This window comes from Mesoplodon mirus (genome assembly GCF_964341445.2).
Source record: "Mesoplodon mirus genome assembly, chromosome: 12".
Lineage (NCBI taxonomy): Eukaryota > Metazoa > Chordata > Mammalia > Artiodactyla > Ziphiidae > Mesoplodon > Mesoplodon mirus.
This window is the reverse complement of record NC_138988.1, coordinates 18921687-18993775: the sequence shown is the minus strand read 5'-3', so window position 1 is coordinate 18993775 and position 72089 is coordinate 18921687. Positions and strand designations below refer to the sequence as shown.

Here is a 72089-nt window from a genome sequence, read left to right as displayed (position 1 = left end):
TCTTTCTGCCTGGAATGCTGAGGGAATGGCTGGGGTGTCAGCAGCCTACTGATCACGAAGAAAGGGCTAAAAGAATTTCAGAGACTCAGACTTAGAGCCAATAATTCAATGCCATTAACCTCCAGACTCCTTGTTGTATGAAGAAAATAAACTCATGTACATTTTTAAGCTAGTATTATCAAAATGCAATTCCTGACCAAAATACTCTCCAAAATCTACTTCTCTTTTCTGTCAACAAATATCTGTAGACTTGCCTGGTCAGCCACTTGTCCCTGGCCACTTAGGGGCCCTAAGTCAGGCCCTCATTGGCCATCACTTAGATTTTTACAAAATGTCCAAATGCCCTCAAGGCCCTTGCTATTCCAAGTGTGGTCTGTAGACCAGAGGCATTAGTGTCGCCTAGGAAATTATTAGAAAGGCAGCATCTCCAGCCCCATCCAGACCTACTGAATCAGGATCCCCAGTGATTTCTGTGCACATTAAAGGCTAAGGCTCTGGACTAGACTTCCAGACTCTGCTCTGTCATTCCTCTTAAACACTACTGTCAAAATAATCTTCCTGACGCACATCAGTAGTTTTCTAATCACAGCACTTTCCTCAAAAACCTCCAAGGGCTCCTGACTGCCTATAGACTAAAGTTTAGACTCCTCAGTCTGACAAGGCTTATCTATGATCTCGTGTCATCCTAAAAATGCCCATCAAAGTGCCTGCCATGCCAATAAATAATATTCTGCATAAAACAAAGCAAAAAATGAGTGTACCTGAGAAAGAACATATTTCTTAATTCTGGCTTCTCCATCCTAGGCATTGGGGATACAGTGTTAGGAAAAATCAGACACAGTCCCTTGCCTTCCTGGAGCTTAGGGATCAGTTGAAAGGACAGGATCTTCAAAAGCAATAAAAATACGTAATACCAAATATTAAGTGCTAAGAAGGAAATGAATGGGCAATGGTACAGAGTAAGCTAGACTGGTCAGAAGAGTGGCCCAGAGGATGGGGAGCCCGTTGAGGGGCTCGTCCAGGCAGAGGGAACAGCCTACACAAAGCCTAGAGAGAATTTGGTGCAGCTGAGGATCAGAACAGGGGCTGCCCTTTCGGGCTTCCCAGAAGACTGACATCCTGGGAGGAAGGTGGCATGGGATTCACCTTCCAAATCAAGGGAAAATGCTGAATTTCTTTTCCCTGACAGATGCCTTCACTGGGACCACGAATGGGGCAGGGAGCAGCGTACGCTTCAGGGTCGCTGTGAGTCCAGCCGTGGAAATCAGACCGAGTGAAATTTGAATCTCAGCTCTACCACTTACCGGCTCTCAACTCCCCTGACCTCCACGCCTCTGCTTCCTCAGATATAAAGCGGATTTAAGCATAGAACCAACTTTGTCATTTCTGTGAACGCTGAGGGCGTAAAGCTCCCCAGAACACTGCCACCCACATCAGTGCTGACCTGAATACTAGAGGTTACAAGGCTGTGATCACGACGATGACTGTGAATTACTATGAGCTTGCGTGCGGAGGGCTCATCCCAGATCCTCCGGTCCCACACCCCGCCCCCACGCCCCGAGGCCTCCCGACCCTGCCATCCCAGGCAACCTCCCCCCGCGCACGGCCACCTCAGTGACCCCAGGGCGGGCGCCGGGCACCGCCGCCGGACCCCCGTTACCTGGGGCCAAACGCGACCTGCCGCCACCTCGCGTCCTGGGCCCTGCCTCCCTCCCGGCCCCGCAGCTGCTGCGGCGGCGCCCCCAGCCCAGCCCAGCCCGGCCCGGGCGGCGCGGGATGCCTCGGCGGGGCTGGCGGCGGCGGCCACGCGGCGCGCTCCAGCAGAGGGGAGGGGGCTCCGCGGCGGCGGCGGCAGCAGCGGCGGCGGCGGCGGCTGTCCCGGCGAGGGGCAGAGCCCAGAGGCGCGGCGGCGGCGGCGGAGGAAGAGGAGGAGGAGGAGGAGGATGCAGGAGCTGCGGGCGGTGGCGCGGCCCGGTCCGCAGTGAAGCCCGCGGCGCCCGAGGCGCAGGGAGTGGCCGTCGCCTCCTGCGCGCACCATTCCTGAGATGGCGGCGACGCGGCGGCAGCACGGGGAGCCGAGGAGGGGTCAGGCGGGCGCGGGCTGAGCCCCGCCGGCCCGGGAGCTCGCCAGAGACCCGCGCGCTTGGTTGAGTTCCGGCCAGCCGGCAGGCCTGCGGAGCGGCGAGGCCGGGGGCGGCCCCGGAGCGGAGCGCGGCGCCCGGCCCGGGGAGGCCGCGATGGCGAACGCGAGCGAGCCGGGCGGCGGCGGCGGCGAGGCGGCCGCCCTGGGCCTCAAGCTGGCCACGCTCAGCCTGCTGCTGTGCGTGAGCCTCGCGGGCAACGTGCTGTTCGCGCTGCTGATCGTGCGGGAGCGCAGCCTGCACCGCGCCCCGTACTACCTGCTGCTCGACCTGTGCCTGGCCGACGGGCTGCGCGCGCTCGCCTGCCTCCCGGCCGTCATGCTGGCGGCGCGGCGGGCAGCGGCCGCCGCGGGGGCGCCGCCGGGCGCGCTGGGCTGCAAGCTGCTCGCCTTCCTGGCCGCACTCTTCTGTTTCCACGCCGCCTTCCTGCTGCTCGGCGTGGGCGTCACCCGCTACCTGGCCATAGCGCACCACCGCTTTTACGCCGAGCGCCTGGCCGGCTGGCCGTGCGCCGCCATGCTGGTGTGCGCCGCCTGGGCGCTGGCGCTGGCCGCGGCCTTCCCGCCCGTGCTGGACGGCGGCGGCGGCGGCGACGACGAGGACGCGCCGTGCGCCCTGGAGCAGCGGCCCGACGGCGCCCCCGGCGCGCTGGGCTTCCTGCTGCTGCTGGCCGTGGTGGTGGGCGCCACGCATCTCGTCTACCTCCGCCTGCTCTTCTTCATCCACGATCGCCGCAAGATGCGGCCCGCGCGCCTCGTGCCCGCCGTCAGCCACGACTGGACCTTCCACGGCCCCGGTGCCACCGGCCAGGCGGCCGCCAACTGGACGGCGGGCTTCGGCCGCGGGCCCACGCCGCCCGCGCTCGTGGGCATCCGGCCGGCCGGGCCCGGCCGCGGCGCGCGCCGCCTCCTCGTGCTCGAGGAGTTCAAGACAGAGAAGAGGCTGTGCAAGATGTTCTATGCCATCACGCTGCTCTTCCTGTTCCTCTGGGGGCCCTACGTCGTGGCCAGTTACCTGCGGGTCCTGGTGCGGCCCGGCGCTGTCCCCCAGGCCTACCTGACGGCCTCCGTGTGGCTGACCTTCGCGCAGGCCGGCATCAACCCCGTCGTGTGCTTCCTCTTCAACAGAGAGCTCAGGGACTGCTTCCGAGCCCAGTTCCCCTGCTGCCAGAGCCCCCAGGCCACCCAGGCCACCCTCCCCTGCGACTTGAAAGGCATCGGTTTATAAGTGGCTCTCCCGCCACCTGCACCCCAACCCGGCCTCTCCCTTTGGCTTGGACAGTGACGTCTTTTCTCCCCCTTCTGCCCCCTTTTTAATCTTCTGAGCTGCCTTCAAAACGGCTCTCGAAGTGCATCATCACTAGGATTGTACAGACTCCTTTTGGGGGAGGGTTTCGAAGTCCCAGCCCCACCCCAGCTTCTTGCGATTGTCCTCCTAAATATATTTTCATCCTGACAGTAGGCCCTGGAGTCTTTGTACTGGCACTAATGTCTTTTATTCCATGAGTTACTTTTTTTTTTTTCCCTATAAAGGCTAAACTAATTTTCTTCATGCAACCTTTCCTAAAGACCATGGCCAGTTTTCTACAGAAGCTATTTTTGACAACCTCAAGTGGCATTACATTTTGCAGTGAGGTAGAGGAACCCAGGGGGACATCACAAGTTCGATTTCTTGAGGGTCTTCTGTTGGCAGCAGGAGAAAGAGGGAAAGTTGTCTCAAGTTCCCTCTGAATTGCCATCGGTGGGGTCAGTTGGACGGCTGTGGTTCTTTGAAGGCGTTGAGAATTTTGTTCAGTATAGATATTGAATTTAAAGGGCAGAAATGGGAACGAGCAGCAAGGCAGTCATTTTTAATCAGTAACAAGTAACACAAGATTTGTTTCCTACCTTGCTTTATACTACTAGGAAATGCCCGTCAGCGACAACTGCTCTTTGTATCATACCAACCTTGAGTGGAAACATTTCTGTAAAACTGTACCTTTCAAAAGAGTAAAAAGTGTTTTGGTTAGTAATGGTGTGGAGAAAATACAGTATTGCATGTTTTTGTATGTACTGATTGTGGTTCACGGATTGGGAGGGCTCAGAGACAAGCAGAGTACTAAATCAAAACTGGTTAGGTATTTTTTGCCAATAAAAATTAAAATAATTTTAGGGGAACAGTTTGTGCTTTGAAGAGCCCAGTTTTATTCTGTCTTAGGGAACTAATTGCCACTTTGAAAATTGTTATTCTTTTGTTCATGGTATAAATGGATGGAATATAATGATACTCTATGAGACAAAGCATTTCCTTAAAATGTTCGCTAGGTTAAGCTGTGCTATTCTCCTGATGGTTATTTTAAATTAATAATGAGAACTATAATTTTAAATACTGTTTCTTTGTTAGACACATTGTAACCTTAAGTTGAAAGACTAAATTCTGCAAGTACTGTATTTTTTCGCTTATAATGCTACATTTTTATTAACGTATCTTCCGTTTTGAGGATTTATATCTGTATTTCTCTTTGCATTATATAAATATACCAGTATTTTCATTCTGGAATGGGTTTTTGTTCCTGTTGTTGTTTGAGGCTGTGACAGGTGGTAATATGCGTCTAAGTAAGGTACTCATGTTTTTAGTATCCTTTTAGTGCATGCTGTTTAGCTGGCCATAATTTCTAAGACATTTGGAGGCTTGTTAACTTAAAATGCAAGATAAAAAATCTGCAGATCTTCTCTTCAAGGGAAGAAGCAGTATATATATATATATATATATACTGCTTCAAAACTTTTTTATGAACATATAAAACATGAATGTAAGCAAAGTAACCATTTTGATTAAATAATAATTAAAGTGGGTACAGTAAAGATATTGAAATTTGAGTTGCGCATAATATAAACTATTAAATATTCAGTTCAAGATGCATAAGTCATAATAAGAGGGTGTGGCCAATTTATCGCAGGCGAATGGTCAGCATTATTTTATTTTGTCCATAAATGTCAATCAGTCTATGCAGACAGTCTCCTATTTGGAAAATATGAGTAACTATCAGCCTGTTTCTCCCCAGATCATACGACCGCGTAGACATTAATTATCCAAGGGCCACTCATCAGAAATCTTAGCCTATCTAAAGACAGGCCCAGGAAGTAAATCTCTCCTCATCCAACATCCCCTCACCGGCCACAAGTGATCCAAGTTCAAAAAATAGAAGTCACTAAGCCTATGTGATGGTCAGAATCTTTAGCACCTGCCATGGCATAGGAACTAGGCTGTCAGGGCTAACTCCTGTTTTTTGTTTTGCTTTGTTCTGACTGGATGGGAGATTTCTAATGAGAATTCAAGTGACAAGTAATGAGAAATGACGGCCAACTGTAAAGGAAAAAGAAGAACCAAGAGATGCAGAGGAACTAGCTGTCCAGAGGAATACCTGTGCAGAAGCAAAACTCCCCTCGCACCTCAACAGCTACTGTCATCACTGAGTTTATTAGCCTGTACTTTGATTGTTAATTATATTAATAAAGAGTCATCAAGAGAAGGTTACTTGTATTTCAGAACACTCTACTCCTTGTACCAGGACAGGAACAATGTATTTGGGGACGACTTCCATTAAAATAGCTCCTTTTTCTGTCATTGAAAAGTTAATTTAGCACAACTCCTCTGCCGCTCCTCCGCAGGTGAACTAAACGGGTTATGTCTATACTTGAAGCAAAAGAAAATAGATTGCTTGTCTATAAATCTCTGCATGTCCTGGCATGGAATGATTGGGTCCAAAATATGCATTTTTAAGTCTTTTGACACCATATGTCAAATCGCTTTGAAGAAAGACTTCTATCTACTTTTAGATTTCCACCTGACCCGTGTTCATTTTTTACAAATTGAAATATCTCAAAGTGGGGAAGCGAATAACAAATCAGTAACCATAATGACGAAGAAGAACCTCCATATGCACCGTTCAGCCTTGCCAGGTCTTGTCAGTCTTGCCACATTGGTTTCTACCTTTCCTTTTCTCTTTTCTTTCCTTTTCCTTTCTTCCCTTTTTCCTCTTCTTTCTTCCCTTCCTCCCTCTCTTATTGCTTCTCTCCCTCCTTCCCTCCTCTTTATTTTCTTCCTTCCCTTTCTCTTTCTTCCTTTCTTTCTCCCTCTTTTTGAAAGAAAGAAAATACAACACAATCATTTCTGCCAAGGCTTTGGGCTCACCATCAACCATCTACATTTTCAAATGCCCTGCCCCTAAGGGTCCCAGGTCCTGGGGCTGAGTCAGGATGGATCATTGGGTTGGCAGGATTGGTCCTACCCTTCACTGACTTTCCATGACCCATACAAGTGCAAAATTCTGGTTTGCCACAGAAGGCCTTTTATGGTCCGGCCCCTCCACCCCCCTGGCCTCATCTTCCCCTTGTATTTCCATCTCTCCCTTCTCTCGTTACCTCTGTATAAGGTCTCCCTGGAAAGCCCGTCCCCCTAGTCGGCCTGGGGAATCCCTCACCAACTCCTCTAGAGCAGAGGCAATATTCACAATATGTAATAACTGGGATGGCACGGGCATAACTAACCTGTACAGCCGTACCCCTGGGTCTTGGCTGAACATCAGGTTTGTGCTGGACTCAGATCCAAGACTTCTGGAAGGCCTTCCTGGCCCAGTCACCCCTCTGCTGGGCTCTCACGGTGCACACCTGGGCTCCTGGCTCCCCCGCTGGTCTCACATCCTCCCACTGCCTACTCAGGCTCTGTGCTCCAGCCACTGCAAGTCACTGGCAGTGCCCTGAACAGACCATACTGGGTCACACCAACATGCCTTTGCTGCGTTGTTTCTTGCGTCCAAAGACCTTACTTCCTCTTTTCCCAACTCAACCGCTGTTAAGCTTTCAAACATAAAGGCTGAACTCTTAGACATAAAGGGTGAACTAACCTCTACAGAGAAGGGGAGATTGTCCCCGTGCAGGTCCTGAAAAATTTCCAAGTCTCCAAACACAGTCATTAGATCTGAGTGCCACGGTGGGCTGAGTAGCAGGCTTACTGGCATTTCAAGTTGTCCGTGAACTGAGATGGCTGAGGTTGTAGAATGCAGTGGACTCAAAACACTGTTCTCCATTCACCTGGTAGATGTGCCACTCTGTGTGACCCTCCAAGACCACTGGACTTCAAGATCCCCTCTGTGAGGGGCAAAGGAGGTAATGGAAAACTGTCTCCACCCATCCATATTCTAGACCCATATCATTATCCTTTTTTTAAAAAAAATAATTAATTTATTTTTTTGCAGTACGCGGGCCTCTCACTGCTGTGGCCTCTCCTGCTGCAGAGCACAGGCTCTGGACGCGCAGGCTCAGCGGCCATGGCTCACGGGCCCAGCCACTCCGCGACATGTGGGATCTTCCCAGACCAGGGCACGAACCCGTGTCCCCTGCATCGGCAGGCGGACTCCCAACCACCGCCACCAGGGAAGCCCCATTATCCTTTGCATTGTTTATTAGCTATTTCTGGAGTAAACAAAATTAAAAGCAAACTTGAACTGAGTCCACGGGGTTCTTTATGCTTTTTCTCCAACTTGGACAAGACTTTTGGAATCGACTTCAGCCTAAGAACAGAGCCCTCTTGCCCTCCCTTTTCCTTCCTTTTGGGATGTTTTTGATGAGGTTGTAATGCCTGGAGCCACAGCAGCCATCTTGCAACCATGAGAAGAGATACTGTCAATATGGTGAAAATAGCAGACCAGAAAGATAAAAAGAGCAGACATCTGTTTTAAGATTGTTGATCTACTTACCCAAACATGCAACCTCATATCTCTAGATTTTAGATTTCTGGTCTTGAAATAAAAACTGCTATTTCTTCAGGCACTAATATTCAGAAAGCCTGTTATTTGAAGCCACAATTAACTGCAACAATACTTAAAACAATTCCATCCTCTCCACTCCCTTGACAGATATGCCTGATATCCTGGAACTGTAGCCACAAATTTTTTAAAATTAGGCTTATTTAATTCAATTCACATTTCCAGTTATCAGATCATTCAGCCTGCTGTTAACTGTTAGATTAACCTGGCTCTGGAAAAAAATAATATAATAGATTTGACTTGATTTCTTAGATTGAAATAAATCTAGAAGATTTTTAAAAATAACTATTACAAGGCTGGTTCTATTTAATTGCACTTTATAAAAACTGTTACCATGATCAGTGTATTTTTAAGCTTTTAGTATGATAAATTTAGTTATAGAAATCTGGAAAACCACCTGAATGAATCCATCTAATCCACAGATATTTAAGTGAATAAGAAGCCAGTTTCTATGTTGGGAAGTGCAGGGGAACACAGAGGATACGAAAGGTCCAGTTCTCTTGCTGATGAGTTAGCAAGGTAACTGGAGAAACCTGGCAAATGTGCCCCAAACCATAAATCAAGGCAGAACATGAGATACACCAGAAGAGAGATCGAGAAAAAGAGCTCGGGATAATGAGGAGAACAGACCTCACAGCCGATTGCCTGGAAAGGGCCCTTAGGCAGACTATCTCTGGTTGCCCTACTGAGGGAAGCAGGAAAAACCAGAAGAGGGAACAAAAAATCATCCAGTTTCCATCTTCCCCATTTTTCTGATTCCCACATTCTCCTCACTCTGGGGTCCATTTTCAAAATAAGCGTTTCTAAGGGAAATAAAACCACATAATTCTCTCTTCAAAGTTTTCTGTTCCAACTCTATGCGAATGCTCAAGTGCCAGTAAGGGATGTGGTCGTCTTAATGGAGAAAGTTTGTTACCTAAAATCTTTTTGCAGGGAGAGCCAGCAAATCAGATTAGAAATGTCAGAACCGAACAGAAATCAAACAGGTAGCTCTCCAGGAGACCACCCTCCTCTCTTTCCAAAGGAAGGAGGAGTAGCAGGCTTACCCTACAGAAAAAGGTATTTCATGCTTTTGCTCAAGGGAAAAGGAGAAGAAAAGTCTTAGTAAGTATTCGATTCACCCTACATACTGGTTGCAGGCATTTAAGATAAATAAACAGCTTGAAATTTACATCTGAAAGCCTGTAGACTCAAAGTCACTTCAAATTACACAGAGAAAACATGCACAAATGTTTTAAGCTGCACTGTCAAGGCATAAATGCAACTCTCTTATTTCTCAGTAACATTAAGGAGACAGGTCAATTAAAGCTATTTTACCACTTGGCTTCTAGGAGGAACAATTTAGTCATTTACAAATTAAGTTTTAAGTGGCCAGCCCATTCTAGGGTAGAGAAGATGTAAACTGGTAGGAAAGTGTATATTTAAAAACATCACTCGAGATATTTTTATTACCTGAGTTATACCAGTCTGCGTAGCTTTCTGGGATGGAAATCTTGCTTTCTGCCAGGATGTGATATCTGAGAAGCACACACTGTTTTTCGGTTAGAACCTGTGTTGGAACCTGGAGGGTGCAATAAATGGTTTCACTTTCTTGAAGATACGTAGATGTGCTGTAATTTTGAAAGGCTTTGAAAAATTATTAAAGTCGCAATGCTGACTTAATACATGCCTTATTAAAATATTCTCTAGAAATCATAAAATTTAAAATGCATGAGGGGATGAAACTTGTCCTCGCCTTTTTCATTTAACGTATTTATCCCCCCCCGCCCCATTATATTTTCCCCCCGTTATATTTTCCCCCTATAGTCCCTGAGTCCTGACCAATTTGCATTGCAATGTGCTTAGCAGAAGAAAAAAAGGAAGAACAGATAGGAAAGAACCCCTGTCACAGGTATTCATTCTGGAGAGTGACATACTAAAGAGTTTAACTGTATAGTATGTAATTCTTTTAACCCACAGTCACGATCCAGTTCATTTGCATATCTATCTTGAGGAATTATGGGATACCAAAGCTATTTCTAGAATTTGATTTGCATAATTGTTCTAATCCTTTATGAGTAGGGTGACATGTGGTCTGACAAACGATTTTTTTAAATTTGTAAGTTGCTTTATAAGTTTTATAAAGATATTAGAATTCAACACCTTTAGATATGTATTTATTTAATACCTGCTTCTATTAAAAGGAACACAATTATACAAAGGCGTGATTAGTCTTCTGCTAACGGCATGTTACTTTACTTTTTGCTAGTTGGGAAAACAGCTTCGTTCACTGAAAGTCTGTCTTTTGAAGTGTATTCTTGTTTTTCTAGCACCTCTTGGTGAGATTAAAATTCATTTAAACGTCGTAAGAAAATGTGCGGTTGTAATGAGCCTCAGTGACTCTGTCTCCCGAATTTCTTAATCCGTGGGTAGATGACATATTTGAGTTTGAAACAGTGGCAGCAAGAAATATATTTAGGGGCTTCCCTGGTGGTGCAATGGTTGGGAATCCGCCTGCCAAGGCAGGGGACACGGGTTTGATCCCTGGTCTGGGAAGATCCTGCATGCCGCGGAGCAATTAAGCCCGTGTGCCACAGCTACTGAGCCTGCGCTCTAGAGCCCATGAGCCACAGTTACTGAGCCCACATGCCACACCTACTGAGCCCGTGCGCCACAACTACCGAAGCCCACGTGCCTGGAGCCCGTGCTCTGCAACAAGAGAATCCACTGCACCGCACACCGCAACGAAGAGTAGCCGCCGATCGCCACAACTAGAGAAAGCCCACGCGCAGCAACAAAGACCCAACGCGGCCAAAATAAATAAATTAAAAAAAAATACATTTACACATTTTCCTAGTGTATGGAACAGGAATGCTCTTGTGACCAAAGAATGTGAATTTAACCATTTCTGATTTGAAGATTCTTCTTCCATTTGGTTATCAGTTTCTCATCATGGTATTTTTTCAGGACTGCGATAAAGATGAAAACTCCATTCTGGATGTTTGAGCGCTGACCACGCGCCAGCCTCACACTCTCCTCTCTGTTCTCCCCCGCCCCAGCAGGTAGGAGTTCTCACCCAGCCCTGCCTCCTGACCATAATAAAAACGAAAACCAACCAAACTGCCTCGCTGTTGCCGCTTTGGGCTGACGTGCACCTGCTGTGTCCTCACCAGAAAATCCCACGACGTGAGTCATCAATGTTGTCACGTCTTCCCAGTGTGTGGGGCAGCATCTGTCCCAACATCCAAACCAATGTGGGGGGTTGAGTCCACCTTCTGCAGGGTAACCACTGTGCAGGAACACCAAAACAAAGTTTTTCAGATCACAGAAAGAGGTATTAACCAAATGATGCACTTTTGAAAGGAATGATTCCATACATATTGATTAGGGGAGAAGCGGAAGTGTTTAACAGAGCCCTTGAATCGGAGTGGCTGAACTGCTTCTCTGGGCTGCTGGGTGACTGCTTCAGGAAGTCGTTCAGTGACCCACTGGTGGGTTAGCCCTACCTTCACTCTCTGGGTCCAAAGGAGCCAGATTCATTGCTGCATCTCCCTGCTGGAGAGGAAGGGGAGTGCAATTTACTTTTAAGGCAGTGAGGCATATCACTTCTGCCCACGCTCCACTGCTAAGTCATATCTGGCTAAGGGTTGCTGGTAAATGCAGTCTCTAGATGTCCAGATGAGTGACCGGGTACCCAGGTAAAACCTCTTGGGGGAGGAGCAAGGGGAAGGAGAGAAAGAAGGGAGAAAGGAGGGAGGAGGGGGGAGGGAGGAAAGAGAGAAAAGAGAGAGGGACGGGGGAGGGGCAGGGAGAGAGAGAGAATTTGAGAATGAATGAATGAATTGTGGAAGACAATTGGAGTCTACCAGCCATACCGTCCATTCAGGGATTTTCCCCCTCCCTAACCGAATCCAGGAGAATTAACAGGGAATATTTAACATCAGTTGTCCAACGGACTAACGATAGCAGACAACATTTAACTCCCAGAACCCAATCACAATACATAGTTAGCAATATTATTGTGAAAATTTCTTACTTTGAGCAGCAAATATTTTCTTTTAAAATTTTATACAACAGTAAATATTCATTCATATATGCACATCCTGGGTCTGAAAATATTTTGCTCCTCCATTTTGTTTTGTTTTTGTTTTTTGCGGTACGCGGGCCTCTCACTGCCGTGGCCTCTCCCCTTACGGAGCACAGGCTCCGGACGCGCAGGCTCAGCGGCCATGGCTCACGGGCCCAGCCGCTCCACGCCATGTGGGATCTTCCCGGACCGGGGCACGAACCCGAGTCCCCTGCATAGGCAGGCGGACTCCCAACCACTGCGCCACCAGGGAAGCCCTGCTCCTCCATTTTGAACTCCAACTTGGGATTTCAAAAATATATCTTAAGAGGAAATGTTTAGGAGGACAGGCTGATCAGTGAAAGGGCAACATCTAAGCAGAGAGCCGTCATAAAAGAAGAAGGATTGATGTTACTACCAACACACAAGGCTGTGCCTGTCCATCTCACAGTGGACCCCATGGAGAAGGGACGAAACTGATTTGATTCGAGACAAGACAGGAGAGGTGAAGGTTTGAGGGTGGGGCAGGAGGTGGGTAGAGGTGGAACAAGACTGGCATTGAGACGCTAATTATTGATAAGATGCTGCATGATGGAGATAGAAGCTTCCTCATACAATTTTGTTTAGTTTTGTTGATGTTTAAAACTTTCCGTAAGAAGAAGTTATTGTTTTGCTTGTTTGCTTTGAAGAATGAACCACACACACTCACGCCAGCCTCAGTACTGTCTCTAGGGAACAGGCTTGTTCCCAGTCACGTGAGAAAACGCCACTTGTGAAAACCATTAAAATGGTCCCTGACTTTATAATCTTCTGAAAAATGAAGTGAGAAAAGAGTGGGGTAAGATTTCTGAGGATAGAACCAATGATGAGTAAAGTCTGTTTATGTGTTTCATCTATCACTGGTCTGGTTTGGTAAAGCTCCAACAAAAGACACAGGGATATGCCGGGAAGGATGAAGGTCTTCAGTTAGATAACCGGGTTTGTAAGGGCACAGTTTTGGCACATACTTTTCTACAGTTAAAAAAAATGCTGCTCTTAAAAAAAGGCTCAAGTCAGACATGACAGTTTTCATGAAAATCAATGTTTGCCAAGAAATCCAAAGGTCCATTTGAGTTTGGTCAGTAGCTTCTGGCATAAGGTCTATTTCTACCTTAGAAAGGATGGAATCCATTCACAATATTTGTATCAGACTAGATAGTTGACTTAAGTTTTCTTGCATAAATTCTCACTTTACCTTACTTTTAGAAATTCTGGCCTACGAAGTTCCAGCTTCAGTGAATGATTGTCCCAGGGACTGGAAGAAACAGCACCACCTTCTTTATAGCCCAAGACTTTGTGTGCTTTGCACAGAATTATTTTAAAGGCTCTCCATGAAACATGATCATAAGGTTTTTGAAACGATGGTTTGATAGGTGCTAACTTTGGTAACAAGTTAAAAAATAATAACCAAATAGAAGGGTACCCTCCTCAATAAAAATAATAACGAAGGAGAGAGGTAACAAATGACAAAGATCTGTTTTTCTTTGGATCGTAGTGAGTCAGTAGGTACAGTTCTAAGTTTTCTACACAAGCTTCACATTTGTTCTCTTGGCTGTGTACATGTAGTCTAAGATTTTAGGTAGCGATTTAAAATATTAAGTTGGTATATGTAAAAGCAAAATTTTATATAAGTTATATGTCTTTTAACCTGGGGGGAAACGGATGATGGACCCAATCAAGTTTTCACCACTTATGAAAAAGGACATGTTGAACATTATATAAAAAGAGCATTGAGCAAAATTACCCATAATTCCACTTGAAGTCTATTTTTCTTTTCCAACAAACTGACCAAGGAATGTTTCTTGAACCCAAACTAAACTGAACCAAAAATAATCCTTCTATGACCAAGTATGGTACTTAGTACAGCAAAATCCCATACACTCATGGGACACGTTACTCCAGAGGTAACATTACACATAATGTGTATTTGTAAGCCCTGGCTGAATAAATAACTACAAAATGGACAATTTTTTTTTGCAACTGTTAATGGGTTAGCACGGCCACGTTAGTCAGTTAAACACATTCCAGAAGTTGTTTATTTGCAACGTTGAATCCATTTACAACACTTGGTGGGTTTTTCAAGGCCAGGCTACATTGGCATTGCTGTACGGCCAGCACCTAGCACCCTGCCTAACCACCCGTGATCAACACCCTGTTACTATTTGCTGAATCGAGACAGTGAAATCCTGTGAGTCCATTCCTGATTACAGTCAGTTTTGCATGTCATAATTTTCCTTCATGCTCCAAAACCTCACTGATTTAACACATTATTTTTATACTACCTTAAAACTCATGCAAACAGAACTTTCCTGTACGTAAAATGAAAACGTACACGCCGTTAGTGCTATATTACCAACTTTGGAGTCTTTACCCATTTTAGAACGTGGGCTATATAGAAATCTGCTTGTAATAAAAACTGACAGCTGTGACAAAAATAAGCATATGATATTAAAAATAAATCAAATGATATATAGTACCATCATTATTCTGATACAGAATTTTTTCACAGCAATATTGATACAGGTACAAATGACGGGATGTCAGGCAATCCATTACAACAGACCTTTGGGTTACAAATCAAGTTTAAATGACAACTTAATACCGATTTAAAAATGATAACTAGTGTTATGCCAGATTAAAATCAATACTTCCTCTTCAAGTGACATTTTCTAGAACATCTCTAACTAGGAGATTTTCATTAAAAAAACCAAAAAACTTTATAAAAAGGAAAAAAGGGGGCTTCCCTGGTGGCGCAGTGGTTGAGAGTCCGCCTGCCGATGCAGGGGATGCGGGTTCGTGCCCCGGTCTGGGAGGATCCCACATGCCGCGGAGCGGCTGGGCCCGTGAGCCATGGCCGCTGAGCCTGCGCGTCCGGAGCCTGTGCTCCACAACGGGAGAGGCCACAACAGTGAGAGGCCCGCGTACCGAAAAAAAAAAAAAAAAGGAAAAGAAATAAATGTAATATTGTACTGGAAAAGTCTTTAAAAAAAATCCCAAATCTAGAAATCTGGACTAAATTAATTTGACTTCCCATTCTTTCTGTCCTCATACTAGTCAAACCGCAGACCTGAAACCCACTTGCATAAGCAGGTTCAGTTAAAGTTCAGAAGCACCCCTGCCTCCACTCCACATAAGAGAAGTTTGGGGGGTCTAGTTCAACTACACATTCTTTTTCACTATTTAAGTATCAGGCAAAAAGCTTGATTCTCATCAGTGATTCTTCCAGCAAGCTCAAGGATGTGGATCCCCACTTTAAACTGCTAGAGGGCCAGAGGGAAATGCCAAACAATAAAATGAGAGTCTTAAAACTCACTGAGGAGTGAGGGAAAGAGACCAAGATGTGTGTGTGTGTGTGCGCGCGCGCGTGCGTGTGTGCGCGTGCGTGTGTGCGCACGCAGTGGGGCAGGGGTGTTTTAAGAAAAAGAAAGTTTCTGTACCAAAATATCAAATTCCTATTCTCCGCACTTCTGTGAAAATGGACAAGTTATTGGCATTAAAAAAAAAGCCAAACCAAAACACAAACAGGAAAATGAGAACTGGTTCCATAATGCCTTGCACTTTACATTTCTATTCAAAACATAAATCCGCTTTCGATTAAAAAAAAAAAGAAAAGTAACACATCACTTAAAAATCAAAGAGGAAAACGTTACTTGGAAAGTTGAGGAAGCAGTAGCATTTCTTTCTGGCATATTATTTGTTTGGCACAATCACAGGTAAACAGACTTTACGGACATCGTGTGGCTGTTCACATTTAAAGTTTCTCCTCTAAAGTGGTTACTTTCGGGCTAAACAAGTATATCGGTTAAACGAAGTCCGTGAACAGGCTAAGCCAGGCAGGCATGGACACGTGTGATGCATTCTCCGTCCAAAAAATGGAACCTAAAATAAAAAAGAAAACTGAGTCAGAGCAGGAAATGTTAAAAAAAAAAAAAAAAAAAAACTTTGTTGAGAAATCTTTGAATAATAATAGCTAGTGTTTATTGAGTATTAACTATTCATCAAACTAGCTCAGCACTTTTTTAATGTATTATCCCTTTTCCATCCTTACGACCACTCTGTGAAGATGGCAAATACTTTAATTTACCCATTTTACAGACAAGAGACTGAGGCACAGAGAGATTAGGAGCTTGCCCAAGATCACATATCCAGAACTTGAAGCTTGGCTGGCAGGGGGACCTGAGGGATCAAGCTTTCAACCAGTAAGCTATACTGCCTTCTACTTGTTCTCATTTTAATTCTTTTTAGAGCGTCCTGTGACTGAAGCTCCTTGACAAGAACATAACGTTATGGGCACAACCACATGTATACAGTGAGCAAATAAAAATTCACTGATAATGAGAAATATATAAATTCATACATTTGTGCAAATATGTGAGGGAGTTCCCTGGTGGTCTAGTGGTTAGGATTTGGTGCTTTCACTGCTGTGGCCTGGGTTCAATCCCTGCTCAGGGAACTGAGATCCCGCAAGCCGCACAGCGCGGCCAAAAAAAAAAAAAATCTATAAAAAACCCCCCAGAAACCATACCTCCTCCCGCCAAAAAAAAGATGTGAGACGAAGTCAAAATTCTGGGTGGGGCAAGGGGATAATAAGAGGACAATTAGGGAAGGAGGCAAGCTCGATTTGCAGAAATGCAATAAAGCAAACCTGGGCTTAGGGAGAACCAGCAGTGAAAGGTCAGCTTCATTCCAAGAGCCGTTCAATTGCTATTTCTAAGAGCCCTGCTCATGTCTTGGGTGAAGCTGGGTTGAGGAGGGTCAACCAGCAACTGGTGTGGTGGTTCTCTGTGCCTCGGCAAGTGGAGGACCCTCAAAACACGTATGCTTTCTAGAGGCAAAGAGCAAAAACCCCATTCTTCCCCCTGTAGGGGTGGTGCCCTCTTGAGAACCTGTGTGCTTTGCAAGTGATAGGGAGAAAGTTTAACCCCAGGCCTGGAGGCAATGGATATTCAAAGAAATGGGATGGCAAATTACCCAATCCAGGGTAACATGAGAGAGTCTTACAGACTCATACCTCTGGGATCCTTCTACCTTCGGTATCATTCTAGCGTATTTCCTATTCTTTCCACCAAAAGAGGCCGCCCCACACCAGTGATCTGTCCTTAGGAGAAAATCTGAGATGCAACTTCCAGATGCCCTCTAAATCATTTCTTTACACATCAAACAAAAGGCTGTCTGCAGACAGTGGCAGAACCATTCTAACCTTATTTTTAGGTTGAACTGATTGGAGGGACCCAGTTCTATGGGTGTCCAACAACGGTCAAGGCTAATTACTCTGGGCATTATCTTTGGGTGCTCCCATGCTCATGTTCTCCTTACCTCCTTTTTCCTTTTTCTTCTCTTCCTCTTTCTTCTTTCCTGCCTTCCATTTCCAAAATGGTTCTGGAAGGGCCAGGGAGATGGTTGAGATCATAAATACACAGGGAAGAAAGGGAAGCAGTAGGATGGCAGGGGAGGTATGAGGTGAACAGGCAGAGCCATTCCGCTTCCGTTGTCCTTTTGCAAGGGCGTTATTTTCAAGGCTCTAATAACAGCGTCTACTCGGGGGCACCTTGGCCATCGGCTCCATGCAGACGCGTGCTAGAATGGTTCTGTCACTGTGTGTGCCGGAAGGCCCACGGATAGCTGGCTCATTTGTTGCCACCGAGACTATGTCAGAGGAGGTGGAGGCAGCAGGAGTGGCCTGGACAATTACAAGTGGACGGTATGAGACGCTATACCTATGACCTCCAGGATGCTTTCCTGACCCTGAGGTCTGAGAGATTCCTTGCACCGAGCCCCAAACTACTACACGAACCAGTGGTTCTCAATTTGGGGCGACTCTGCCCCCAGCCCCCCAGGGGACATCTGGTAACGTCCAGAGACATTTTTGTGTGTCACAAATGAGGGGAGGGGGCAGACCGGCACCCAGTGGGTACAGGCCAAGGATGTTGCTAAACATCCCACAACTCAGGGGACAGTATCCACAGCAAAGAATTATCTGGTCTAAAAAAAGGTCCAAAAAATGTCAGCGGTGCTGAGGTTGAGAAAAATGAACACAGACAGCGATATCCAAGGAGCCTGGAACAAGTGAGCTCTAACTGTAATAAGGGTGTCCAACTGTATACATGGAGAACACCGAGCATGTGTCTTTTATTCATTCATTCAACAGGCATTTACTGAGTGTCACCAACACATCAGACCCTATTTGAGGTGCTGCAGATACAGTGACGAACCAAACAGGAAAGGCCTCTGCCCTCCATGGAACTTAAATTTTAATGACAGATACCCAGTAAGGTAGTTTCAGGTACTAAGAAGTGCCCTCTTGGTTTCAGTGTGGTGCTCTGTGCATCTTGACACCATGGTCACTCTTTGGCCTGTCACGTGGGTCGTCCTCAGCAAAAGCAGCAGAAAAAAGAAATAACGCTGGCGGCCTGCCACGGGCCGGGCCACATCAAGGCATCATGTATGAATGTCACACCAAAGTGGGAGCCAGATTTCTGCCTTGTTTTGACACAAGCCAAGTGGCCTCCTCTTTTTTTTTTTTTTTTTTTTTTTTCAGTATGCGGGCCTCTCACTGTTGTGGCCTCTCCCGTTGCGGAGCACAGGCTCCGGACACGCAGGCTCAGCAGCCATGGCTCACGGGCCCAGCCGCTCCACGGCATGTGGGATCTTCCCGGACCGGGGCACGAACCCATGTCCCCTGCATCGGCAGGCGGACTCTCAACCACTGCTCCACCAGGGAAGCCCCCAAGTGGACTCTTGAGGTGAACTAACGCACCTGATTGAGGTCACCCAGATAGAAAAGGAAAGTGTCACGGTCAAACCCAGTTCCATCTTCTTCCAAATCCCACCAGGCCCAGACTCCAGGCTCTGGGAAGAAAGGGACTCTTGTCTCTGAGGACACAGCACTCTGCTTGGCATATAGGCATTTAACAAATATTTTCTCGAATGGGTCCTATCTCCTGCGCCCACCACAGGCTGTGACCTCCCTGAAGGTAAAGGGGTGACCTTCTCAGGTCCTGGAGCTCCCCCTTCGCCCCGAGCCCCCCTGCCTGGCATTGATCAATGCCACCAAACTCGGAAGCCAAAGGCTCTCGCTTACATAGGGTCCCTCCTCCAGGGTCTAGGAGGGGCCCTGGCAATGTGCTCACTAGGTCGTGTGCTTTTGTGAAACCTTCAAAAATATCTTTGTGTTATTCTTTTTCTTACTGAGAGCACCAAGATTGTGGAAGCGTCAACCTAGATCTGCTCCAACTGAACTTAACATAATGATTAGATTCTCCTGCAGGTCCCTTTATACCTGAATGCCCTTTTCTTATTTTTATGCTTTTTCAAGATCCAGTCTGTGTTTCTCCCTCCTTCCTCTGAGCCTTTCTTCACTAGACCAGCCTGTAGCAGTTTTCTCCTCCATCTATGAGCTCTTAACCACACAGACCACGACTTCTGACATGATACACCCCATAGATAACTTGCCCGTTTCTTGACTGGTCCGTTCACTGCTAGCTCTACGTTCACTGTATGACAAACCTAATAGGTGTCTGACAGTCACACATGCATGAGAAAGTGTTCATGGAAGATGCATCTTCAGATGTACAAACAGAGCCAAGGAGCTCATCACTCAGTACCAACGTGATGGTTTACTTTAGAATCAAGTATACACTCAAGCCAATGTCTCTAACAGTCTAGGTTTCCAACCAGCAAATTCTAGAAGTTACCGACGCAGAACCTTCAGCACTCTTGAGAAGGCATGATTCCCAATACATTCGCAGCACTTTTAAAGAGAAAACAGTCCTGATATGAAACAGAAATACTATTCGTGCTGTCTCTCAAAACAGAGCCAATTGTGTTAAAGAAGGAAACATAATGGGATACGTGCAGAAAAGCCTAGTCACGTGACATAAAAAGCACTGGCCCTATTATAATTTTAATCTTAATAAAACCAGGCTTGTTACAACTTTTTCAATAGAAGTACATAGCTCAAAAAAATTCAAATGGTGTAACAGTGCATAAAATAAAAATGACAAGTCCCACAGCTTCTGGTTTTAATAGCTATGAAGAGTGCCACCGTATCTTAATTTGGTAAAGTTCTAAATTGTTTCTTCTAATTTTTTTGGAGTATATTCACATAACCCTAAACCATGCAGTACTTTATCTGCTCCCATCCTGTGAGTAGAGGGTTAACCTGGGGCCCGGGTTGATGGAGGCCGACCTGACACGGACCTGGGCCTCCCACTGCAGTGTGTCCCCAGAGAAAGTAAAGAAAAGCAGGCGATGGTGGGTCAGCCTCACTGGTTGGGTGAAACTGCACTTGAGTTGGGGGAGCCTTGAGCCTCTGGAACTAGGGGGATCATAAAAGATTTGCAAGAAATGAGTGGTAGTTTCTATGAGTCAAGGGGACCCCCCCAACACACACACACATACGCGCGCACACACGCGCGCACACCCTGGCAATCATGCACGGCAGCCACAGCACTTGTGTGGACGAGAGGGCAAAAGAAGCTGTGTGCTCGGGGAGCTGATGAGTTCCCAAGGAGGCGAAGATGCTGTACCTCCTACGCTGTGTCCTGTAAGGCTACGTAAATGAAGTATTAGACAGGCATGCTCAACCGGGGCGATTCCAGCCGCCTCCAACACCCCCGTCCTCCCCGCCCAGGGAACGTGTGGCAAGGTCTGGCGGCACTTTTGGTGGGCACAGCTGGGACGGGGTGCGACTGTCATCTAGGGGGTGGAGGCCAGAGGTGCTGCTAAGAAACATCCTACAATGCACAGGGCGGCTCCTACAACAAAGCGTCATCCAGTGTAAAATGTCAAAAGAGCCCAGGTTGAGAAACCCCGTATTAACCTAAAGCATATTCATGTCTTGTGAGTCTCTCTGCCAATGTGAACCTGTGATCATGGCCATGAAGCTGTCCTGAGAGAGCAAATGCAGACAGTGGCTCTTGGCATCTGTGACAGCAAATGAGCATACTTTGTATTCTTCCACCCATCTTTCGCTAAATTTTGCACTTATATTAGTTATATTTTAGTCAGTATTTAACAAAATTTTATTCTCTATTCAGAAATGTCTGTAATGTTTCACCATAAGTTGGTTCTGAAATAGAAACAGCGAATAACTTTTTAATTCTTCCTTTTTTTTTTTTTTTTTTTTTACATGAACAAGACCCAGGTTTTAATCAGAAATATTTTGCTTCAGGAAAGGAAAATGTATTACTCAAGTTTTAAAGTGCAGCTCAAAAATAAAAACAGAAAACCAAAATGAGGGCTAAAAATGTTAACATAAAAAATGGAATGAAATTTAAAAACCAGATTAATTTTTTGAAGGAAACATAGTTGTTTAAATTTAAAATTTTTTGATAAAATAATAAGCAATAAGAATAAAAGTACTAGTCACATAATTCTAAACTTCCAAAGCCAATGAGTAATCAGAATGGGATGGACATGGCTAATCTTTATAAACTCTAGAAGTGTGGGTATTAATAGAAAAGAATGTTTCTTAAACAACAAAGTATTCCCAGTAGACATATGATTTAGTAATGCATTCTTAATCGTTAAAAAACTAATTGTTAAAAATCAATACACGTTAAAACTATTATTTGCCTAAAAATGTGTTTAGAAAACATGCATCCTATTCTTTTTAAGTAGACATATTTTATTCTATTTTTTAATTATCAAATGTGAAGTTAAAAACTTTACAATTACAAAATCATAGCCTAGCAGTGACTGTAAACTCTAAAAGTTAATTGATACATCTGAAACAAAACAGTAAAATAAACTCAGGGGCTACCAGTTTCTACTTACAGGTCTCAGTTTCATTCAACAAATACTGTTCACTTTATCAAAATAAACAAACATCTGTGGCTAATGTCAAGACCAAACCAGAATGGAAAGTTTAAAATTTGAGCAGGTGTAGCCCTCACCTATTCACAGCCCGCGTTTTTAAAGTACCAATACCCGGGACCACAGTCAGAGTTAATCTACTTTCTTTTTTAACCAAACAAAAAGAAAACAGGGAGGTAAAAATAATAAACACATCGCATTAAAAAGAATTTTCTATCTACGTTTTTACCATCTACTAATGAGCTCTAAAACTTCAGAGTGGAGTTTCACCAGGATACGTTTATTAAAAAATGTTTGTTCTTGAGTTGTTTTGAACAGAATATAATTGAAAGATACTCTGGAAGAACTACATTTTCACCGGGATAAATTTCGCCCAAGACAAGTAACAACTCTGGGACTAGAATTCGGTCATTGAAATGACCTATGAAAATGTGTTTTCAAGACAGAAAAATAACCAATATGAAAAGCTGTAACATTGAGGTCTAGAAACACATTTCAAGTGGGCATCTGAAAAGGGGGTAAGTTCAGATCTGACATTAAAATCTTATTTTTTCAGGGCTTCCCTGGTGGCGCAGTGGTTGAGAGTCCGCCTGCCAATGCAGGGAACATGGGTTCGTGCCCCGGTCCGGGAAGATCCCACATGCCGCGGAGCGGCTGGGCCCGTGAGCCATGGCCGCTGAGCCTGCGCGTCCAGAGCCTGTGCTCCGCAACGGGAGAGGCCACAGCAGTGAGAGGCCCGCGTAACGCCAAAAAAAAAAAAAAAAAAATCTTATTTTTTCAGTACTTCAGTTTTTTTATCACTTAATTCTATTAGGAAAACACTACTCTGTTATTATAGACTTCGTTATTAAGTGTGATAAAAACACAGCACAGAGATGTACCTGGGTTTACGGCAGGAGAATGACTTTGTTTCCTTTCAGAACTGACCTTGCACTAAACCTCAACTAGAAACTAGAGGAACCCGGGGAGGCAGAATCTGGTTCTCTTGTCAAAATATCTCAGATTTGGAAAACTCATCGGAACTACAGGATGAGACAGGTGCCAACTCTGGACCATTGTCCCTCATCTCAGTGAGCATCTTCCCCACACAAACCAGTTTGGGTTAACTGCACTGAAAAACATGTTCAAATTAAACACGACGACAGCTTTCACGGATGTAGAAGAATATAGTGGTTAAGACCACACAGACAATGGAGCATCAGACAGAAGTGAAATCCACAGCCTGCCCTCTGACCTATCACCTTGGGACCTCAGCCACTTACTGAGCTCCTCTGAGGCCGAATGTTGTTGCACGGAAAATAGGACAAAAGTAAATCTTTCTTCACAGGCTTCCTGTGAGTATTACGTGAGAAACACATCCACAACACTTAGTATCCAGTGTCTGGTACACCACTGCATCCAACGAGCGGCACCCCAGAATGTGTCACTCTTCACTCGCTTTAGTAAACTGGCCCCGAGATTCTACTACCTGGGGCACGTGAGGTTATACTAACACTGTACGAAGACAACGTAAGTCTTTTTGTTTGTTTTTTAATTTTTTGCGGTACGCAGGCCTCTCACTGTTGTGGCCTCTCCCGTTGTGGAGCACAGGCTCCGGACGTGCAGGCTCAGCGGCCATGGCTCACGGGCCCAGCCGCTCCGTGGCATGTGGGATCTTCCCGGACCGGGGCACGAACCCGCGTCCCCTGCATCGGCAGGTGGACTCTCAACCACTGCGCCACCAGGGAAGCCCGACAACGTAAGTCTTAAAGGAGGGTGAGTTAAGAGTCAACTTTTCAGCGACAGCGACTCCAATGGACAAAAGATGACTCTCGTTGGATAAGGCTGATGATAAAAACTGAGATCAAGGTCAAAGGCGGCTGGGGCTTCACCACCCCTCCCCACCCGGGGTGGGGAGGCGGGGTGGAGTCTGGCACGGAGCCAGACAACTAACGGTTTAAAACATTTCCTGTCTCAAAATGGCCAAGAATAAAAGGTGCATATCATGCTTACAAACGACAAGACCGGCTCACGGGGAGGAAAGGTCTAAACACAACAGGAAGTGTTTCTCAAGGAAACCACAGGAGAGCCCAATGCCGTCTTCAGATGGGTCCAATCAACCAGGGTCCCCACTACAGCGCACAGAGCGAAACCCAAGCCAATATACGTCCTTCCTTATTTCATTCCAAGAGAGTCAAAATATTAGCTGTTATCTGTAACTCTGGAGGCTGGGAAAGATGTTTGGCGCTACTACAGTTTTAAACCCTAAGCCACGTGTGGGAAAAAAGAAAAAAAAAGCAGAAGGTGGAATCCAGCTTGCTTTGAAAACGGTCAACCTATTTTAAGACGAGAGGATACCACGTGTAGAGAGAACACTGCAGGGGACTGAACTCGCTGCCAACGAGCCACCAGGCCTGGGACTTGTCCTTCAGCACACATCCCTGCCCCTGCACCCCACATAACTGTTGGGTAAATGAAGATGTACCACTAGAAGAGCAAGGCACCTGCAACCTGGCATCCCTGGGGGATCTGGCTGTACACATATTGTATTTCAAACGTTTTGAATCTGAAGGGCAAGGATTCTCCAGGCTCCACAAACTTCTCTGCTCTCTCCTGCCTGCCACCCACCCCCTTCCAGAAGTCACGTACAGCTGCCCGACCCCTGCAGTCAGGAGAGTCTGCAACCCCTGGGGACACAACCTCTAAAGCCCTGTCCAGTCCTGCCACTGGTCCTGCCACTTTTTGGCAATAACTTTTCAAAAGTGGTGTTCAGGGCATCGTGATATTGAGCTGTTAGATCATAAATTGGCAAGTTAAATATCATGAACCTCCATGGTTGTGAACAAGGCATCCTGTGGAGAGAGTCAAAATATAGGACTTTCAAGTTAAGATACAAGAGTGACGGCATCATGGATGATTTTCTGCAAAAACCAAAACACAAGCTTATTTACTTCTGCCTTTTTGGTAAGTCTGACGTTAAAAGTCTTTTCAAGAGCTTGCATACTCTGATTTCTGCAAAGAAGCATAAACAGTATATACATATATATATCTCCTAAAATTTTTTAAGCAAATTTAAGTGTTTGAAATTATTTTCATGAAATGTTTCTAATGCCACGAGAAGCATGATATGTAAATGATTAATAGAATAAGCATGGTAAAGGATACAATTCTCTCAAATGGAAAGGGAAAGGAGTGAGGAAGTGGTTTTCCACTTCAACTTCTCTGATTCCCAACTTCTAGCACGTTACCCTGGGTTTCACGTCACACAGGCCTTGCTCAGAGTTGAGTTACTGCAATGTAAGAGAACCACCAAGAACACAAATATATATACTAACTTTACGAGTCAGCGGATGGCAGCTGTCTCCCACTTTGCCCATCGGTGTGCAAATCCGTATGCTCTTAACCCAGATACTAACAGCACAGCACATGCCTCCACCACACTGGGGGTCCTTGTCGCAGGCCTGAAATGTAATAAGCAAACAGATAAATACAGATAACAGGAATGACTCAGGCTAAGGGGATCTAAAATTAGCAGTAAAAAAATGCCCTTCTAATATCCAACCGCTATGATTTTAATAATCTTACATATAAAAAAAGAACTGTTATCTTCATTTGCTTGAACATATTTACAACAAAATCTGACCAGAAGTGATTTTCCCACTCGGGTAAAAAAAAAAAAAAAAATCGCCTAAATAATGGCCCACACATTATGAAAATCTTAAACCACAAAATTTTTAAAAAACAAAATGAGCTCTCTTTTTCTTGTGCTTTATGGATGAATCGGCTTTGAATTTGAAGAACATGTCTATATTATTCTTTTACCATACATGGCCATTAGGAACTACATAAATCGAATCACAAGATCTTATGACTATTAACTGCAGAATACATTGGGCCCAATTTTAAAAAGAGATTTAAATCGTCTCTAAATCTGGCATGAAATGCTCCAGACCCATAAAGGCACTGATGTAGATTTTTGAAATACTACTCATTTTCTCTTTCAAATATTTGCATTTTGGTTCACGAGATTTGATGTTTCTTACACCACTGACTTGATTTTCACCATTTCCTTTTGAAAGAAAGAAATCTCACAGGTTGAGAATGGACAGACCAAGACTTTTTGCCTTATATTACTCTTTTCCGGGTGAGTAACCTGCAAAAAGGAAATTATTGGCTTAGGATATACATATGTGTACATTACAAAATTACCTGAACTATCCTATAAGATCCATGCAAGCGACAGATGCAATTATCAACAGTGATTACTCAAGACCATTGTTCCTGATATAAAAAATTGTAAATACATATAATCAAAGAATTAACTATGGAAGAATTTCCATACTTGACTAAATAGAAGTAAATAATGAAGTCTAAACTTATTTGCATGAAAATAGATCTGAAGAACTATTCTTCTCTCCTAGAACCAACCATAAATAGGATGCTTTGTTTGAATGGTGTGCAGTAATGTTTTGCTAGTGATAAGGTAAAAGCATCCTGTATTATATACGTAAGAAGCTAAAAAGTGTATAATTTAGACACAAATTTTAAATGTAGATTTAATGGAAACAACTAAAACACTTCTTCAGAGTTCTTGGTTGTGGGGACAGCTATAACTTCTCAAAATGGAAATATATGGGCACACTCTTATTCACTATTTTTTCGTCAAAAGTGATCAACTATCTTGCTTTAGAGTTGGTTTTCTTTCCTCCATAAGAATTTTTTCTCGAGCTATTTAAAACAAGTATCTGGATTTAAACTACAATTTTCATCTTGGGGTGTTTGAACATTTATAGGAAAATATATAAACATTCCTACTTTTCCAATTTTTATTTGAATGCCAGAAATCTCACATATGTAGCCATTACATTCCATAAATGAGACGTTCAATACACAATCTTTTCCAACACTGCTTTAACAAATTTATGTGGCCATACAAATCAATTTAAAAATAATTACATATACTACCCCCAAAAAAGTAAATATTTAAGGTGGAGGTTTCAGGCAATATTTTATTTCAACAGATGCTCAAGAGCAGGAATTCTGAAGCCCCACTAGCTCTTTTAATAAGACAATCAAAATTCAGCCAAAATCTCTTAAAATTCAATCACTTGGACGTTTAACAGCCTAGAGATGACATATCTAGATAAGTTATTGAGTTTTTTATTTGACTCCAGATGGTTCCTGTCATGGAAACATAACTACATTTCTTTATTGCCATGTTGTTTTAGAGAAATTTTTTAAATTCTTTTTTTTGTAGCACTGATTTAAAACAAGAAAAACAGCACACATAATTATATAATAAGCTCAGTCTAAACCTTAATAGATAAACATTCAATGTGATAAAATTTCATTTTGTAACACAAAAAGCTTCAGTTCTCAGAAATACAAAGAATTGCATAGGTTTATATATTTTTAATTAGACAGCTGTTTCCTAATGCCCTTCATATTTAACCCACTGCTGATCTATTCAAATAGTGTTGTTGTCTTGTGAATGGAACAAAAAGATACTTATATCACAAAGGAATCTGGGACTCAGAGGATTAGGAGAAATTTAAAATGAGCCAGCAGGGGAAGAGGGGGAAAAAAACCCATCAGGTTTCAATTCTCATGTATTCGAAAGACCTGTAAAAACTTTTTTTCAACCACAGGGACTGACAAAGCTATTCAAATACATTTGTAAAAATCTCTACAAACTATTCTAATAAATATCACAATGCTTATAATTAAGCATCTCTTGGCTGTAACCCAAATATCTATTAGCTGCAACCAAATACTGTTCTAGTATGAGGACTTTCAATGGGCTATAAGCCTATTAACTAACATGGAGACAACAGAGCTTAATTTTCTCAAGACAATGACATTTCCCTTAAAGTTAAATGTTATCTCATTATCTGTGTATCATCATTTCAAACACAGAAGTTTTATTTAAACCCTATTGTGTGCACTTAGATATTTGAAATAATTTAATGGAGGTGTAAAATAATTTCAGACTTAAAAAAGAAGAGTTAAGCATTTAACGATCAGGAAATGGTAGCGATTTTGCATTGTTGACGTAGACTAGACATTTTTATCTTGTGTTGTAAACTCACCCTTCGGATCCACACAAAGAAAATTGTTGGTGGACGCAGAAGAGAACTGAACTAGTTCCTACTTCTACAAATGATGAAGACACCTCTCTAAACTCAACATCTACATGGCAACCTACTCCATAATTAAGCCAGAGTACTGGAGGTGCTTTATCAATAACTGGAAGTGGAACACTTTTACAGGGAGAACCTCGGGACGCTGGAAAAACAAAAAACAAACCAAAAAACCTGGAACCCAGAAGGCAGCGGCCACATTGCTTTTCAAAGTGCACATATGTGCTCGGACCAAGTTATTTCCAAGGGTTTTTGCGGAGGATGCTTCGGGGAGCAAACTCCTTGACTACAGAATTAAGGCTCCCGGGACTGGGGGGTACTGGTCTTGCCCCTCTGCATTTCAGGACACTAAAATTTTAAGGATAGAGGCTGGAACGTCTGGGGAAAGTCCTTGAGAAAACCGCGAAAGGAAACTTCTTTCAGCTTAAGAGAAAAACAGACCAAACACGAGGAGAGAGGGGGAAGCAAGCGGGAGAAGGTGGTGAGGTGAGACTGTGGTCACTTTTTCCTCCAGGAAGCGCCCGATGTCCCGGCCGTCCGCGGCTTTGGGAGCAGGGCACTTTTCCAACTGCGCCAAAGGGCGACTGGAGCAGGAGTCCCCACCCGGGATGACCCTCCCGGTGGCCCCCGCCTCCCCGTTGCGGTCGCCACCCCGCCCCCCACCCGGTGCCTCTCGGGCGCGCGCGGCCCGGGCGGACAGGTGCACCGGGGGCCGCTTACCCCGGTGATGACGGCGGCGTCCGCCGCGGGGGGCTTGAGCAGCAGCGGCGGCAGCAGTAGCAGGAGCAGCAGCGGGGCGCAGCGCGGGCTACTCATGGCGCCCTCGGGCCTGGGCGGCGGTTGGGGGGCCGTTGGGGGCGTGCGGGTTGGAGCGCGGAGCGGGCGGGCGTCTCGCGCGAGCCTGCCGGCGGCTATAAAGCCGAGCCCCGCCGTGACTCACGCCGCCGCCCGGGCAGCCGCACGCGCGGGGGCCACGGCGCGGGCACACCTCCCGCGCCCACCCGGCCCGGCCCGCGTCCTCACCGCGCACGTGCTGCCGCGGGCCCCCGCGCCCCCGCCCCGGGCGCCACGCAGGCAGCGCCCGCCGCTGCCTTCCGCACGCGCCGGCATGGCTTTTGTGGTCGGGGACACCCTCCTCTGCTATCCTGGGTCCCCCAGTTCCACGTGCTCAGTGCCGCAAACTTGCAGCTCATTTGCTCTCCAGATGTTTAGGGAGCGCCTACTACGTGCTAGGCGCTGTGGACACACGGGGGGAGCAAGGGAGGTGATAAGAGCCGCTCATTTCGTTCATTTTTGTATGTCACCTACTGCCCCTGGGTCCGTCCTTAGGGTCCAGTAACCGAACAGAAAAAGACATCAAACAAACGCCCTGGGAACGTGGAAGACGGGGTGGGGGTGGGGGAGAACAAAGGGAGGGCAAAATTATCCCACATCCCTGACGACACTGAGGCGGTCTGTCCTCCCAGCTGTGGGAGTCCAATTTCTTTCTTTCATTTCAAATGCTGTTCCTTTCTGCTCACATCTGTTCCCGACCCTCTGCTCTCTGATTTTCCTCGCATGCATTTCCTCTCTTTAACATCGCGCCAGCTTCAGGCAGAGCAGTTCAGAATGATGCCAAAGCGGAATGAGATCGCCAGGCTTCGGATGCCAGCCTGAGGCCCCTTAAGCTCTAGGTAGGCAGCTCTCTCTTTTACTTTCTAGCCCAAGATAATCACCCTTCAGTCTTTATAAGATGCGATACGGCGGTACTGGGATTCGTTCATTCCTGTCAACATGACTTGAGTGCCTACTGGGTTCTAGGCCACCTACGAGAGGACCAGTGACAGATTTGCCTTCCACCTGTGACCTCGAGCCTAGCTCCAAGAATCTCAGACTGTTCTTCCTCAACGAAATTGATTTCCAGAATACCTAGGTGTGACCATACCAAACTTGCGGCCACCGAAGTTTTGGGAAGCCCAACTTTCTTCCTGAAACCTCAGCTTTCCCTGGTCTCAAAAGGACCACCAACTGTTGAAAAGCAGATGCGTCTTCCAGCCTCTGTAATAAATGCAGTGAGGAGAGTGGAGACAAAGTCACTTTCAGACTGTGGGGCTCCCCCATGGCAAAGCATTCAGACTAAACGTGGAAAAACAAAACAAAACAAAACAAAACCAGGCAATTATCCGAATGAACACAGCTGAGTATTTGGAAAACTAGATCTTTGACTGATTTTAAAAAGCTTTTTCATGCGTGTTTTTATGTTTGAGAAATGTCTTGAAAGAGAAAGCAAAAAAGCATCAAACTTTTTTTTTATGTTTTAAAAAATTCTTAAAATTGGATCCACGGTAAAATAAGTGGAACAGTAGCAAGTGACAGATTGGTGGAAAGTTTCCTTTTCCAGTCTCCATGCCAACGTTAGCATTGGAATGCTGCCGAGTAAACGTAAAAACCAGTCAACATGGATTTTAACATTCCTACAACTTTTTTTTTAATGGTCTATTTCATATTTGTTACTACTGAACGCCAGCTTGGGTATTCCCTGCTTCTCCGAGTGTAGAAAACCAGATACGTATTCATAGGAAAATAAGTTTTCAAAAGTAGATGGCTTCATACACTGCTGTTTAGAAAACAATCCTCATAAGGCTGTTTTTTTTGTTTTTGGTTTTGGTTTTTTTTTCGGTATGCGGGCCTCTCACTGTTGTGGCCTCTCCCGTTGGCGGAGCACAGGCTCCGGACGCGCAGGCTCAGCGGCCATAGCTCACGGGCCCAGCCACTCCGCGGCATGTGGGATCTTCCCGGACTGGGGCACGAACCCGCGTCCCCTGCATCGGCAGGCGGACTCTTAACCACTGCGCCACCAGGGAAGCCCCATAAGGCTGTTTTGAAACAAGGTTGGAAACACTTAACAAATAGGGTTGGTTTGGTTTCATATTGATTCTTTTGATCCTGCTGTTTCTTTGAATTGTTTTAATGCTTTAGAGGAGAAATGAAGGCCTCTGATATGACAGATCTTTGCATCCATGGCCAAGTTAGAAAACTGAAGTCTGAAAGTTAGTTCCATCTTAGAAAGATGAAAGGTTGAGTTTAATTAGTTCATAAATATCAGCTAGGAAGGCCATTACCGAAATAGAAATGGATGAGTCGTTTAACTATTCTGTTCTCTTCCTTACTGTAAACTGTGCCACATGATCAATGCAGCCATGGGATAACTACAGAAGGAGAAGCAAACTTTGTGTAGTTCGGAGTGTAGCCTCCCGTGTTCTAGCAGACCATCAAGGCTCAGCTGAATCGAAGGGGCACTACAGGAAAGTCCACAGACCCCAGGTTTGTGAATCAGACTGACCTGGATTGGAATTCTCAGGGACCAGTGGACAAGTTGCTTAAATCTTTTTAAGCCTGTTTTCTTAGTTGTAAAATGGATAAAAAAATACCAACCTCAAGGTATACAACCTCCATGGGGTTTAAAGATTATAATACCTTAAAGTGCTTAGCACAGTCCTTAAAACATACTGGGAGCCCTGTTAAGCACTGCCTCTTATTAAGTCTCTGCCTTTGGTGTCCTCTGATAATGTCAGCCAACACTGATAGTTTCTTCTATCTTGCTCACCAGACGAGATTATGCACTCATTGGGATAAGGATCCTTGTGTCTAATTTAGCACACACTCCTCTTGGCACATAGGCATATGGCAGGCCCTCAGGAACTGATGATCACTGAGAATATATCCTATGGAGGATAGTCTGGAGACGGGTTACAAGAAAGAGATATACAGTGTGGACACATTTAATTTACATGAATCAAATATAGTCATCAAAAAGCTAGAGGGATACATGCTTTACCTGGGGCAGTTGATTCAGCCTGCCACTCTACTCAGGGGACATGTGACTGAAATGAGGTGAACTAGGAGATACTAACCTCTCATTACAGTCACTCTGGGACTCAGGCTGACCAAGCCTCCATCTCAACATGTGCTTCATGATTGCCAGTGTAGGGTGGTGTAATGGGTTAAATTATGTCCCCACCGAAGGCTGTTTTCAAGTTCTTACCCCACAGTACCTGTAAATATGACCCTATTTGGAAGTAGGGTCTTTGCAGATGTAATCAATTTAAGACAAGGTCCTATCGAATTAAGGTGGGCCTAAATCCAATGACTGGTGTCCTTATAAGAGAAAGAAGAGGGATACTTGGACACAAAGACACACAAAGAGAAGGCTAAGTGAAGATGGAGGCAGAGATTGGAGTGATGCATCTACAAGCCAAGGAGCCCCAAGGATTGCCAACAACCACCAGAACGTGGAAGAGTCAAGGAAAGTTTCTTCCCTAGAGCCTTCCGAAGAAGCAGAAGAAGCATGGCCTTGCTGACGCCTTGATTTTGGACTTTTAGCCTCCAAAACTGTGAGAGATTACGTTTTTGTTGTTTTAAGCCCCCCAGTGGTGGTAATTTCTCATGGCAGCCACAGGAAACTAATCCAGGTGAATGGAGCTGGAGGGTTGCACACCAGCTCTCAAATGCCTCTGCCTGGAATTGACACCTATCACTTCTGCTCACGCTTAAAATTTTTTTTGCGGTACGCGGGCCTCTCACTGTTGTGGTATCTCCCATTGCGGAGCACAGGCTCTGGATGCGCAGGCTCAGCGGCCGTGGCTCACGGGCCCAGCCACTCTGCGGCACGTGGGATCCTCCCGGACCGGGGCACGAACCTGCATCCCCTGAATCGGCAGGCGGACTCTCAACCTCTGTGCCACCGGGGAAGCCCAGGGCCACCCTTCTTGTTTGGAGCCATCATCATCTCCAGCCTGGATGACTAGCATCGCCTCCTTACTGGCCCCCTGGCCTCACCCTTGCCCTCCACATCCTATCATCCCTCCAGCTGCCTCAGCTCTTCCACTCCAGCCATACCAGCCTCCTGGAGGCTCCAAAACACAAAGGCAGGCCCCCACGATGGGAACTTTGTTTTGAAACTTCTCTTGGTCAGGACTGCTCTTCCCCACAATAGATGACTGAATCCCTCCCTCCTTCCACCCTGACCTCAGAGGCTTCTCCCAACCACCCTGATAAACGTGCAACTGCCCCAGCTCTCCAGATGCCCCTCTCTCACTCCTTTTCACATTTTGCTTTCTCTTCTAGCACTTAACACCTTCTGGCACTGTTATTTACTTATATATTATATTTACTGTCTTGCTACACCCCCCTCACACATTACCGGAATAGAAGCTCCACAAAATTGGGGATTTTAAAAAAATATCTTTTGTTCACCAATTTAAGTCCAATGCCTGGAAGAGTGTCTGGCACATGGCAGGCGCTCGATAAACATTTGGTGAACAAATTACTGAAAATGTGGAGAAGAGATTGGATGGATGGGTGGGTGGGCGGGTAGGTGGATGGACGGATGGATGGATGGGTGAATGAAGATGCATCTGATGGGAGGCTACTGTAGTGGTCCAAGGGGCTTCTGCTACTGTTATTGGCAGTAAAGAGGGAGAGAAGTGAACTGATTCACTCAAGCAGTGAACAGGCAGAGCCTACTATTGATCGAGATAAACAGTGGAAAAGGAAAGGTCAAGATTCATCACCAGGATTCATCTTGTATAACTGATCAACAACAGGTATGCTGGGGTGCAGGAAATTACCTGGATGTGGGGAAGGACAGCCAGACAGGCCTGGGGTGCACAGAAGAGGCTGGGCTGGAGATAAAATTCTGGCCAGATATATTCCCTTTAAATTATTTTTTATTTGTCCATTTCATACAATATAGCCAGGGGTTGGCAAACTGTGACTACCTGTAAATAATGTTTTATTGGAACACAGCTACACCACGATTTTGTGTTGCCTGTGACTGCTTTTAGACTACAAGGGAAGAGTGGAGTGCTTTTGAGAGGAAGATTGTATGTCCCACAAAGCTAAAAACATTTATTATCTGGTCCTTTATAGATTCTGCTGACTCCTGCTTTAGGTGATAAAGAAGAGGAGTCTGGAGTTTCTCTACTGATCCTCAGAGCAAGTTTATTTCTTTTTCTTCTTCTTTTATTTTAGGGCAAATTCATTACCACCATATTTTCCTGGGCTTGTTATGGGCTGTACTTTTGATGATCTCTCTGGTTTTTCAGTTTAATTCACTTGCTTCCTGAGTCTGGGAATTTTCCCCAAGTGCTACCTTCCTGATGGACACCTACCATGTTCACCTTGTTAGATGTAATTTCATCTCAGTTGCCTGTTACATAGTAGGTGCTCAATATATATTTGTCGGTAGAATTTGAGATAGAAGGGCAATAAATGTGTGTTTCGTCTGCCATCTTGAACTGGGAGCCTGAAACCTTTTCTCACGTATATAAACGAAGAGCACTTTCATTACTCTTGTACATGAAGTTCTACTTTTAAAAGTGATTCCAACTTGCTTGACGACTTACTTTTTTTGTGTATCATCTTCGTATGACTTCTAATTATCACAGCATAATAGGTGGGCCTGATCATTTAATAGCTCGGTCCCATTTTTCTTTGTGTAAATGATTTTCACTGAGATGCATTCAGAAAAAGTAAAATAGGTATTCTGCTTGTTTTTTCACGCTTCATCCTTTATCATTGTACTATTACACGGTGGCTTTTCTTGTTAATAAACCCATAATATCAGTCTGAAATACCTTTAAAAATAATAACCATGCTTTAAATGTGACATAAGAAAAATGGAATTGCTTTTACAATTCTAAGTAAGACATCTATTTTAATCTATTTCAATGCTGATGATTTCTCTTTATTTTTAAAGATAAATCACTATGCTTCCATTTGAAAGCCAATTGTCTACGGAGGCACTAAAATTATTTGGTCTATTCAAGTGATAATGTACAATAAAGCTTACCTATTTTTAAATAGTTGAAATATTAATCCAGGAGAAAGAGTTTTCTTAAAACAATTAGTATAAAATACATTTGAAATAATATGAGGGGTCAGGATGATCATTTGCTTCTAAAAGATTTACGTTTTATTCATTATAATGCTGAATGTCTTTAAAATTCATTTTTAGCTTGAAGAGTGGCCTAAGGCTAAAGCTGATATATCATGTATTTCATCAAAAGAGAGGGATCGTTATGCACATCTGTAGCATATTTGGCAACTTTCCAGAGTGAAAGAGAAAGTCTCATATAGTAAAGAGTTTTTTTTTAAAGATAAAAGACAGGGCTAGGTCATTACTTCTTTATTATTCTAGATCAACATTTATTCATTATCCCACACTAAATTTCATTTAGCAATTTGTTTTTCTCCCCTAAATGTGAATCATATTTATTTTTCTTCTGACGGAAAAGATGTGAAATAATAAGGCATCTGGGTAGAGGAATTTTTTTTTGAATTTTATTTTTTATACAGCAGTTTCTTATTACTTATCTATTTTATACATGTTAGTGTATATGTGTCAATCCCAATCTCCTAATTTATACGCCCCCCCCCTTCCCTCCTTGGTGTCCATAGGTTTGTTCTCTACACCTGTGTCTTTATTTCTGCCTTGCAAACTGGTTCATCTGTATCATTTTCGTAGATTCCACATATATGTGTTAATATACGATATTTGTTTTTCTCTTTCTGACTTACTTCACTCTGTAGGACAGTCTCTAGGTCCAACCACATGTCTACAAATGACTCAGTTTCATTCCTTTTTATGGCTTAGGAATATTCCACTGTATACATGTACCACATCTTCTTTATCCATTCGTCTGTTGATGATCATTTAGGCTGCTTCCATAACCCGGCTATCGTAAATAGTGCTTCAGTGAACATTGGGGTGCATGTGTCTTTTTGAATTATGGTTTTTCTGGGTATATGCCCAGGAGTGGGATTGCTGGGTCATATGGTAATTCTATTTTTAATTTTTTAAGGAACCTCCATACTGTTCTCCATAGTGGCTGTATCAATGTACATTCCCACCAACAGTGCAAAAGGGTTCCCTTTTCTCCACACCCTCTCCAGCATTTGTTGTTTGTAGATTTTCTGATGATGTCCATTCTAACTGGTGTGAGGTGATACCTAACTGTAGTTTTGATTTGCATTTCTCTACTGATTAGTGATGTTGAGCAGCTTTTCATGTGCCTCTTGGCAATCTGTATATCTTCTTTGGAGAAATGTCTGTTTAGGTCTTCTGGCCATTATTTGATTGAGCTGTTTGTTTTTTTAATATTGAGCTGCATGAGCTGTCTATATATTTTGGAGAGTAATCCTTTGTCTGTTGATTCGTTTGCAAATATTTTCTCCCATTCTGAGGGTTGTCTTTTTGTCTTGTTTATAGTTTCCTTTGCTAGGCAAAACCTTTTAACTTTCATTAGGTCCCATTTATTTATTCTTGTTTTTATTTCCATTTCTCTAGGAGGTGGGTCAAAAAAGATCTTGCTGTGATTTATGTCAAAGAGTGTTCTTCCTATGCTTTCCGCTAAGAGTTTTATAGTGTTCTTCCTATGCTTTCCTCTAAGAGTTTTATAGTTTTATAGTCTTACATTTAGGTCTTTAATCCATTTTGAGTTTATTTTTGTGTATGGTGTTAGGGAGTATTCTAATTTCATTCTTTTACATGTTAACTGTCCAGTTCTCCCAGCACCACTTATTGAAGAGACTGTCTTTTCTCCATTGTATATCCTTGTCTCCTTTGTCATAGATTAGTTGACCACAGGTGTGTGGGTTTATCTCTGGGCTTTCTATTCTGTTCCACTGATCTATATTTCTGTTTTTCTGTGAGTACCATATTGTCTTGATTACTGTAGTTTTGTAGGATAGTCTGAAGTCAGGGAGTCTGAGTCCTCCAGCTCCACTTTCCCTCAAGATTGTTTGGCTATTCAGGGTCTTTTGTGTCTCCATACAAATTTTAAGATTTTTTGTTCTCGTTCAGTAAAAAATGCCATTGGTAATTTGATAGGGATTGCATTGAATTTGTAGATTGCTTTGGGTAGTGTAGTCATTTTCACAATACTGATTCTTCCAATCCAAGAACATGGTATATCTCTCCATCTGTTTGTGTCATCTTTGATTTCTTTCATCAGTGTCTTATAGTTTTCTGAGTACAGGTCTTTAACCTCCTTAGCTAGGTTTCTTCCTGGGTATTTTATTCTTTTTGTTGCAGTGGTGAATGGAATTGTTTCCTTAATTTCTCTTTCTGATCTTTCGTTGTTAAGTGTATATGAATGCCAGAGATTTCTGTGCATTAATTTTGTATCCTGCAACGTTGCCAAATTCATTGATTAGCTCTAGTAGTTTTCTGATTGCATCTTTAGGATTCTCTATGTATAGTATCATGTCATCTGCAAACAGTGACAGTTTTACTTCTTCTTTTCCAATTTGTATTCCTTTTTATTTCTTTTTCTTCTCTGATTGCTGTGGCCAGGACTTCCAAAACTATGTTGAATAATAGTGGCGAGAGCAGACACCCTTGTCTTGTTCCTGATCTTAGAGGAAATGCTTTCATTTTTTCACCATTGAGAATGATGTTTGCTGGGGGTTTGTCATATATGGCCTTTATTATGTTGAGGTAGGTTCCCTCTATACCCACTTTCTGGAGAGTTTTTATCATAAACAGGCGTTGAATGTTGTCAAAAGATTTTTCTGTATCTATTGAGATGATCATATGGTTTTTATTTTTCAGTTTGTTAATATGGTGTACCACATCGATTAATTTGCATATATTGAAGAACCCTTGCATCCCTGGGATAAATTCCACTTGATCGTGGTGTATGATCCTTTTAATGTGTTGTTGGACTCTATTTGCTAGTATTTTATTGAGGATTTTTGCATCTATATTCATCAGTGATAATGGTCTGTAATTTTCTTTTTTTGTAGTATCTTTGTCTGGTTTTGGTATCAGGGTGATGGTGACCTCATAGAATGAGTTTGCGAGTGTTCCTTCCTCTGCAATTTTTTGACAGTTTTGAGAAGGATGGGTGTTAGCTCCTCTCTAAATGTTTGATAGAATTCACCTGTGAAGCCATCGCCATCTGGTCCTGGACTTTTGTTTGTTGGAAGATTTTAAATCACACTTTCAGTTTCAGTGCTTGTGATTGGTCTGTTCATATTTTCTCTTTCTTCCTGGTTCAGTCTTGGAAGGTTATACCTTTCTAAGAATTTGTCCATTTCTTCCAGGTTGTCCATTTTATTGGCATAGAGTTGCTTGTAGTAGTCTCTTAGGATGCTTTGTATTTCTGCGGTGTCTGTTGTAACTTCTCCGTTTTCATTTCTAATTTTATTGATTTGAGTCCTCTCCCTCCTTTTTTTGATGAGTCTGGCTAAAGGTTTATCAATTTCGTTTATCTTCTCAAAGAACCAGCTTTTAGTTTTATCGATCTTTGCTATTGTTCTCTTTGTTTCTATTTCATTTATTTCTGTTCTGATCTTTATGATTTCTTTCCTTCTACTAACTTTGCATTTTGTTTGTTCTTCTTTCTCTAGTTCCTTTAGGTGTAAGGTTACATTGTTTATTTGAGATTTTTCTTGTTTCTTGAGGTAGGCTTGTATAGCTATAAACTTCCCTCTTAGAACTGCTTTTGCTGCATCCCATAGGTTTTGGATCATTGTGTTTTTGTTGTCATTTGTCTCTAGATATTTTCTGATTTCCTCTTTGATTTCTTCAGTGATCTCTTGGTTATTTAGTAACATATGTTTACATGTGTTTGTGTTTTTTACGTTTTTTCCCCTGTAATTTATTTCTAATCTCATAACGTTGTGGTTAGAAAAGATGCTTGATATGATTCCAATTTTCTTAAATTTACCGAGGGTCACAAAATTGATTTGTGACCCAAGATGTGATCTGTCCTGGAGAATGTTCCCTGTGCACTTGAAAAGAAAGTGTAATCTGCTGGTTTTGGATGGAATGTCCTATAAATATCAATTAAATCTATCTAGTCTATTGTGTCATTTAAAGCTTGTGTTTCCTTATTAATTTTCTGTCTGGAATATCTGTCCATTGGTGTAAGTGAGATGTTAAAGTCCCCCACTATTACTGTGTTACTGTTGATTTCCTCTTTGATAGCTGTTAGCATTTGCTTTATGTATTGAGGTGCTCCTATGTTGGGTGCATATATATTTATAATTGTTACATCTTCTTCTTGAACTGATCTCTTGATCATTATGTAGTGTCCTTCCTTGTCTCTTGTAATATTCTTTATTTTAAAGTCTCTTTTAACTGATATGAGTATCGCTACTCCAGCTTTCTTTTGATTTCCATTTGCATGGCATATCTTTTTCCATCTCCTCACTTTCAGTCTGTATGTGTCCCTAGGTCTGAAGTGGGTCTCTTGTAGACAGTATATACATGGGTCTTGTTTTTGTATCCATTCAGCAAGCATGTGTCTTTTAGTTGGAGCATTTAATCCATTCACTTTTAAGGTAATCATCGATACGTATGTTCCTATGACCATTTTCTTAACTGTTTTGGGGTTTTATTTGTAGGTCCTTTTCTTCTCTTGTGTTTCCCACTTAGAGAAGTTCCTTTAGCATTTGTTGTAGAGTTGGTTTGGTGGTGCTGGATTCTCTTAGCTTTTGCTTGTCTTTAAAGCTTTTGATTTCTCCGTCAAATCTTAATGAGATCCTTGCTGTGTAGAGTAATCTTTGTTGTAGATTCTGCCCTTTCATCACTTTAAATATATTGTGCCACTCCCTTCCGGCTTGTAGAGTTTCTGCTGATAAATCAGCTGTTAACCTTATGGGAGTTCCCTTGTGTGTTATTTGTCATTTTTCCCTTGTTGCTTTTAATAATTTTTCTTTGTCTTTAATTTTTGTCAATTTGATTACTATGTATTTTGGCATGTTTCTCCTTGGGTTTATCCTGCCTGGGACTCTCTGTGCTTCCTGGACTTGGGTGGCTATTTCCTTTCCCATGTTAGGGAAGTTTTCAACTATAATCTCTTCAAATATTTTTTTGGGTCCTTTCTCTCTCTCTTCTCCTTCTGGGACCCTGATAATGTGAATGTTGTTGCATTTAATGTTGTCCCAGAAGTCTCTTAGGCTGTCTTCATTTCTTTTCATTCTTTTTTCTTTGCTCTGTTCTGTGGCAGTGATTTCCACCATTCTGTCTTCCAGGTCATTTATCCGTTCTTCTGCCTCAGTTATTCTGCTATTGATTCCTTCTAGTGTATTTTTTTTTTTTCAGTTATGGGATGGTTCATCTCTGTTAGTTTGTTCTTGAATTCTTCTAGGTGTTTGTTCTTTAATTTTTCTAGGTCTTTGTTAAACATTTCTTGCATATTCTCGATCTTGCCTCCATTCTTTTTCCAGGGTCCTGGATCATCTTTGCTATCCTTATTCTGAATTCTTTTCCTGGAAGGTTGCCTATCTGCACTTCATTTCATTGTTTTTCTGGGGTTTTACCTTGTTCCTTCATCTGGTACGTAGTCCTCGGCCTTTTCATTTTGTCTATCTTTCTGTGAATGTGGTTTTCATTCCACAGGGTGAAGGATTGTAGTTCTTATTTCTGCTGTTTGTCCTCTGCTAGATGAGGCTATCTAAGAGGCTTGTGCAAGCTCCCTGATGGGAGGGACTGGTGGTGGGTAGAGCTGGGTGTTGCTCTGGTGGGCAGAGCTCAGTAAAACTTTAATCCACTTGTCTGCTGATGGGTGGGGCTGGGTTCTCTCCCTGTTGGTTATTTGGCCTGAGGCGCCCCAGCACTGGGGCCTAGAGGATCTTTGGTGGGGCTAATGGTGGACTCCAGGGGGGCTCATGCCAAGGAGTACTTCCCAGAACTTCTGCTGCCAGTGTCCCTATCCCCGCGGTGAGCCACAGCCACTCCCTCCCATGCAGGAGACCCTCCAACACCAGCAGGTGGGTCTGGTTCAGTCTCCTATGGGGTCACTGCTCCTCCCCACTGGGTCCCGATGTGCACACTACTTTGTGTGTGCCCTCCAAGAGTGGAGTCTCTGTTTCCCCCAGTCCTGTCGAAGTCCTGCAGTCAAATCCCGCTAGCTTTCAAAGTCTGATTCTCTAAGAGTTCCTCCTCCCATTGCCGGACCCCCAGGTTGGGAAGCCAGATGTGGGGCTCAGAACCTTCACTCCAGTGGGTGGACTTCTGTGGTATAAGTGTTCTCCAGTTTGTGAGTCACCCACCTAGCAGTTATGGGATTTGATTTTATTGTGATTGCGCCCCTCCTACAATCTCATTGCGGCTTCTCCTTTGTCTTTGGATGTGGAGTATCTTTTCTGGTGAGTTCCAGTGTCTTCCTGTCAATGATTGTTCAGCAGTTAGTTGTGATTCCAGTGCTCTTGCAAGAGGGAGCACATGTCCTTCTACTCTGCCATCTTGAACCAATCTTAGGTAGAGGAGTTTTAGGCACAAACCAGTTTAACAGAGTCTTTATTCCTAAATGTAAAGCCAGCTCTCTCTATGCTTTGAGTATGGATGGCACTCAGTAATTCTCAATACATCTTCTATAATAGCCTCAGTTACCCTATGGGGAAGCTATCACAATCCCCATTTTACAGATAAGGGAAGTGAGATTAAGAGACAATAATTATGTTACACGGAATCACAGTAAGTTCTAAGTAGTAGAGCTGGGTTTCAACCCAAGTTGGTTTGATGCCCAAAACTTCAATATTATAGCTTCCCTTCCCATTTATATGCTTTACTTAAACATTGCCATAAAAAATTTAGGTACCAGTAACCAGAAGAAGCAATCACTATGCTATGAATTTTCCTCAAACTCATCTTAAAACCTCTTCTCTCTCAACTAAGAGATCAAGACTTAAAAACAAAATGGCAGAAAACAGGTACAATTCTGGACTTTGTGTTTAGGGGGAATTTTTCCAGAGGGTTTCATAAAAAAACAGATTCAGAAGAGCTATTATTTTTTTTTATAAAGGAAAGAGGCAACCAACATTTCTGTTCTGCAGTTTCATTTGTCAGAGTTCTAAGACAAGACTGGTACCTCTGGTCTCACAGGTAGCCTATCAAAGGCATCCTGCTTGTATTTTTAGGCAGAAAGGTCAGCAGAGTGAGCTTAAGGTTGGAGGCTGAGGGCTCTAACACAGCATTTGCCTGTGAGTGTTCCTTCTTAGAAAAATACTGAGCTTTATGATCAAATGATTTTGGACACTTCTTAAGGACTCACAATTCATATCAACACATTAAAGGCCCTAAGAAGTCCTGCAAGAAGACACCAGCCCAACATGGTGCAACAGAGCATTTCCAAAACATGTGGGGATAGAGCCCTTTTTCCACGTATCAGAGATAAAATTTTAGGCAAATCTAAATCCCCTATCTTGACCACATGCCAGCCTTAACAAAAAATCCACTAACTTTAGAATAAGTGTTCTGAATATGTAGACAGTCTTAGATGAGCTCATCAATCAAATACAAGGAATGTTCAGATACTCTGATTTATCTAACTTGCTTTACAGACAAGGACACTGAGAATCCAAAAGATTTCATCTCATAGGAAAAAGAAGACAGAGCTGGGAGTAGGGCATGCTTCTCTTGCTTCCTAGTTCAGGGTGCTTTGTTTTGTTTTATTTCATTTTTTGACGACACATGAGGTATGGGTACCCATCTACAAACCAGTTATAAACACATTTTCCAAATACAGGAGACCATGTTGTAGATATTCCTGCCCTGTATGTTGAGTCATGGCAGTCGCTGGTACTATCGTTTCTACAGTAAGAGAGATGGCCAGCAAATTGTGCATTCATGTTAAAGCACCTTGGTTCTCTATCCACTGGTGTCATTTGCCCTTCACCCAGTTTGGCAGAGTTTGGGTTTGCTAAATGTATACATAAGTATCATCAACATTTGGTCCATGAATTTGCAAAAAGGATAGCAGAGGCTGGTGGGGGGAGGGTGTTTGTTGGAAAATTACTTTTGGTGGGATAAACTCTCACTTGGAGAATCCTAGGTGGTAAATTGGTAACTCATTTGTTTACTTCTAAAATGTTTTTGAGTTGGTAGATGCAATTCACCATAACGAAAGTATTTCTAAGCCATAACCAATGATCCATAGTAATGGTGCTTTTATGATCTCATTACAGCAATCTCCCCCACCGCCATTTTCTCCTGGGTTGGGCTGTTTAACAGACCGTCATCATAACAGGTGGAGATGGAGGGAGGAGCAGACAGGGAGTGTGGTCAGATGAGTATGGGTGCTTCAAAGCGTTTTCCTTGTACAGTGGGTGGGGCTCTAGAACCCCGCCTTGTCTGAGGGGCTCACAGTCCTCAAAGCTGATGAAAAACCCCAAATTTTATCCCAGCACCAAGTGCTTCCAGCTGTTATTTTTAAATTAATTAATTGCCAGTCTGATTTGTACATTGTTCTCCGATACACTGTTTGTGTAACAGAGTAGATTTCAATTTTTTTTTCTAGTGGAACAGCCAAGTTTTGATCAGAATCCTGTCAGATGAAATTCTTCCTGATTTCCTTTCTTTTATATGCAGAGAGGGCAGTGGGAACTGTGAAGTGAAAGCAGAGGCAATTTTATTCACCAGAGACCCTGCTATATGCCTGTAGGGAGAAAAGTGCAGTGAGAACCAGCAACCACTGCATGTTGCTACCAGATGGTTCTTTGTGGAGCCACAGTTTCACCGCTACCATGTTCAAAGCCCTAAACTGTTTCCTAAACGAAGAGCTCATCTCATTAAGTCCACACTCCTCTGAAAAGCATGGAAGATTCCCTGTGATTTGAACCCAGCCTTCCTGTTCATTAGTCTCACCTTTGAATTCTAAGCAAGCAGGTTTCTTTCCTGGAGTCACACAAGCCAGGAGCATCCATCAGCATCCCTGCTTCCGCCTTCACTCCCGCAGGGTGGTCCCTCTCCTGTCTTGCTACTTATTCACTCTTCAGGGTCAAAGCTGTGCATGGTCTCCCTTGCAAAGGACGGCAGTCAACATTTAACTTTCTCTTCTAAAATCTGAGAGCGTGTGGAGTGTAGCCCCCGACCACTTGAGAGACGCGTCTACATCTGAGTCAGGTCTCCTTCACCTGCTCTCTTTTACTTCATGGCTCTGAGCCTCAGCTTCCTCATCTGTAAAATGGGGATAATGATGGCTCCCTCCTCAGAGGCTTGCTATGAGAATTAAATGAAATAAGGAGTACATGTGATCCATCAACTGCATCACTGTAAGAGTTCAATAAGTGTAAGCTATGAGCATCCTTATACCTACCTAATAGGTAGGAAATGACTGGTAGGTAGTAACAAGAAGAACTGAAAGTATTAAGTGAGACCATGTAAAATGTTTAGCAGATTGCATGGCATACAGTACGTCCCCAATCTTTGTTTGTTAGCCATTATATTACAAAGATGATAATGATGCTAATGTCATAGAGTAAGAAAAAAAGGAAGTGACATATCTAAATATATATGTGCCTAGCACAGTGCCTGGCATATATAAGAGTCTTTGAAAATGTCAGCTATTACCATTGCATATCCTTCTGTGTTATTATCTACCTATTTACTAAATGTGTTTGTAATTTTTCTGTTTTCCTCTAGTGTTAGGCCTCTACTGTTTTGTTTTGTTTTTAACTTTTGAAAGTATGTCCCAATTATAAAGAGTCATGGTATATCAACCATGATGAGCTTGTTAAGTCAGAGTCTGAAATGTACAACTCCCTGCAGTTCACTTTATATTTTGAATGCTACTATTTACTTTTATTAACTATCATTATACATTTATGAAAAGTTGGGGCAAATTTTGGGTTTAGTAATGTGCTGTCAAAATTTGGGGGCTCTAGTCCACAGCTCCCCTTTTCCCCTCCTGAGGCAGGGCAGATTTAACAGATACTGAATCAACTCAGAGATGTAGGCTGTGGAAGGGAAAAAGGCTTTCCGGTCTGACCTCTGAGGCCTGCGTGTTAAAGTTTTTTAACATTGATTTGTATTTAAAGAGTGTTTGCTCTGCAGTCAGACTTGATGACGTCCAGTCCCAGCTCTGCCATTTCCGACCTGACTAGCCTTGGGAAAGACAGTGAAGTTCTCAGAGCTTCAGTCCTCTTAACAATGAAATGAAGCTAATAATAATAATAATACTTGCCGTAGAGGGTGGTTACGAGAAATAAACAATATGCCTGACGCACTGTAAGGACCCAATAAAACATTTGCTATTATCAGAAGAAAAGGGTAATATGCCAGTCTCAGTGTCCTGGTCTTGACAATTGGACTCTGATGATTGAAGACGCTATTGTTGGGGGAAGTGGGTGAAGGGTAGTAGGGAACCCTTTGCATTTTTTTTGCAATGTCTTTTGAGTCTAAAATTATTTCAAAACAAGGTGTTAAAAGAAAAAAGAAAGAAAGAAGAAAAGGAAGGGAGGGAGGGAGGAAGGAAGGAAGAAGGAAGGAAGGAAAAAGGAAAAGGAACAGCCCCAGAGTACAGTTCAGCAATGTTGACCATCATCATACCTGAGGGTGCCCGGCCTGAGAATATGCCTGCCTGTCTCCAGGGACAGGCAGGTCTCCCTTAAACTTGGCAAAGAGCACATTCAGACCACACAAGCCACTGCCCTTGCTCACTCTGGATCCCTGCAGCCCTCTGCTTAAACAGGGGACGAGAGGCTCTGGGAGCCAGAGGGCCTGAGCGCTGGTCCTTGGGCACTGGGGGTTTATATCCTACATCAACAGATTGGCATTCTGACTTCACGACCCACACCAAGGAGACCTGGTTATCACAAGTGCCCTGCTCCCTCTCTGGAGGTGCGGATAGGTCAGGCTCTGAGTCTGCAAGGTTCAGGGAGGCCTTGGACGATCATCACTGAATCCAGGTGAGGTCAACTTGTGACCTCTTTTGGGAGACAGCCAGGAAGGCTTCCCCCCAAAATGCCTCCCCTCCCAGTTCTGCAAACGGAGGGTTTGGGGCTTTTCCAGTTCTGGCTTTAATCGCTCCCGATACAGCACAGTGCAGTCCAATAGAGCTTTCCCCAGTGATGGAAATATTCCATATCCATGCAGTCCAGGACAGTACGACCAGCCACATAGGCTTACAGAGCACTTGAAATGTGGCAGGTGCAACTGAGGAATGAAACTTTCAATTTAACTTAAATTTAAATAGCCGCACGTGGCTAGTGACTATTGCATCGTATGATACAGACATAAATTAAAATTTTTCTACACTGCTGTGAAGATGTTTGAAACATAAGGCTGGAAAAGAATTCAAAAAATGTACCAATATCTCTACCCATATCCTTTTTGAGCAAAATGTCTTAAGCTACGAGAGCCTGATGGTAGGAGAAAAATACACAGCCCACAAATACCAGGGATGACCCACTTCCAATGGAAGATATGTCTGTCAGGCAAAGATATGAACCAGCTCTGATAAAAGTGATAATAGCAAATATTAAAATAAGCACTTACTAGATGCCAGAAATTGTGCTAAGTGTTTAGTATGTATTACCTTCTATAATCCTCCCAACATCCCCAAACAGTTATTATTAGACCAACATCTAACATCTCGAGCGCTTCTCATGTGTCACACGTGATTCTAAAGCCTTACTTGCTTTGTCTCATTTAATCCTCCCAACCCTGTGAGCTAAGGAGTAGTATTACCCCACTTGTAAGCCCTGTGGCTTTGTGCAAGTTTCTTAACTTCAGAAAAATGGAAACATAGAATCTAAACATAAAAGTATAAAATATATATGTACATTAAAAAATACTAATAAACCAAGGGCCTGTGTGGCCATCATTCAGCTTCAGCATTTGAACACTGCATGTGCTTCTGAAGCCCCTGTGTGTCCCTCCCCAGATACACACCTGATTTTTTTTTGTTAACCACTTCCTAGCTTGTGTTTTGTAGTTCTGCCAGTGATGTAGAGATCCCTAAACAAACACGGGCTCTTCTTCTGTTTCATTTCACAAGCATCTGAGTCCTTATTCTGTTCCAGGTTCTACAGAACTTGACTTCTGAATTCCTCAGGAAGCTTTAAGTTGCAAGTACTAATGAAACCCCATTCATTCTGGCTTAAGCAAAGAGAAAGATTTTATGTACTCTAGAAAGTAGAAGGACCAGGGGTGGGTCCAGGCTGGTCTTCATCATGTTTTGGGTTGAGTTGGTCTCCTCTGTCAGGCTCTCTTGAATGAGGTAGCTCCTGCAGCTCCAGGCTGACACCGTCTCTGTTTCTCATTTACCGAAAGCAGGGGCTAAACCTTCCTCTCCAATAATTCCAACAGAGATCCCAGGATTGAGTCTCGGTGGACCATTTTGGGTTAGGTGTTCATCTCTGAACCCATCACTATAGCCACAGGGACGGCCTGCATTGTTGGACAGGCTTGTGATATGGGGGTGGTGGGGTGATGATGGTACACATGTGAGGGTAGTCCCACCAGACCACTTGAACTTAAGGTGTGAAACAGGTGGTTCTCCTAAGGAAGATAAAGGTGATGGTAACAAAGGAAGAGAGGATAGATATGCACAGGTAAAGGCAAGAGATGGGTGTCCCACTTCTGAGCCAAGAGGGATACTTTGTACCCATCTCAGCTACTGATGAGCTACACGCACCTTCCCAAGACACAGGAAGCAATGTAACTGCTCCTATGAGAACCTTCTCGGCCTCTTGGGAAAACAGACGCTATCTCCAGAATTATTCTATTTCTAAAGGAAGACATGACCAAAGTCTTTACCTTTGGCTTTTCATTTTTATAGACCATACTCTTTGACTCTAAAGATGTACTTTATATGTTTAAATTAGATAGTATGTCTCTAACTTCCTATTTGATGACTACATATATTCTCTGTATACCAGAATGAGGTAAACGAAAAAAAAATTGGTGGGTGCTATTTCAGAGACGGATGGTACAGAGATCAGCAGAAGAAGCTAGAAACAAACACAAAGCAACCCATGATTACTCATAATAAAGATAACCACCAAACAATGAGACTTTATGGGGCTAAAATTATGAAATATTTATAGACTAGTTCATTTTGTTTGCCACTGCAAACTAGTTTTCATTTTTCACATTTCTCTCTGTTTCTCTTAGAAGCCATGGAAATAGCCCCCTCCGTTTCTTTCTTCTCTGCAAATGGATTCACCTCAGCATTTGCTGACCTTTTCTTGACATATTCCCTTTGACTGTGGCCAGTTGCAAAAGAATGCAAAGAACCTGATCATGAATGCTTCCAGAAGATAACGATGTCCAGCCTGACCTTGAATCAATGATGGCACAATCACTTTGTAGAATTTTAAAATACATACATCAACGACGATTCTTCTACCTTAAAACAATTATATTCCTCAACAAGACTTTTGGAAAGAAAAACAGTACGCTTCATTCTATAGACCTATTTACCTAAAATTTGCAAGCAAATCCCACTTTTGTAAACAGAATCACTGGTTAAGGTCCAGGGTAACTCAGAAATTTTTTCAGTGAATCATGGAATAATTCTAATTTTAAAAGGGAAAAATACTTCTGAGCTATCTTGCACAAGCTTACTACGTAAGATATCTTACATGACTTATCTTACATAAGTTTCTCCATTTGTAGATGTGGAAACTGAGATATACAGGGAGAAATGACTTACCTAAAGTACACGTAGAGCGAGTTTCTTCTGTGATTTGTACATATATATGTACACATATACGTGAGTGTGTATATATACATGTGTCTATATATATGTGTGTATATCTGTATAGATTACATATGTATGTATATATTGATATGTATATACATATGTGTGTGTGTGTGTGTGTATGTAATTGCAGATTTTGTTTTCAATGTTTATTTAAAAGAAGGTCAGTCTACAGGACCAAAAGAAGATTATTTTCTTCACCGCTCTCTTGTAGTTTGGATATAATTTATCATTAATTATAAACTTGGTAGATAATTAAGATAAAACTTATAGATTTAAAAATGGCTTTTTGAATGAAAAAGGTCACATCACCAGTGCTTTGCAACTGGGGGCGATTTTGCCCCGCAGAAGATATTTAGCATTGTCTGGAGATATTTTTGTTGTCAGAACTTGGGGGAGGGGGTGCACCTGGCCTCTAGTTGGTAGAGGTCAGGGATGCTGGTAAACGTCTTACAATAGGACTTCCCTGGTGGCGCAGTGGTTGAGAATGCACCTGCCAATGCAGGGGACACGGGTTCGAGCCCTGGTCTGGCAAGATCCCACATGCCGCGGAGCAACTAAGCCCGTGCACCAGAACTACTGAGCCTGCCCTCTAGAGCCCGCGAGCCACAACTACTGAGCCCTCGCACCACAACTACTGAAGCCCGTCTGCCTAGAGGCCATGCTCCGCAACAAGAGAAGCCACCGCAATGAGAAGCCCACGCACCACAACGAAGAGTAGCCCCCACTCGCTGCAGCTAGAAAAAGCCCGCATGCAGCAACGAAGACCCGACGCAGCCAAAAATAAATAAATTTATAAAAAAAAGTCCTACAACACACAAGACAGCCCCCGCAGCAAAGAACGATCCAGCCCCAAATGTGAATAATGCCGAGGTTGAGAAACCCTGATTTAAATGAACCCATTACTGCAGGTAAAGACTTCCGCAAAGATAATAAACCCTGTTCTTTTACTTATTTTGTTGGTGCCGTGTCCAAGTGTCATAGGAACCCTGTATCTGTTTGAGAAGACTTTTGACCCCCTTTTGTACTTATTCTGTTTCTTCCTTCCTGTGAAATTGAACTTCACCTCTCTGAGGTCAACTCTCTGCCAAGGCTTGAAAGCTGCTTAGGAATAAATTCAGCTGCATATAAAAGAAAAATCCAACTTCCTCTGGCTTCACCAATGGGAGTCTTGTTCTCCTCAGTTAAAAGAAGTGTGGAGGGCTTCCCTGGTGGCGCAGTGGTTGAGAGTCCACCTGCCGATGCAGGGGACACGGGTTCGTGCCCCGGTCCGGGAGGACCCCACATGCCGTGGAGCAGCTGGGCCCGTGAGCCACGGCCGCTGAGCCTGCGCGTCCGGAGCCTGTGCTCCGCAACGGGAGAGGCCACAACAGTGAGAGGCCCGCGTACCCCCCCCCCAAAAAATAGGGCATCTCCATATTTTCTGACAGCAGTAGTACATGTGGTAAACATAGATGGTTGTCCAATTAGCCTCTATTCCCTCTTACGTTTCTTCCTAACAGAAGCCACATTCCGGTCAACTATTCACCATCCTACATGTCCCCTGACTTAGGGGAATGTAACCCAAGACTAGGCTCTGAGAGTGAATCCTGAGCCATTTGAGCCAATCACATGCCATCCGTTCCAGTATCTTTGAACTACTGATGGTTCCACCCCTTCCTCTAATGTCAGATAATATATTTCCTTAATGTTTAAGTCATTTAGGATGGACTTCTTGCTACCCTGAAGCCAGAAACATCCTACCTAATGGACTACAAAATTATTTAGGAAGTGATACTAAAAGTGCCTGCTTCAAATAATAATGGTAACAGTGGCAACGACTACTCACCACTGTGTGTCAAACCTTGCACCAATACCTTTAATTATTCTACTTATTTATTCTTCTTAACAATCTTATGAGGTAGAGAGTATTATTAACCTCATGTTTCAGATGAGGAAACCGATGTCCAGGTACATGTCAAAGTTACACACACACACACACACACACACCACTCCAAAACAGGTCAATGGGAGAGCTGAGATTTAAACACAGGCAGTCTGGCTCTGGAGCCAAAATTATGCCTAGCCATAAAACCTAACCACTAAACTACATAGTATTTACTGCTATGAAGGTTCGCAATGAAGAGAAAAAAACCAGAATGGAACATGCCTCCGTTTTTAAATATATATATATATATATATATATATATATATATATATATATATATATATATATACACATACACTAAACCTTTCTTAGGAAATATTTGAACACTAGCACAATTTTATTGCTGGTGTACCCTGTTTCATCAAATCATCCCCTTTTGAAAACATGTATTCATTTACTCAATCATTCATCAAATATTTATTGGATCCTTATGTGTCAGCCATGTGCCCGGTGCTGGAGATACAATAGTGAATAATTTCCTGTCTAGTGGGAAAGAGAGACAAACAGCAATCACCATGCTGCGTGACAAGCACTTTCACAGGGGAAAACACAGTGCCTGCCCCATGGGAGAATCTAAACGTGGTGCCAGTGTATAATGACTGGATGGCCAGACAAGAGGAGTCTCCAAAGAAAGCTGAGGAAGCAGGATCAGAGACGTCCCCAGGACAGGAGAGATTTCTAAGGAATGGGGGAACAGTGTCAGAGGCTGCAGAGCAGTCAACTCAGAAAATGAGCATGAAGTGTTCAATGGATTTAAAAACAAGGTTTTTGGTGTCCCTGTGGAGAGCCATGTCCATGGAGCAGGTTGGGTTTGGGGTGTGTAGAAGCAACCTGTGGGTAAACCACCAATCTCTTGTGCAGGGGTTACTTACAATTCAGAAAGTCACTGTGATTAGTGATGATGCAAAGATAAAGAAATTAGAGGGCAAAAGAGAGTTCCAGTGGGTTTTACTCTGCTTTACGTTTCTTTACAGGATCTTTCGCAAACTTGAAATGATGTAATTTGTGTGCTTATTTGTCATCTGTCTCCCCTCCAGAATGGATGCACCATGAAGGCTGAAACTTTGTCTTGTTCATTCCTGCATTTGCAGAGCTTGGCACAAAGTTGCCATTCAAAAAATATTGGTTGAATAAAGGGTTGAAAGAATCTGATGAAAATATGTAAAGGAAAAATAATAAAATAGAAATAGTACATTGAGCTGTAGGGACATGAGTCCAGGCTATTTACGAAATAATTATAGATGAGGGTTCAAATAAGAAGCAAGTTGTGAGGATGACTATAAGACATCTCCTGTGGACAGCCTCCCAGGCTTGTAATTTAAATGGAAATTGACAATGCTCAGAGACTGTGACGCATTTCAAAAAGACTTTCCTAATCTACAGCTCTCCTATAGACTTTTATGAAGAAATTTTATTACCGATTAGATCCTACACTGCAAAGTAATCAGCTTAGGGAAAAAAATAAATAAATGTATGTGTGTTTGTGTGTATGTATGGGTACATATATTTTTTCTTCATGGTTTTAATCAAGTAAGAGAGAGAAGTATGTCTAACTTTGAAGCTTGTATATCAGAAGCTTGCATTTTTACTGAAGGTACTATCATATATAATATACAACATCTATGCCAAAGACATGTTTGGCTTCATTGTAGGAAGAAAGACCTACTTTCTACTGAATCATTTTTAGGTGAGATAAACATTGAAATGGCAATCCCAAGAAAATCACTTTCCTTTGCCTAATTTGCTTTTATCTCTGCTTTCTACAGCTTTCTTTATGTTAGATGTTTTAGCAGAAATCAATTAATTATACAATAATTTTAAATGAAATATTTCATAATTTTACCAGGCCCAATTCTACCAGTGACTTGGTATGGTAGCTATGCATTCAATTTAGATATTGAATCCTGGTTTCCAAACCCTGTGATTACAGTGATAAGGATGGAGTGCGGAGAAGTGGGATAAAGAATGTCTTTCAAATATTATGGACATTATTCTTCATGACTATACAGGAAATTAAGAGGGAGAAAGTTCCACCTAAAATACCTTTACAGTGTAAGTAAAAAGCAGAACTCATAAGGTCAGAATGATTTGAGGAAATTCATTTGTCCTTGAATAGATTTTACAAGTGTGAAATGGCTGCTAATATTCCAGATTGCCCTAGCTGGCTAATTAGTCTGTTTAGGGTACCTTACGTTGAAGAAACAAATATACCCTCAAATCTCAATGGCTTTCAATCAGAAAAGCTTAATCCTAATTCTCATTAGACACCTATCTCAGAACAGGCTTTAGAGAATTCTATCTCCAGGATGGCAGAGTAGGTTCCTGATTGACCGCTCTTCCCACAGATAACAAGGCTGAAGCCTGAACAAGATACATAAAAAAGCAACTACGTGGAGAGTGAGCAAAGCAGGCAGATTTCGAAAAGAGTCAAAATTTGGAAGAGGTACCATCAGAGCAAGAGTTTCCCCTTTTTATGGCTTCAGCCGACAACAGGCTGCAGTCACAGCACAGGTGGCCTAAATTTAGCTTCACGAGAAAACCTTCTGTCTTTCTGGCCTGAAGAACCAAAGGTTCTCGTGCTGGAGAGTGAGGAGGGAATCCCAGAAAAGACAGAGCCAGAGCAAAGGAGACTCAAATTCTCTGCATAAACTTTGCCCAAGTCTCTGAGCTCTGAACAATGTATGCATGGGGCAGACTCAAAATAGCTTGGAGGACGGCTAAGAGAAGAAAATTGAAATCTGAGCTTCTGTCGTTCAGAGGCAACACAGAGTTCAGAGTCTGAGTCTGTCCAAGTTCACTGCCCGCTAAAACAAAATCATCAACACTCTTTGTAAGAATATGAGAGAATCAAGAGCTTCCACGACATAACCAGAAAGAAGGCAGGAAAGAGAAAAAGAGGAACAGAAGGCAGAGGGGAAAACAGAAAAAAAACAATAAGATGCTATAACTAAGTGAAATCATGTGGATAACTACAGTAAATATTAATGGATAAACAGTCCCTTCAGATGGCAGAGATGATCACATCTGGTTCTGGCTCGTCACTCTGTAACCTAAGCTACAGGAAGACCTTTCTAAAATGCAGCTTCTATGATGGCAGAAAGAAAAGAGCAATGGGGAAAGTACAGGATGACTCAGAGATTCTGCTCAAAAGTAACAGCCATCATTTTCACTAGCATTTTATTCGCTACAGCAAGCCACAGGACCACGCTTGGCTTCAATGGGGCAGGAAACTGTAATTCACTCACACAGAGGGGAAGCTGATATGTTAAAATAAATAATAAAATCTACTCATGAAGACATGTTTACTATTATGAAAGAGTTAAGTATCTTAGGGTCAATGACTCCTACATAATCGAAATGTTCTTAGAAAATATAAACTCTCCTGACAAATCCAATATTATCTATGTGACCACAGATAACTCAGTAGCCAACCTTCTGCTTGATCTATACCCTTTTCTCAGAGATTCTTTCTCTTGCTAAGTGGACTACACAAAACCAGTAATTATAGACAGAGAGAAGTTTTTGCAATTTTGGTATAAAAATTTTGTACTATAAAAATTGATTCTGGGGCTTCCCTGGTGGCGCAGTGGTTGGGGGTCCGCCTGCCGATGCAGGGGACACGGGTTCGTGCCCCGGTCCGGGAAGATCCCACATGCTGTGGAGCGGCTGGGCCCGTGAGCCATGGCTGCTAAGCCTGCGCGTCCAGAGCCTGTGCTCCGCAACAGGAGAGGCCACAACAGTGAGAGGCCCGCATAGCGCAAAAAAAAAAAAAAAAAAAAAAGATTCTGACGTAGCCATATGTCATTTATAGTTATTTGATAATACCTTTTTCTTTTCAAACATGTAAGGATATCATCCAGTACATATTTTATGTATACAGTTACCTTTCATGGACTAATTTATCTTCATATCTTATTCCTGATAGGAAATCCACATCACATAGCCTTAGTTCCTTGATTTACCTTTAAAAATTGCATAAGCATATCTCTACTAATTTCATTTTGCAAACTTGTCTTTTTATATAGTGAAATATCTAAATATAAGTTCAGAGCCTCATATATTTTAAGAATTTTTGCCTTGTTTTGTCACATAATTTAGAACTATGCCGTATAATCTTATCTCATACAATTCAAAACAGTAATACAAGATACATAGACAAAGGCTCTCCTGTGGTTTTAAACACCATTTAGCAAGTTTTAGAGTTGAAGTGTTTGCAGACGTAACTATCACTTTCTTATTATGGTGAGTATATGAATATTTTTTAGAAACCAAAGATGCTTCTATAGCCAGGCACAGCCTGAACCTTTCAAAAGCCAAATTTAAGTCCCTTGCTCTTAATCCTGTTCTAGTATTTTAGGGAAGCGGTAGAGTACAGTAAATTCTCAATTCTTTAGACTCACAGAGAGAAGTGTACAGCAAAGAAAGTACCTCAGTCATTCCTAGTTGGCTTTGGTTTTCATTTTTATACTTAGAAAGTGCTGTGAAATTTAAAAAAAATTTATTACATTATCAAGTATCCTATATTCATTTACTTTCATATTTTATGTCACTGGGGACTAGATAAGTTGTACCAGATACCAACATTTTCTTTTTTTTTTTTAATATCTATTTATTTATTTGGCTATGCTGTGTCTCAGTTGTGGCATGTGGGGTCTTTTAGTTGTGACATGTGGGATCTAGTTCCCTGACCAGGGATTGAACCCAGGTCCCCAACATTGGGAGCACAGAGTCTTAAAACGCTGGACCACCAGAGAAGTCCTCCAACATTTTCTGTAGATCATGTCATCATCACCTAAATTATGCTTAGAAAACAAGAGACACTAACGACACTTCTTAGCATGGCCTTTTTTTATAACGTGTTAGCCTGCAGTCTTGGACTATCAGTTGAAAATTATAGCACAGGACAACAAAGTAGATCAGTTGATAAATGAACCTGACCAGCTTTTGCAAAGTTAAAAGCACCATATCAATTTAAAGTGTTGCTATTGCCAATAATTAAGGAGACCAAAATCACCAGCTGAGGCTAAATTCAATCTGTTACCCAGTGGAACAGACTGTAAAAATATTCCCTCACAGCTCTTTTAAACTCTGAAGTTTCTTTTTAGAAACAGCTTTGCACATAAAAGGAAATTGTTTGTGAATGCTAGCTAATTTGCTTTTGCCTGATGGTACTAGCACTGGTTTAAATGCCCTTGGTGAACCCTCTGATAAGCTTCATTCAATAATCAGAGTTACTTACTGGAGAGGCCTGACTGGATTTGCTAAATCCATAATGTGCTCCACTGATGTGGAGTGTTGAAAGTTCATTATCAAATACCCAATCCCCTGTCTAACTCAAAAAAGGTATTTCTTCCCCTCGAAAACCACAGTTGGTCTTCTTAAAACCTTGTGTAATTTCACTTAAGATGCTAACGTTCCTCCCCTCTGCTAGGCAGCCCTCGTAATAAGGGGATTTGATGGTCTCCATGCTCTCTGAGGTCTAGTGGGCTTCTATGGTATCGTGAATGCCTTCGCTAAAGCAGTTCCACAGTTCAATTCTGGCAAGAATTACAATTAGTGACGGGCAAAATTCATTTTGCATTTATTATTGGGCATTTAGTATCTCTCAATAGCTTGAAAAGTATTATAAAACAGCCATGTAATTATTCCTGTCACCCAGCCTTGTGGGCAGGCTGAAGACCAATCACTCCACCCAGAACCAGCTGTCCTAACCTTTTAATCCTAAATTAAACTCTGATGGCATTTACTTGAGGAGAGGAGTTGGGGAGGGCACTGAATTCTGCCTCTGTCACAGATTCGCTGGGATGACCTTGGGCAAGACACTTCCCTCTCTTAGGCTGTTTTCTTGTTTGTAAAATGGGGGTCATACGGCTTTTATGAAGAATTAAGTGAGATCGTATTTGAAGTGTTGAATAATATGTAGGAAGGGCTTAATAAATGGTAGCTACCATTATCCCATGGTGTATTAGCCAGGGTCTCCAGAGAAACAGAGCCAATGGAATGTATGTATATGTTGTATGTATATGTATGTATATATCGTGTATGTATGTTGATTGTGAGATTGATTTTAAGGAATTGGCTTACATGACGGTGGAAGCTGGCAAATCCAAAATCGGTAGGGTAGAATAGCAGGCTGGAGATCCAGGGAAGAGCTGCAGTTAGAGACCAATCTGCTGGCAGAATTCCTCCTCCCTGGGGGAGGTCAGTCTTTCTCCACTGAGGCTTTTAAATGATTGGGTGAGACTCATCCACACTGTGAATAACCTGCTTTACTCAAGGTCTACTGATTTAAATGTTAATTTCATCAAAAATACCTTCACATCTAGAATAATTTGGACCAAATAATCTGGGCACCAGGGCTTAAACAAGTTGACACATAAAATGAGCCACCACACAGTAATGAGAATATGGTGCCTTGTGGATGCCACTTTGGTAAGTATTTTAAGTATATTAATTTAGTTACTCCTTCACCACAATCCTTTGAGGTGGGTACTGTTATAATATACATTGTACAAATGAGAATGCCTGAACAGAGAGAGGCTGTGTAACCTGCCCAAGGTCAAAGAGCCAGGAATTTGAGCTCTTAATGGCTGGGCTAGACTATCAGCCACATGAGAACAGAGCCACATGGGTGTGGCACCTGCCATATCTAGCACAAGTCTATATGAATATTTGTTCAACAGATACCCAAATGGCTCATTCATCTACCCTCTTGGATTCCTTTAGGCAATGGGATATTTTCTCTGAATTGATTAGCTATTTTGCTTGGTTTTGTCTTGTGGATGAAAGCTTAAAATGACATATTCTTTCATGCCTGAGATAATCCCCAGCAATTAGTGACAATGTGCTGAGTAAATGAATTTAAATGTGCAGAGTAAGTGAACTCATACATACATATAGGCTTTAAGGAGACCGTGTAACTTTCCAAGTGGACTTGTGTATGCCAAGGGAATGGCCCAGGTAGGGAGAAAATCTGGAATTACTGAAAAATATTTACTCATCAGTATAAAATTTCTGCTCAAGCATTCCTAATATATGTATACCTATTTATAAATTACGCTGCACGCTATTGCATTGATGGATAAAGACATTATAACCATCACAAAGAATGAACTTTAAACAAGTGATATAAGAAGTAAATGTTAATGAAATTCTACCTTTTTTTTTCCTTCTCACATCTCAGTGGCTTGTCTTGTATCCTCCCCACTTTGGTTTTCACTGACTTAAGAATCTCAGGTAATTGGAAATTTATCCATTTGCACAACTTAGTAAGAAAAGAGTTGGCTCTCCCCACCAGCCCCAATACGATAATGGGGCTCGGCAGAAGAAAACAGTGAGGATTAAATGAGATAATACGTGAAAGCCCTTGACACAGCGCGTGGCACTTGTTTTGGTCACGAGAGACGCAGTACTGCATATATGTTAAGAGTGCAGATTTTAGAGGCAGGCACTTGGGTGCAAATCTCAGTTCTACCATGTACTAGATGTAACTGAATTGATGGAATTGTTACACGGATTAAATGAATTTAAAAAAACAAACAAACAAGTAACATCGTGGCATGTAGTAAGCACTATATAAATGTTATGGGGCTTGATCACAAGGGCCCAGTCAACATTAAGTGTTAATTGTAAAAGCCAATGTAATGACGTATGCTGAGGTCATTATGCCTCCACCTCTATTTCTCTGTTCACCCAAAATGCGATACAATAAATGTTCAGAATGATGACTTTGAAATACTGCCCCAGGATTACATTCATCTGCATACCCATCACAATTTTTACCACATCTGAGTACCATCTGTACTGTTATTTACTTAATATTTGTTTTTTTTAAAAAATAAATTTATTTATTTATTGGCTGTGTTGGGTCTTTGTTGCTGCATATGGGCTTTCTCTAGATGCGGCGAGCTGGGGCTACTCTTTGTTGTGGTGTGCGGGCTTCTCATTGTTGTGTCTTCTCTTGTTGTGGAACACGGGCTCTAGGCACCCAGGCTTCAGTAGTTGTGGCTTGCGGGCTTCGCTGTTCTATGGCATGTGGGATCTTCCCGGACCAGGGCTCGAACCCGTGTCCCCTGCATTGGCGGGCGGATTCTTTTTTATTTTTTATTTTTTTTTTTTTTGCGGTACGCGGGCCTCTCACTGTTGTGGCCTCTCCTGTTGCAGAGCACAGGCTCCGGACGTGCAGGCTCAGCAGCCATGGCTCACGGGCCTAGCCGCTTCGCAGCATGTGGGATCTTCCCAGACCAGGGCACGAACCCGTGTCCCCTGCATCGGCAGGCGGACTCTCAACCACTGCACCACCAGGGAAGCCCCGGCGGGCGGATTCTTAACCACTGTGCCATCAGGGAAGTCCCAATATTTGTCTTTAAATCTAGTTGGGCCTAACACCTAGAACTACTTCATTATTTTTGAGAGCAGTAATATTAGTGAAATCATGCATCTGCTATGCTAGTAACATTTGTTTTCCTAAAAATAAATGACAATAAACACATAACCGCTAAACCAGTCCTCTCACCAGAAGAAATACTGGATTACACAATCCTTAAATTATGAATGCTTCAATTATATGTTCATTTATTCTTTGATCTCATTAAGTAGAGTGAATATGTTAGATATTAAACCACTTTTCCTTCAGAACACCCTAGTTCTCAAGAAGTTCAGCAAAATGAGACTCTAATCTTCTTGATTTTTTTGTTATTTAATTGTCATTTTCTTTGGATGAGAAGAATTTCAGTTTCATTCTTCTTCTTTGGGTCACTTCATAATGATTAGATTTTCCTTTAAATAAATAAACCCATAAAAACTTTGATGATTGTTATCATAGGGATTATAAAAGTATCAAGTTACATTCAATTAACCAGATTTCCTCATGCATGCATACCAGAGACAGATTAAAACAAGAGGTAAGTCTAATATTAAAAAAGAAATTCAGCAATATTGAAATCAAAACTATCTCTATCAAAAGTGTGGAATTTCTACCTTGAACCTGACCATAAATAATGTCCTAGGCAAATGCATGTTACAGTGAATCAGACCCTTTGATCTTCCTGCTATTTGTCATCATTTTTTACTCTGGAAATAGACTCTTCTTATCTAAATCAGAATCCCAAGCAGATTTCTTTTAAACACTTTGAACCAAACTGCTAACCTCTTGAAAACCTATTAGATAATCAGATGCTTTTGGTTTAAAATGGAAAAGATATCTGCTTGAAAATAATATAAATGCTTGTGCAAATTAATTTCCTTAATCTATATTCAGGGGTCCCATTTTAGCCTTCAACTCTATCGTCTTTATTACAGATGCTAAAGTCATTATTACTGTAACTATTAGGGAAAAAATCATGTGAGCCAGATTCATGATTTCCATTGGTCTTGCTCTCAATCTATGGGACAAGATGGAAAGTGATCTCTTTTAGGAAAACATTGGATTAAATGGGGCATTATTTAATGAAACACACTGATATAGGTTAGGATTTCTCAGTCTTGGCACTACTCTCGTTTGGGCCTGGGTAAGTCTTTGCTGTGGGGCTGTCTGTGCATTATGGGATGTTTAGCAGCATCCCTGGTCTCTATCCAGTAGATGCAAGTAGCACCTTCCCCGAGTTGTGACAACCAAAAATGTCTCCAGGGGCTTCCTTGGTGGCGCAGTGGTTGAGAGTCCGCCTGCCGATGCAGGGGACACAGGTTCGTGCCCCGGTCCGGGAAGATCCCATGTGCCGTGGAGCGGCTGGGCCCATGAGCCATGGCCACTGAGCCTGCGTGTCCGGAGCCTGTGCTCCGCAACGGGAGAGGCCAGAACAGTGAGAGGCCCGCGTACCGCAAAAAAAAAAAAATGTCTCCAGACATTGCCAAATGTACCCTAGGGGCAATCCCTCCCCGCAGAAATGAACACCACTAACAGGTCAACAAGAAGGCTTTGCCATTGCTCTTCTGAATGTCACTGCTGTGTTTGGGGGAAAAAGTTGATTTCTTTATATGAGATTTGTGTGTGTGTGGCTGTATTATAAAATCCAAACTATAAATAACAGAAGTGAGAAGACTGAACATTTATTACCCAAAGCCATATAAATTCAATAATAAATAATGGCTCTCTAAAAATATGAGAAGCCTTTTTCAAAGTCATTAGTTCTAATCATAAATGAATTTCGCGGCATTTCTTTAAACTTTGCACCTCTGTAATGAACTCTGATAAATTCATGGAACTGGATGTTAAATAAAGAGATAGAAAGGTCTAATTTGCTGCTTCATTAAGCTAGCTGATTCCAAGACATTGCGCATATTGCTTTGAATTTCATATTTCTGAGCAGTGGAGACAATAGTTGTATCCATCTTTAATGTAGTGTGGCAGACAATTAGGAGCTCAAATGGATTAAATCTCATTTCATCAGAGATACACACAGTGATTATTATTTTATTGCCAAATACTGTCAGCATTACATTTCTTCAAGGGCTACTGCGATACCTGACTCGCATGCTTACATTGCATTAAATACTCTGTGGTAACAACAACAATTTGGGCCGTGTTTTCTTATAGGGCATTATTCTGTGCTTTACTCCGTGTATTCACCCAACACTAGTTTTTGTTTGTTTGTTTGTTTAATTAATTAATTAATTTATTTATTTATTGGCTGTATTGGGTCTTCATAGCTGCGTGCGGGATTTCTCTATTTGCGGCAAGTGGGAGCTACTCTTTATTGCAGTGCATGGGTTTCTCATCGTGGTGACTTCTCTTATTGTGGAGCACGGGCTCTAGGACCGCAGGCTTCAGTAGTTGTGGCATATGGGCTCAGTAGTTGTGGCGCACGGGCTTAGCTGCTCCGCGGCGTGTGGGACCCTCACGGACCAGGGCTCGAACCCATGTCCCCTGCATTGGCAGGCGGATTCTTAACCACTGCACCACCAGGGAAGTCCCCCAACACTAGTTTTAAGGGGATAAAGTGTTATACACACCTGATTAAACTTTTATACACACTTGATTTCCAAGAGACAGCTGGAGCATTGAGGGTACAGCATTGGATTAAAAAACATGCGCTCTAGTCCTCAGGCTGCCCCTTTCAACCTAGGTGACCTTGGGAAGGTCACTTTACCTAAAATAGAACTAGAAGAAAGATAATTTTCTTTCATTGTTTTAAATATTCTTTGTCAGATTTTTCAAATTCTAAAAGTAGTGCTCTTTGAAAGAAATGAAATTACACAACAAAACAATTATTCACCCCTACATCTCCTTGACCACCCTATAGCCCGTCCCTCTTCAAATAACTAATATTAACCATTTCGTATATATCTGTCTTTATTTTTCACCAGCCTCCTGTGAACACCTGCAAGTAATTTTACCCCAATACACTGTACTCCTTTCTTTTTAAATTAAAAAATGGGATTATATTAAACAAATTTTCCTTCAACTTCTTTTTGTGAGTAACTTTAGACCTAAGCCACTGTTCAGATTTAAAATAGTTGCATAACATTTTATAGTACAGATAGTATAGGCACAAATATTTGTTCAACCATTTCCCTCCAGATTGACCCCACCTAATTTCCAGTCCAAACCATGATGCAATCAATGTCACTGCACATACAACACGGAGGCTAGATTCCTTCCTGCAACTGGAAATGGAAAAGAGGATGTTTCACCCAGATTGACTAACTCCTTTGAGGCCCAGTTTCCACAATTGCACGTTGAGAATCACAACGTCTGTCCGCCTTCCTTCAGGCATCCAAATAAGGATGGGCTGAGCCAGCATACGCAAGTGATGTGGTGGTTCTAGAATCAGGAGAACCCTTGAGAGAAAGCCCCCTCAAGCCAGGCTGCAGCCTTTCAAAGGCACCAGGTTTTGTCTGCATGATCTGATAGGAAATTTGTAAACTTATCAAAAGCTCCCCAACTCTAGAGCATTTTTGTCAGTAGGTATCACCACTTTTTCAGTAGGTAATTCACTGTTACAGGGATTGGCATTTAATCTACAAAGTATCAGAGCAAGTACTATTGCAACGTAGTGCCTGAGTTCTGAGAGCTGGGGTAGACAAGATGTGTGTGTGTGTGTGTGTGTGTGTGCGTGTGTGCGCATGAGACAGAGAGAAAGGAATCATGCATGCAGTAAATTCACTTAGCATGGTGTGAAAGGCATCCAGTAACATGTGTACAACAGTGCAGGCTTTGGAAACTGCTCATATATTGAAGGGATATGCCATACATTTAACGTTTTACCTGGTAGCATAATTATTTTTAATTATTCTATGAAAATATCTCATAATGTGCAGTGTAACATCTCTCTCCTGGAAATAAAAGGTCTTAGAAATACATTCATATTTATATCATATTTGTTCCTCAAACTATGCTTGTATTTATGAAGCAGCAAAGTGTCGACGGACAGTGACTATTTCACTCTTATCTGAGCGGCTGCAAAAGTGCACATGACATTCTAGTTCAAGGACTTGGGTCTAGACCAAAGGTTTTTAAACTGTGGCCTGTGATCCACTGGGTTATGAAGTAAAGTTAGAGATCAAGATTGGCATTTTAAAAATTAAACAGAATAGAATGGAAAACATCAGATTTATAGTAATAATTATAATTATTGTTTCATAAATATAGGTGTGTGTATGTGCACACGTGCATGTCTACTGATCTCAGTGTTGAATGTTTTTCACTGCGGTCGCTATCAAAGACATTTGAAAGTTCCTATTCTAGTGACACTTTGCTCATGAGAGCCACGGGCAGTCACCACTTTGCTGTCCAGTATAGCTGCCTCTGTCTGTGTGCTATAAAGATGTGACTGGAGGAGTTTTCTTCCCTCTTCTCCTTTTCTTCTCCCCAACATCTTTTCTTGGAAAGCGGTTTTTGATGGGACAGGGTAGACATAAGAAGTTGATACTAAACCTCAGGAGGCAGTCATTGTTAATGAGTTAAAAGTTTGTTTGCTTGGGGCTTCCCTGGTGGTGCAATGGTTGAGAGTCCACCTGCTGATGCAGGGGACACGGGTTCGTGCCCCGGTCTGGGAAGATCCCACATGCCGTGGAGCGGCTGGGCCCGTAAGCCATGGCCGCTGAGCCTGCGCATCCGGAGCCTGTGCTCCGCAACGGGAGAGGCCACAGCAGTGAGAGGCCCGCGTACCGCAAAAAAAAAAAAATTAAGCTCTCGTGGCTTTTGCACAATCTGCAGAGCAGAAATTCAGATGCCCTTTTCTGTCGTATTCAATTGCTACACTACAACTAAGGTTGCAGTGCATCATAAATGGTCAGACAAGTTTTATATCTTCCTCTCTGTCTCCCATGACCATTATGCTTGCAGACAGAAAGACATTTCCTCCCCGGGGCAGCTAAACGGCACTGGGGTGAAGAATTGCTCAATAACCACTGAATTGACTGAACACTGATTACTAATTAAAATATTTTTTTTGCATTTTAATGTTCGATTTTTCTAATCTTCATTCTTTAAAAACAGTTTTTTCTAACATACAGGAAAATATCTACCTACCTCCTCCATGTAATAACTCTTAATGTTTTCCTATATTTGCTTCAGATGAATTTTTTCCCAAAGAAATAAAAATTACAGATTCAATAGAAGTTTCTTTTACACTCTTCTTCCTCCTTCCTCAGAGGTACAATGAAGCAGATACTCTGATTTGTTTTTTGGGTTTTTAAAAATCTTTTACTCCATCCTGTGTGACAGTAAGCAATATAAAGTATCTTCTAAAACTTTATTACGGAACATTTTAAACATAAAGAAAATTAGGGGGAATGGTAGGAACTCTGGGGTTTTTTAACATCTGAGTAAATGGTATCATTTTCCATAAATCCTCTTGCAGTTTGGTTTTCCATGCCTCATCTTGTTTCTGAGGGGGATCCAGGTTGATAGATGGAGATCTATTTCATGCATTTTAATGGCTCTGGAAAATCCCATTCTAGGAACGGCTACAACTTACTTCTCATCCCTCTGATGGTGGACTATTACGTGACTTCCCATTTTTCCAACAAGGCCGCAATGAGGACCCTTGTACCCATTTTCTTGCATGCATGAGGGTTCCTTGAGAAGTGGAATATAGGATCGAACCATAGGCATACTTTGAAATTTACTAGGTTTTGCCCAATTGTTCTCCAAATGGTTACACCAGATTTCACTCAACACAAAGAGCCTCATTGTATTTCCCCACATCTTCACCAATACTTGGCATTGTCTGAATTACACATTTTACCCATCTTAATGGCTGTGACATTTCTGTGGTTTTAAGTTGCATTTCTTGGACAGTAGTGGGGTTGAACATTTTTTCAGGACTCCTCTGGGCCTGAAGATGTCATTGGCTATATTCAGATTGGGGTGTTCATCTGCTTCCTGTGGATTTGTTTGACTGGAATCTAATCAAGAATAAGCATTTTGTTCAGGCACGAGGCTAGGGGCTGGGAATACAAAACAAATGAGGCACGGTCTCCAACCTGGAAGACTTCTCAGTTTCATGGGGAAGAACAATGCATGTGTGAACACACATCATACAATAAAAACAAAGTCTGAGGGCCATGGGACCACAGAAGGGGGAGTTACAGTATTCAAGAGACTTGCAGTTGAAAATGGTAGAAACACAACTCAAACAAATTTAATCAAAGAGATTTCTTGACTCATGTCAACTGAAGGTATAGCATGGCCGGATCCGGGGCTTGTACAGAACCTTCTGGAGTTTCTCTTTTTCCATTCTCCTCTCATCTTTATTTCTCTTTGTGTGTTAGACTGATTCTTTGTATGCAGAGAGGCTTTCTTTAAGAGTGGCAGTGCTGGGAAGTTGTGAGGGGGGTGCTGGTTGGAAGATGACAGCTGAATTGTTGAGAGAGAGAGAGAGAAAGTAACCTGTCTTATCCCAGTTTGGAAAATTCATGGAAAGGATGCCACCTGGAATAATAACAAGCATTACGAGTGGCCCGACATAGTGGCAGTATAATCCATCTTGAGGTAGAACTGAGTAATGGAAGTGTGTCTGTCTGTGGGTGCGGCACTGTAATTGCCAGTCTTACCACAGTGACGTGGAAAAGAGAGGAGTTTCTCATCAGAAGAATACTGAGCAGACAGAAACAAGAGATATATCAACATATAACAGAAGGGCACTAGAAGAAGCCTGTAAGAGATGTACATTTTTGGCCGCCTTTAGAGCCCCCTGAGATACAGATGCAAAAACACTGGGTTTGGAACCAGGAGATTATGGTAACTGCCCATGCTGACACTTTCCAGCTGTGTGATTAACTAATCGCTAGCCACCCTGAACCCATTTCTTTATCTGTAAAATGAGGATACTTATGTCAACTTTCTAGGGCTATGGTGATGATAAATACTATAACGATCCACATATTTTCAGTGGATGTCTTCAAGCTGCCCCTCAAAACGGGACATTGCCAGCTGACTTCACTTCATTACACAGAGGTCTTGGTGGTGCTGGAGTTACAAGTCTCTATTCTCCCGCATTAAATATTTAATCGCTTGTGCTAAGAATGAAACTGCATGAAAATACTCTCAAAATACAATGTATATTTAATTGTTATTTCATTCTTGATACATTTCCGTTGATGCCTTTTGTAGTGGGAGTTAATCATTTTAATAAATATTCATCTTCCTTTGAGAGCAAGAGTGGATTCATTGGTTTCCAATACTACATTTTCAACAGGGCATATTTTTAGGCACCAGTGATTTTTTTTTTTTTTTTTTCGCGGTATGCGGGCCTCTCACTGCCGTGGCCTCCCCCGCTGCGGAGCACAGGCTCCGGACGCGCAGGCCCAGCGGCCATGGCTCACGGGCCCAGCCGCTCCGCGGCATATGGGATCCTCCCAGACCGGGGCACGAACCCGCATCCCCTGCATTGGCAGGCGGACTCTCAACCACTGCACCACCAGGGAGGCCCCACCAGTGATTTTTAAAAGTCTCTCTTTGAGCTCCTGGAAACTTGTTATTTTCAACTGGAATTAGAGAACATTTCTGACATAGTTCAGACAACTTCCCCGAACAAGGATGCAAACAAATGTATTTCATTAAGGAAAAATACAAATGGGAAAGGGCTTTTTGAACAACAGGTAATGATATTTCAAGGACGATGCAGAACTATTCATTTCCGATATTCTCATTACCATTTCTAGCAACAGGCATATATGTCTCTCAATTTCTGTGTAGTTCTGTTAACCTCTCTACACAATATTCAATTTTCTTGCAACAATTCAGCTGATTTATTATTTCCCACTTGCCTTTTAACTGCTAAAGATGCAATGTAACCCCATAAATTCGTTTCAGTCTCTCAGTTTCGATATCCAAGGTCGTTAATACCCCCCATATATCCTTTGCTTACATCACGCCTTTAAATGTGCCCTTTCTTGCCCAGTGAGTTGTTACATAATTACATGGTGCCAGTAACAATATCATCTTGTTTTTATAGTTTTATGATTAAGGATATAAAAATGAACTGAATTCAAGAAAATGTTAAAAGATATTTGCAAAATATAAGAGATTGCTACCATCGTTTATCACATATAAATGATAAAGTACGTATATATTTTAAATTGAATTTTCTTAGTAGATAGATTAAAAATGTGTTCTGGAAAAATCATTATATTAATGTGTGACCTGATGATTATGTATACATGGAGTATATCTTCTTTACAGGAGGGTTAAAATAATTGTGAAAGATTTATTTTTGCTACCACGAACCCCCCCAATTATAACCAAAAGTTTTCTATTGAACATTTACACCTAAAAGTATAGTGCTTGAGAAAGGAGAAAAATTTTTTTAATGGGAACAACTCCCATACCATACAATTCTCAACCTGATTACAACTCAAAGTGTACCAGGGAGTAGTTAGGGTGACAGCTGTGTTCCAGTGTGCCAGGGACTGAAGGGTTACTGGGATGTGGGACTTCTGGTGCTAAAACTGGGAAAATCCCAGCAAACTGGAATGAACGGGTTCCCCCATGGGGAGTCTGGCCTCAGTTCTTTTTTTTTTTCTTTTTTTTTTTTTTGCTGTACACGGGCCTCTCACTGTTGTGGCCTCTCCCGTTGCAGAGCACAGGCTCCAGACGCGCAGGCTCAGCGGCCATGGCTCACGGGCCCAGCCGCTCCACGGCATGTGGGATATTCCCGGACCGGGGCACGAACCCGTGTCCCCTGCATCGGCAGGTGGACTCTCAACCGCTGCGCCACCAGGGAAGCCCCTGGCCTCAGTTCTTTATCCCTATCCCTCAGCATCCACATTTTTGCCATGATCTCACTGTGGACAATAACACCTCCTTGTCCCTTGACTTGGGGCTTGGCCAAGTGACATGTTTTGGCAAAAATATATTGGTCTAAATAATAGGTTTGAGGGGTCTTGTGTGTTTCTGGTTTCTCTCTTGCATCTCTGCTACACAAATGCTCTGCACTCGGCCCTGACTAGCCCACTAGCCCAAGGAGGGTCAGAGACAGGTGGAACACGGCCACGCCAGCTGACACACAGACCTACAGTGAGAAGCAGCTTTGCCCAGATGAGCCCAGCTGAGATCAGAAGAACCCTAGCCAAACCACAGATGTATGAGTAGAAAATGCTTACTGTTATAACGTCACTGAGATTTTGTGCTTATCCACCACACAGAATTATTGCAACAAAAGCTAATTGATACAGGTGGTTAACAAGTACTCATTTAATAAATATTTATCAAGGTGTTACCATGTGCTAGGTCCAGGGGATGCAATGACAAGCAAGATGGACAGAATTGTTATTCTCATGGAACGTATAATCTATTGCAGTGGTCCCTGAGACCGTTTCGGGAAGGTCTGCAAAGTCAAAATTATCTTCATAATAATACTAAAACATTACTCGTATTTTCCCCATATTTACTGTGCTGACATTTACACCAATGATACAGAAAATGGTGAGTGTAACTTCTGATATCCTGATACAAATCCAGGCAGGGATGCTGAACTTCAGAAGTCATTGTATTCACCACCCCTCATGCACTTTCAGTTACAAACATGTCAGTTTGGCTTATGAATGTCCTTGATGAAGTAGTAAAAATTACAGATTTGATTCAATCTCCACCCTTGAGGTTAAACTTTTCAATCATCTATATGACACAATGAGATATGCCCCTAAAGCACGTCTGCTTATAATGGAATAGTCAATATTTGATCGAAAACTGGTTACTCCTTCGTTGGAAAAGTCAAATCCCTACCTCGCAACACACTCAAAACTATCTTCTGCTCAGACTAAAGATGTAAATACAAAAATAGAACAAAACACTATTAGAAGGAAATATACAAGGACACGTTTTTTTACAACAGTGATTTAAGATACTTCTTTCTCAGCATTGCATAAAGGCTAGAAAGCACAAGGGACTTCGGTGTTTTCCTTTACATATTTCACTGTTGTTTTAATTTCTCTGAGGTTATTTTTATAATAAAAATAATTAAATTAACCCCACTAAATAAACAAAACAAGTCTCTGCTGGCATTCTTCACCAATTGCAACACAGGATTCATTGATGTCATATGAAGAACAAGCAAGTTTTAAACACAATTATTACACAACCGATCCCAGTTTAATGGTAAATCTCATCAGAAAACAAGTCTAAACAATCCAAGACTCTTCACACCATTTGTCATCCAAAGTCAGCATTGGATCCCCGCGAGAGTGACAGCCCATTACATAAATTATGTAACTTCCCTACACTTTCCAGACGGTGAGGAACTTTAAAAAGTTCATGACAACTTTACTAAAACCAAAATCAGAGAGGGTAAACACAATCCTAAGATGTTCCGGTTGGAACAATCAATTGTTAACAGCTTCCCTTAATCTTTTTCGGGCCTAAAGCGTCTTCTTCCTGGGATACGGCGCCAAACCCTACGGCTTCAAATTAATTCTTATTAAAGAGCCATGCCTTAGGGCTTCCCTGGTGGCACAGTGGTTGAGAGTCCGCCTGCCGATGCAGGGGACACGGGTTCATGCCCCCGTCCAGGAAGATCCCACATGCCACGGAGCGGCTGGGCCTGTGAGCCATGCCCGCTGAGCCTGCATGTCCGGAGCCTGTGCTCCACAACGGGAGAGGCCACAACAGTGAGAGGCCCGCGTACAGCAAAAAAAAAAAAAAAAAAAAAAAGAGCCATGCCTTGTAGTGAGGTGGATAGACCTAGAGACTGTCATACAGAGTGAAGTCAGAAAGAGAAAAACAAATACCGTATGCTAACACACATATATATATAGAATCTAAAAAAAAAGGTTCTGAAGAACCTAGGGGAAGGACAAGAATAAAGATGCAGACACAGAGAATGGACTTGAGGACACGGGGAGGGGGAAGGGTAAGCTAGGATGAAGTGAGAGAGTGGCATGGATATATATACACTACCAAACATAAAATAGATAGCTAGTGGGAAGCTGCCAAATAGCACAGGGAGATCAGCTTGGTGCTTTGTGACCACCTAGAGGGGTGGGATAGGGAGGGTGGGAGGGAGGGAGACGCAAGAGGGAGGAGATTTGGGAACGTATGTATATATATAACTGATTCACTTTGTTATAAAGCAGAAACTAACACACCATTATAAAGCAATCATACTCCAATAAAGATGTTTAAATAAAATAAAGAGCCATGCCAAGATTGCTTTTTAAGTGGCAGCCCACAGAAACGGGAAGGATGTGAGTCAGATTGTAGGTTTTCACAAGGTCTCTGTTAGCACATACCATGCCCTTACAGGAATTAGAAAAAGACACCCCTCCTCTGGGTGGATAACAAATTGGAAAAAGACACATTAGAAAAAGGATCCTCCTCTGGGTGCATGCCGTGAAGCATTACCTGGATTTCCCCAGCCCCTAGCTCCCATAGCTGAAAGCCGTTGGGAGGGTACAGCCTGGCCAGCCATGTGCTATAGCCCCACGTCTTCACAACAAAAGCTCTGATTCTTGCTGTCTGGCCACAGAATTAAACTTTAATGAAGCAATAATAGAGAATATGCATTCATGATGTAAAATTCCTCGAATTATTTGTGACACAAAGCTTACTTGGACATTCTAGTACTTGAGACACAGGGATAAAGGTATATAATCTTAAACTAAATTAAATCTTAAAGCTCTATCTTTTATTATGTTATAGCAGTGATCAACAAACAAAAGTCCATAAGCCACAGCAGCCAGGTTTTGTGAATAAACTTTTATTGGAGTAAACCCACACTTATTTATGTACCACCTATGGATGCTTTCATTCTACAACAAGAGAGTAGCTGCAATAGTCACCATATAGCTCACAAAGCTTCAAATATTTACTATCTGGTCCTTGAGAGGAAAAGTTTGCCAACCTCTGTATTAGATCACAAAATAGCACCGTCTCCATCATACTATGTCAGCCTTTTGCCTAAATGTCCTTAATGAATTTAATTTATTTATTTATTTGTTTTTTTAAACATCTTCATTGGAGTATAATTGCTTTACAATGCTGTGTTAGTTTCTGCTTTATAACAAAGTGAATCAGCTATACATGTACACTGCAATTTAATGCTAACCCCACTGCATATAAAGATGAATTATATAATAAACAGTCATGTCCATCAGATCCTCTCTATATAAAACACCTTTTAAAATGATGATACTTTCCAATTTCAAATGCAGTTCAACCTCAAAGTTTCCATGAGACTAATTGGATTTCTATAAAACCAAAGATTAAGGAAGGCAGTAACCATTAGGTTACTGAGCATCTCTTAGTAAAGAACTCAGGTCACAAATTCCTCCATAAAAATCATGAAAGGGAAAACAGAAGCAGGCTCACAGACATAGAGAACAGACTTGTGGTTGCCAAGGGGGTTGGGGGGTGGAGAGGGAAGGACAGGGAGTTTGGGATTAGTAGATACAAACTATTATATATGGAATGGATAAACAACAAAGCCCTACTATATCACACAGGGAATTATATTCAATATCCTGTGATAAACCATAATGTAAAAAATATGAGAAAGAATGTATATATATATGTATAACTGAATCGCTTTCCTGTACAGCAGAAATTAATGTTGTAAATCAACTATACTTTAATGAAATAAATTTTAAAAAATCATGGAAGGGAAAAATTCGTCTTTGCAAACAAGCTCATTCACTGCCTTTGTTAAGACAGAAAGCATTATGTAATTCAACTCCTTTTACCTGGCTGCTAGGACACTCACAGCTAAATTCAAGACTCACCTAAAGTAATTTGTCACTCCAATGTAACATATGCTAAACTGTATTTTGTTCTGTTTCCTTTTTTAACTGTCTTGTTTTTATATCATGTTATATTGCCTTTATTCCTTTTTTGAAAGGAGGAACTTTTATAAATCTTCTATTATCAAATCATCTTGGCCCAATGTTCCTCCCACCAACAAAAATTTCGTGTAGGGAAAGTACACGGGTTTCGTGCCAACCAGATCAGGGTTCAAACCTTAGCTCTGCCCCTTACTAGCACCATGCCCTTGAACAACTTATTTAACATCTTTGAGCCTCAGTTTCTTTATGTGTAAAATGAAACAGTAATACCTATCTTGCAACGTTGCCAGGAGACTTAGAAAGAATATATGTAAAGTACCAATGAACTTTGCTTATACCATGTGTTCCTACTGTTACAGATTAAACCACAGGCCCCAAAATGGCATCACTTGTGCTAAAGCCCATGATACCAAACCTAGATTAAATACCTGACCTAACTGCAGTTCTGACCTTCCCCAGGAGTATAATTCTTTATTTAAATTTTCTTAATTTTAATTTTT

At 42.4% G+C, this 72089-nt stretch overlaps 2 protein-coding genes across 4 annotated transcripts; one reads left to right on the top strand and one right to left on the bottom strand.

Moving 5' to 3' along the window:
• Positions 1–2142: 2142 nt before the first annotated feature.
• On the top strand, positions 2143–5657 carry GPR27 (G protein-coupled receptor 27). The gene has a single exon (XM_082639803.1). The coding sequence runs from the start codon at positions 2238–2240 to the stop codon at positions 3366–3368; it is 1131 nt and encodes a 376-aa protein (XP_082495929.1). The 5' UTR covers positions 2143–2237; the 3' UTR covers positions 3369–5657.
• A 9823-nt stretch (positions 5658–15480) lies between these two features.
• On the bottom strand, positions 15481–28782 carry PROK2 (prokineticin 2; the record flags this gene model as incomplete). 3 transcript variants are annotated; one of them, XM_082638901.1, is made up of 4 exons in its annotated part: positions 15481–15910; positions 17348–17410; positions 25162–25287; positions 28687–28782. In XM_082638901.1, 4 exons carry the CDS (start codon positions 28780–28782, stop codon positions 15806–15808), a joined length of 390 nt encoding a protein of 129 aa, XP_082495027.1. In that variant the 3' UTR covers positions 15481–15805. The 3 variants fall into 3 exon arrangements, with proteins under 3 accessions (XP_082495027.1, XP_082495028.1, XP_082495029.1); XM_082638902.1 differs by lacking the exon at positions 17348–17410; XM_082638903.1 differs by lacking the exons at positions 17348–17410; positions 25162–25287.
• Positions 28783–72089: the final 43307 nt, after the last annotated feature.

What these genes read in the sequence shown, in the direction of transcription:
- GPR27 (XM_082639803.1), top strand. Translation starts at nt 2,238, where the DNA reads ATGGCGAACGCGAGCGAGCCGGGCGGCGGCGGCGGCGAGGCGGCCGCC.